The sequence below is a fragment of the Vulpes lagopus genome, chromosome 7 (assembly GCF_018345385.1).
Source record: "Vulpes lagopus strain Blue_001 chromosome 7, ASM1834538v1, whole genome shotgun sequence".
Classification (NCBI taxonomy): domain Eukaryota; kingdom Metazoa; phylum Chordata; class Mammalia; order Carnivora; family Canidae; genus Vulpes; species Vulpes lagopus.
The window spans coordinates 57,552,348-57,606,533 of record NC_054830.1 but is presented as its reverse complement, the minus strand read 5'-3'; the positions used below and the strand labels follow the sequence as shown (position 1 = coordinate 57,606,533).

The 54,186-nt window shown below is 50.9% G+C and overlaps 1 protein-coding gene across 1 annotated transcript; it reads right to left on the bottom strand.

Annotated features, from left to right (window-relative positions):
• Positions 1–8,551: 8,551 nt before the first annotated feature.
• On the bottom strand, positions 8,552–49,281 carry UROC1 (urocanate hydratase 1). The gene is made up of 20 exons (XM_041762861.1): positions 49,085–49,281; positions 39,815–39,945; positions 38,642–38,735; positions 37,435–37,494; positions 36,973–37,101; positions 36,781–36,842; positions 33,211–33,277; positions 32,979–33,122; positions 30,980–31,068; positions 29,695–29,757; positions 29,225–29,404; positions 28,864–28,961; positions 27,861–27,933; positions 26,618–26,739; positions 25,237–25,307; positions 22,030–22,128; positions 20,221–20,320; positions 17,228–17,309; positions 11,340–11,439; positions 8,552–10,290 (listed from the first exon to the last, which is right to left on the bottom strand). Exons 1-20 carry the CDS (start codon positions 49,208–49,210, stop codon positions 10,150–10,152), a joined length of 2,031 nt encoding a protein of 676 aa, XP_041618795.1. The 5' UTR covers positions 49,211–49,281; the 3' UTR covers positions 8,552–10,149.
• Between the last annotated feature and the right edge of the window lie 4,905 nt (positions 49,282–54,186).

Below are 54,186 nucleotides of genomic sequence, written 5' to 3'. Positions count from 1 at the left end.
TGGGCTGCTTCCTTTACTTGATTATTGTAAATAATGCTGCTATAAACATAGGAATGCATGTATCCCTTTAGATTAGTGTTTTGTATTATTTGGGTAAATACTCAGTAGTCCGATTACTGGATCATAGGGTAGTTCTATTTTTAACTTTTTGAGGAACCTCCATACTGTTTTCCACAGTGGCTATACTGGTTTGGATTCCCACCAACAGGGTGAGAGGGTTCCCCTTTCTCCACATCCTCGCCAACACTTGTTGTTTCTTATGTTGCTGATTTTAGCCATTCTGACCGTTGTGAGGTGATATTTTATTGTAGTTTTGATTTGCATTTCCATGACAAAAATTGGTGGTGAGCATCTTTTCATGTGTCTGTTAACCATCTGTATGTCTTCTTTGGAGAAATGTCTGTTCACATCTTCTGCCCATTTTTAAATTGGATTATTTGGGGTTTTTTGGGCGTTGAGCTATATAAGTTCTTTATATACTGTGGATATGAACCCTTTATTAGATATGTCATTTGCAAATACTTTCTCCCATTCCATGGATTGCCATTTAGTTTTGTTGATTGTTTCCTTGGCTGTGCAGAAGCTTTTTATTTTGATGTAGTCCCAATAGTTTAATTTTGCTTTTGTTCCCCTTGTCTCAGGAGAGACATATCTAGAAAAATGTTGCTATGGTCAGTGTCAGAGAAATTACTGTCTATATTCTCTTCTAGGATTTTTATGGTTTCAGGTCTCATATTTAAGTCTTTCATCCATTTTGAATTTATTTTTGTGTATGGTGAAGAAAGTGGTCCAGCTTCATTCTTTTGCTTGTAGTTGTCCAATTTTCCCAACACCATTTGTTGAAGAGACTGTCCTTTTCCCATTGGATATTCTTGCCTCCTTTGTCAAAGTTAATTGACCATATAATCATGGGTGTCTTTCTGGGTTCTCTAGTCTGTTCCATTGAGCTACGTATCTATTTTAGTGCTAGTATCATACTGTTTTGATGACTACAGCTTTGTAGTGTATCTTGAAATTTGGGATTGTGATACCTCCAGTTTTGTTCTTTTTCAATTTTGCTTTGGCTATTTGAGATTTTTTTTTTGTGGTTCTATACAAATTTTAGGATCATTTGTTCTAGTTCTGTGAAAAATGCTGTTCATAATTTTGATAGCGATTGCATTAAATCTGTAGATTGCTCTGGGTAATATAGATATTTAAAAAATATTTATCCTCCCAATCCATGAGCATGGAATTCTTTCCATTTATTTGTACCATCTTCAGTTTGTTTCATCAGTATTTATAGTTTTCAGAATACAGGTCTTTCTCTTCCTTTGTTAAACTTATTCCTAGGTATTTCATTATTTTTGGTGCAATTGTAAATGGGATTGTTGTCTTAATTTCTCTTTCTGCTACTTAGTCATTAGTGTATAGAAATGCAATGGATTTCTGTATACTGACTTTGTATCCTGCAACTTTACTGAATCCACTTATCAGTTCTAATAGTTTTTCTAGAAATCCTTCAGGTTTTCTACATATAGTATCCTTTCATCTATAAATAGTGACAGTTTTACTTCTTCCTTACTAATTTGGATACCTTTTATTCCTCATTGCTGTGGCTAGAACTTCCAGGACTATGTTGAATAAAAGTGGTGAGAGTAGACATTCTGGTCTTGTTCCAGACCTTAGGGGAAAAGCTCTTTGTTTTTCCCCATTGACTATGATGTTTTTCATATGTTGAGGTATGTTCCCTCTAGAGGGAAACGTTAAAGGTTTTCATCATAAGTAGACATTGTACTTTATCAAGTGCTTTCTCTGCATCTATTGAAATGATCACATGGTTTTTATCCTTTCTTTTATTCATGTGTTGTATCATGTTGATTGATTTGCAAATCCTGAACTACCTTTGCATCTCAGGAATACATCCCACTTGATTCTGGTGAATGATACTTTTAATGTATTGTTGGATTCAGTTTGCTAATATTTGGTTGAGACTTTTTCTTTGTTCATGAGAGATATTTGGTAACTATAGAATTCTTAACATCATGAGTGTTTTTAAAGTAATTTTTATAATTAAATAATTTATTTCCACTATGGAAAACAGTATGTGGTTCTTCAAAAACTCAACATAGAATTACCATGTGATCCAGCAATTCCATTCCTGGGTAAATACTGAAAAGAACTGAAAGCAGAGACTCAGGTATTCATACAGCCATTTACATAGCAACATTATTCATAGTAGCCAAAAGGTAGAATCAATCCAAGTCTGCATTGATGGATAAATAGCTAAACAGAACATGGTGGTTTATGGTTACAATGTACTATTATTTAGTCCTCAAAAGGAAGGAAATCCTGACACGTGTGATAACATAGATGAAGCTTGAGGACATTGTGCTATATGAAATAAACTAATCATAAAAAGGATAAACCCTGTATGATTCTATTTATGTGAGGTCCCTAGAGTTATCAAATTCATAGAGACAGACAGTAGGATGGTGCTTACAGGGGTTGGGATGGACGGAGGGTGAGTTAGGGCTTAATAGATTCGGATGTTTTCCATTTGGGAAGATGAAAAAGTTCTGAACATGTATTGTGGAGTTGGGTGCACAATCTGAGTGTACTTAACGCCACTGAACTGCACTCTTAGAAGTGGTTAAAATGGTAAATTTTATCACAATAAAAGAAATTTTGGTGGGACTGTGGATGAGTTGCATCTTTTCAATTTTTCAGCTTTTAAAAGATACTTCTAGGGGTGCTGGGGTGTGGCTCGGTGGGTTAAGCACCTGCCTTCTGCTTAGGTCATGACCTCAGGGTCCTGGGATAGAGCCCTGGGTCAGGCTCCCTGCTCATCAGGGAGTCTACTTCTCCTCCCTCTGCCCCTTCTTCCACCCACTCTTGCTCACTCTCTCACTCTCTCTCTCAAATAAATAAATCTTTTTTTTTAAAAGATACTTCTGATATTTTTCACAACTTTTTTAAATGGGTGAAATCAGCCTGACTAAGCATTTGGCAAGGACTCATTTCACCCTTCCTACTGCCAGAGGTACTCCATCACTGCAAATAATAGGGCTTATAGTGAGGGGCAGATGTGTGAACTCATATGCTGGGCTGTTCGGTAGTGTCTCCATCAGAGAGAGGAACCCTGCAAGCATTTGTGTATAGGAAGTGGTTTGGGGCAGCTAGAGACAGACTGTGGTTTGGGGCAGACCAGCTGACACACAGGTGCTTGTCACATTTGTTTGCATTTGGGGAAAAATCTCACCAGCCCAGATGTTGCTGGGTGCCCAACACTTTAGTGGGGCACAAGGTTACAAGAATACCTAGTTCCAGGGGTCCCAAAACAGACCAAGTTCGGCCACTCAAGCTGTCAAAACCCAAAGACAGAGAAATGAGCAGTGGCGAAACAAGAAAGGAATTAATTTAGCGAGGCCACCATCAGGAAGACAGCAGACTAGTGTCCCAAAGACTGTCTCCAAAGTGCCGAAAATAGTTCCTGGTTTATAGCAGGAAAATGTGGGTAGCTGTGTGCAGCTGGGCAGTGAAGGTTTTATCCTGGGCAGGGTCTTGCTGGCTCAGGGTGGTCCTTACTGCTTCAGGGGGCAGTTTCATTCCCACTAGGGGATGCTTTGCCACAAGGGTCTTTTGCCTGAATTAAGAGACAAACTGAAAAGAAGAATTTAATGAATTACAAAGTACAGATTGAGGTCAAAACCAAGGATGCTGAAGTCCACTTTGAGCACTCTGATGGCATCCCTGTGGCCTTTGAATTGCCAATGTCCATGTGCAGGGCATCACAAGTTCGGGCAGGAGTAGGGATGGACTGCAGTTGGGAGTTCCAAAGTGTATGTTTTTTCCAACACCACTGAGACAGGGAAACTAAAGGGACCCAGTAAAAACTGTTTGGTTTTTTTGTTTTTTGTTTTTGGACTCTTTTCCTGCTTCCATTCTTGCTAGGACCTGTTCCTCAGCCTTACACATGCCTCATGGAACAGATATGTGTGTCCTTCTTATAAAGGTCAAGGAATTAATGGTATCTTTGGAGGCTTCCAGCACAATAAGGCAGTATCTAAGGAGTGGCCGGTCGTGTCATAAATACTTTCCAAGACCACTGACTCACCAAGACCCCTGGCTCCAGGGCGTAAGTGACTTATGGAGGACACCTAAACATTTGTCTGTGTTCCTGGATGCCCAAGAAGACACCAGCACTGAACCACAATCCTCAGTAAAAACCACAGACTCTAAGCAAAGTTGAGATTCAGTCATTTTCCTTTCCAAGTCTCCCAGATGTTCTGTCTATATGTGCACTCTCTCTGTCTGCAATAAACTCTGCTCTCATTTCCTCTCAATGCATTTGATTTCTATACTGCACAAAGCCAAGGATCTTCTTGGCTGTCCTGTGGGTCCTCAGACCTGGCCAGCCTGCGTCACCACCAACCAATTAGCCCAATTCTGACTATCTACCTGCAGATAGCACCAGATTGCCTAGGTTATGAGCTCAATCCTCCAAGACTATACCCGCCTGCCGCCCACACACACACCAGTTGCAAGTCCAGGTTGCTTCTGATTGACCAGCGATAGATTGGAGGTTCCCATGACCCCTTCCTTGGCTTTGATTCCTATGCTAGAGCAGCTTGCAGAGCTCAGAGAGACGTTTTACTTACCAGCTTACCAGTTTATTATAAAAGGACAGAACTCGGGAACACTAGGGAGAAGAGATGCATAGGGCAAGGTACGGGGAAGGGGCTCAGAGCTTCCATGCCCTCTCAGCATGTCATTCTCCCCAAATTTCCAGGTGTTCCCCAACCCAGAAGCTCTCCTAGCCCTGTCCTTTTTGGGTTCTTATGAAGGCTTCAATACTCAGGCATGATTGATCAAACCATTGACCATTGATGATTGGTTCAACCTCTAGCTCCTCTTTCCTCTCCAGAGGTCAAGGTATAGGACTGGAAGTTCCAACCCTCCCATCACTCCTTGGTTCTGCTGGCAACCAGTCCTCATCCTTAGGTATTATCCAAAAGTCATCTCATTAACTAATAAACTCAGATGTACTTGAAAGAAGTTTGTTATGAATATCAAAACACCTTGATCACTCTTGCCAGTTAAGTTAGGAAATTCCAAGGGTTTTTGGAGCTCTGTGCCAGAAATGGGGATGAAGACCAAATATATACTTTTTATTATAAATCAAAATATCTCCATAGGGGATTTCTGTGATGGTTAACTTTGCCCATCAATTTCAGTGGGCCATTTTAAACATTGTTTCTGGGTGTGTTTCTGAGGGTGATTCCAGACAGGATTCCTATTTAAATGGATGGCTCTTCTGCAAGTAGGTGGGCATCTGCAATCTCTTGAGATCTCAATCTGTTGAGGTCTAAAAAGACCAAAGGCAGAGGAATAGGAGTTCCCTGTTTCATAGCTTACTGAGCTGGGACACCTCATTTTATCTTTTCCTGCTCTGGAATGGGGATTTACACCACTGTGAGCCTGGTTCTCAGGTCTTCAGACTTGAACTGAATTATGCCTCTGGCTTTTCCAGGACTCTAACTTAGGGATCCATGGGCCTGCCATAATATATACAGCAACAACATCTATATGTAGATATCTATAGCATTCTCTCTCTCTCTCTCTCTCTCTCTATATATATATATATATACATATATATATGCACACACACACATATGTACAGATACATCTTCTATTGGTTCTGTTCATCGAGAACGATAAAACACAGAGATTGACATCCCAGCAGAGACCCTGCAGGTGACGCACAGTGGGAAGCAGTGTAAGAAACCAGCATCTCAAGCCCAAGAAGGAACAACAAGCACACTTGGCTTCACCATTGGCGGGCAGAAAGGACTGGTAGGGGCTGTGGCAAACTGGAAAAAACAAGCCCAGCCCCAAGGAGCCTCCAGCTGATTGCTTACACAGAGGTGGTGAGGGCACAGTCACCTGATCTCTTGGTTTCTTTAAGGAAACTGAAAATCTCAATATTTAAGTGAAATCTTCCAACTTGTAAAATTTGGTGACAAAGCCAAACATATTTAAAGAGGGCAACTCAAATCTGTGCCCCCCACCCCACATGCTCCTTGGAGGAAGCTACTGGAAAGCCTGGGGCAAGAGAGCTCATCATTTAGCTGAGCGCTCCTGAACTGGCTTGTGCTAGACAGGAAGGAAGTCATCTGATTCCCAGGGAGTTCCCAGAGGCTACCCAGGGAGAGGCCGTGACTACATTCACAATCTTGAATTTTTAGGGAAACTGAAGCCTGTGCCCATCATGGCCAACTGGTGTCTATTTTAATCATTTTGATGAAAACATCTCACCATAGACTACACATCTCTGCTTTCTTAAAAAAAAAAAAAAAAAAAAGACTGAACTGGACACAGAAGCCCTTTAAAACATCAGTTCCTGTGTCTGCCTGAGACATGACCAAATGAGCCATACTGCTCCATTCATTCCACAGACACCAAGGCTGCCCAACTCCCTGCTGAGCCCCGTGATGGCCCCATTCTGGATGTCAGTTGTCCCTTCTGGCAGGTGGCAGCAGGCTGTGACCCAGGGCAGCTGCCTACTTGCTGGCATAGCTTGGAATGGAACCAAGAGGGGGTCTGAGGCCCATGCACATGGCTGTCCGCCACCTGAGCCATGGCCTGAAGCTGGCCATTGAGCCCTACCTGGCTGTCCTTAAGGGAAGGTGCTGGATGGGAAAAGAAAGATTGTCCTGGTCTTAACGTTGAACATATCCTCTTTGTTTCTCCATAGGAACAGGGAATGTTCACACAGATACATGTCCCAGGGTGCTTTCATGGAGACTTGTTGACAGTCAATGTAGGGATTTAGTACTGAGCTTGCTGCATATGACAGAAGCCCTCCTGGGATGGCTTTAACAGGTGAGGATAACAGAGTCTGGAGCGGAGCCAGCGAGGCTGGTACAGCAGCTCCATACGCTGCCCAGAGGCAGGGCAGCTCTGCCTTCCCATGAGCATCCTCCATGTGCTTCTGTGGCCCTTGTGGCCATTGAAAGCAAGCTTGCTTTGCTTCCAGGCAGCACACCCAAGGTTCTGGCAGGGGGAAGGACCTAGGGCAAAAAGCAATCCAGCCTCACCTGCCCACTTTTGTTAAAGAATATCCGCTTTCTCAGAAGTCCTACCCTGTAGACTTCCAGCCTCATCTCATGACCAGGACAGGGTTAGTGGTCACTCCTAATCACAAAGCAGCTTTGAAAATCAACTATGTTTTAATGCATATACTACTGCCCAGACAAAATCGGGGCACAAGAGAGTGGCCACTAGGGAGGACATAAACAGTGCGGAGTGGTTGAAGACACAGACCCCAGCTAGATTGGTCTCCTCTTTGCAGGTGTCGGGGGGAGGCATGGCTCCTTAGACACCCATCCCCCAATCTCTTTCTCAATTCTCTGTTAAGGTGGTCATTTGTCACTGAACTCCAGGGGCTGAGTTAATGCCAGTAACTAATGAAAGGGAGATGTGTAGTCAAAGGTGCCCTGCTTTGCACAGTGAGGTCATGGGGCGGGGGGTGGGGGGGGGTGTCTCCTGGCCTGGACAGCCAGCACATGTGGTAGGGCCACTCAGTCTGACTCCCTGCTTGGCTCTGGATGTTTACAGGGGAGGGAGTAGGCCTCAACATCAGTAGGTGGGGTGGGAAGGGAGGAGAAGAGGGGCAGGAGATTCATCCCTTCACTTGGCTGCTTTTTATAACCTGGGTAAGAATAAAGCAGAACCAGAGTCCTTTGCTGAGATGCAGGTGTTACACTCTGTTATATAGCATAGAAAACTGAGGTTTGGGGGCACCTGGGTGGCTCAGCGGTTAAGCGTCACCTTTGGCTCAGGTCGTGATCAGGTCCTGGGATCGAGTCCTGCATCAGGCTTCCCAGAGCAAGCCTGCTTCTCCCTCTGCCTGTGTCTCTGCCTCTCTCTGTGACTCTCTTGAATGAATAAATAACATCTTTAAAAAAAAGAAAACTGAGGTTCAGAGAGGCCATGATCTCCAAGGTCCTGGCAGGCAGGATTAGGAAAAAGCTAAGGATTGCCAGGCCCCCACATCCACTTACTAGTTTAGGAGAAATTTTTATTTTTATTTTTTAAATAATAAATTTATTTTTTATTGGTGTTCAATTTGCCAACATACAGAATAACACCCAGTGCTCATCCCGTCAAGTGCCCCCCTCAGTGCCCGTCACCCAGTCACCCCCACCCCCCGCCCTCCTCCCCTTCCACCACCCCTAGTTTGTTTCCCAGAGTTAGTAGTCTTTATGTTCTGTCTCCCTTTCTGATATTTCCCACACATTTCTTCTCCCTTCCCTTCTATTCCCTTTCGCTATTATTTATATTCCCCAAATGAATGAGAACATACACTGTTTGTCCTTCTCTGATTGACTTATTTCACTCAGCATAATACCCTCCAGTTCCATCCACGTTGAAGCAAATGGTGGGTGTTTGTCAGAGAAATTTTTATTTTATAAAAGAAACACACCCACACACTGGACTCCAGAAAGCAATATTTGGCCTGTATAATCCTTTTCCATTAAATAAATTAACATAAACTAATAAATCAAAGTTTTGTTGGAGTCTTGGCTTTTTATTTCTAAAGCCTAATTAATTACAAAGGAAAGGGGAAGTCTTGTCCAATCACTGTGTTGTATGCCTGAAACTAATGTAAGATTGTGTGTCAACGATACCTCGATTTAAAAAGAGGAAAGGGGATGTCTCACTGGTTGCTAAGGACAGGGAAGCAGTCCCCCAGCCCCCGCCCCCTCCTAACCCCATCTCCCAGGCCTGGTCCCTTAGGATCAGCAGGGTGATGCCACAGTTGCCTGGATTGGAGGGAGGAGCTAGAAGTCCCCTCCCCAAAGGGGCTTGTTCTGATTGGCCTGGGTCCCACTGTGTGAGCTAAACAAGACAAATGGCCTCACTCCAGGGTATGCTCCTCTGGCATCAGAGGCTAGCGCTCTCTTTGGGGATCTTTCTCCCCACTCTCTCACACCCCCACCCACTGCTACCTTGTATCCTTCTCCTGCCTTGGTCTCAGCTCAAGGGGCTAGGTGGTCACAGGGGGGAAGCCTCTCACACCCAAAGCCTGCAGCACCCCAGAGGATTAGGACATTAGGCAACCAGAAGTCAAGCCCTAAAAGTAGGGGAATCCTTAAAAAGGGGAGGGTGTCTACTTCAAAAGGAAGGTCTGGAAAAGCATGACCACATAATTCCCTTTGTTTGGGGGCTTTGCACCTGAGACTGGGCTATGGATCCAGCCAGTACCAGAGTCAGGGATCTGAGGGAGGGGTGCGAGAACGCAGCCTCAGGCCCAGTAGGACTCCTGCAGGACACCTGGTCCCAAGCAGAGTCCGGAAGGCACTCCCTCTGAAGGGACTGGGCTGCATTTTCTTGAGCTTCTTGCTGTGCCAGCCATGGGGGTGCCCCTCCTCTCTCCTACCCCCACCCCGCCCCCACAAAGTACCATGGAGTCTATAGTGCAGAGCCCCACCCCCATCCATGGCCACCCATGGCCACCCTCCCCATGAACCTTCCATGGCTTCTTTCCTTTCTTTCCTAATCCTTTATTTCCTAATCCCTGTCTTCCTCCCTGGTCACTCTGAGCCCAGGGCTTGGCCACGTTCCTTGGGTTCACAGCTGGAGGCACCAAGGTCCAGAAAGAACGTGACAGACAGCTAGACAGGCCAGCAGACCGAAAAGCAACTGTATGTGTGGTTGGAAGGCAGACAGGAGGCAGAGTGGTGATAAAAACCAGGCCAAAGGAAACCCTGCTCCCCTGGTGGGAGAAGGAATGGCAGGGGCTTTGAAGGGACTTGATTGATGCCCAGTATTTGGGGCATGCACCACCCCCCCCCCCCCCCCCCGCAGAAGATAATGGAGTCAACTCTGTGGTGGGCTGGAGGATTTGGGCCTGGATAAGACTTTTGCTGCCCATCCAGGGTTCCCAGAGGTCAGGGACAAACGGTCCCATCTCTTCTGCTCTCTGCTGGCTCGTTTGTAAAATAAAATGCCCATGGTAGCGGCACACCCTCCAGGGTGTTGTGAGGCCAGATGAGGGCTCATGTGTGAAACCACGAAGCCAGGAGACCAGGGTGTATAGTGACAGGTGTGGTGTGGCTGTGAGGTGGGGATAGGGATGAAGGGGGGACAAGGGATCCAAGGATCTCAGGGCCGCAGGGCCTGTGAGAGCACACGCTCATCTGCCACCTCATGCGGGAGGGTCACCACCAGGCCCTTGTCATCCTGCATCGCCTGGCGGATGATCTCGTAGGCCTTCTGGTTCCCAGACCAACAGCGCCGAGCCACCTGTGGCAGGGTGAGGAGAGGGCCCGCAGGGGTCACTCTGAACACCCTGCTGCTGGGCTGCAAGTCCCCGCCCTCATTGGCTTCAGGGACCCTCCTTGTGCTGTGTGGGGCCCTGGCATCTCTCCCCCACCCCCGCCCCAGCTCAGACCTCCCTCTCCTGGCTGGACCACTTATGTAGCCCATAAGCCGCCTCTCCCATCTGAGACCGGCCATCCCTTGACCCAGCCCCATGTCCAAGAAAGACCTCGCCTCCTTGCCAGGGCCCCAGGCCAGGTGTCTGGGAACCATCCTCAGGGAATCTGCCTCCATCTCAGCTCCGCCTTAGAATCTCTCTCCAGTCCTCCCCTTCTCTCCACCTCCTTCCTCAGGGCTTCCCCGGCCTCCCTGCTGCCATGCTTGCCTCTCCCTCCTTCCCCTCACTGGTTTGCAGCCCTTGGGGTGAAGACTACCCCCTTGCTGGGAGCCCCTGTGGAGTTAGCCCCTCCAGGGACCTCTTACCCTCTCTCTTACGCTCACCCCCTGACCGAACATCCAGCTGTGTGGGCTCCTGCATGCAGAACCCCTCTCTTTACCCTCCCATCTGCCAGCACACATCCCCCCATTACCACTGCCCCCCACCCCTTCTCGTGGCCTGTGAAGTGGTCATAGGCAGGAGTGGGCCCCCGCGCGGACACATGCACATGTGCACTCCAGAGAGGGTGACCGCTGCCTGGCCTTGCAGAGCTGCCCACTCTGACCTGACTTCAGAGAGGCTAGAAAGAAAGCACTTTAAAAGGAGGAGCTCAGCATCAGCATCAGCATCTTCTCACTGGGAGAGAAGCCCCCATCCCCATGCAGACAGAGGCTGCCCTGGAGGAGTAGGCTCAGAGGCAGGAAGACACAAAAGAGAGCCAGCAACAGCCCCCCAAAATGGAGGGAGAGATCCAGCAGTAGCTGGAGAGGAGACAACAGTAAGCAGGAGCAGCGGGACTGTTTTCTGGGCAAGAAGGAAGCAGAGTCTCTCTCAGGTCTGCAGCGAAGGCCAGTGGAAAGGCCTGGGTGTGACTTACTCCATTGGAGACATCCCAGCTGAGCATCATCTTGGCCTTCTGCTCAGCCTCCTGGGTCCCGTCCAACACAAGGCCAAATCCTCCATTGATCACCTCCCCCCTGCAAGAGGCAGAGACATTTTCAGGTCACTCTCCAGGCTTGCCCCTGCCTGGAGCACACAGCAGTGCACACACATTTTGGGAACCCATTGGAAGCATTGGCTCAGGAGGGTGGTGTGGCTGGCCCCTCCAGCCCGGGAAGCCGTCGGCCCTCTCCCAGCCTGGGGATGCAGGACCCACTGGGCTCTGCACTCCCCACTTGCCCCTTCATGCTTTACCCCATCCACCCCACACTCACCATCAGGACACTCTACCATGTCCCCTCCCATAGGTGACCTTCTCTGCGGTTCTGAGTGCATCCCATAAAGATACGCTTCCTCGGTGGGGGGGGGGGGGGGGGCTCTTGTGCAGCTCAATTCAACTGTCATCCCCCCAGATTTCTCTTTACCCTCTTTATTTTCTTTACCTCTTCTTTCAGCTTGCTTTAGGTGTATTTGGGGGTCCTGATAACTTGATTTGAAGGCTGAGTTCCTTTATTTTCAGTATTTGTTTCCTAACGAACAGATTCCCCTGAGTACCATTTGGATCACCCCACCTCACAGATGTGATATGACCACGTGTTCATTCATTTCTTCAAAAGGTGTTGTGTGATCTTAGTTAAGTGTGCTAATGCCATCCAACTTCTCACATTTGCCCTGCAGTTCCAGCCATCAGCTGAGAGTGCCCTCTCCTTCCTGGCACTCCTGGCTCCTCATCCTCACCCCTGGTGTCACAATCAAGGCCTACACTGGGCCTGGCTGCCGTTCCTGCTCAGTTAGCATCACTACACCTCTCATAACCCCTTGTGTTACATACTTAGGAAATGCTCTCCCCTCTGGTCGGCACTTGCCAGGACTTTACTGCCCAATGCGAACTCCTGAGAACACAGCATCTGGCCTTTCAGTCCCAACTCCCAGCAAATTTGCTCTTTCTCCTTCCTGCACCCAAAAGGTGCACCTAGCTTCCCCAGCCCTAGATCCTTCAGGCCTATGGGCTTCTCTGCCCAGTTTGGGCTCTACTGACAATTTCAGCCAGTTCCCACCAAGAAGGTGGGGAGCCCTCTGCTGCAGGAGCCAGCTGTACACCCCACTCTAGGTGTGGAAACTGAGCCCTTCCCTGCCCTCAGCGTGTGTGCCCACAGCTGGGCAGCCCTGTGCCAACCAGCAGGCTCCTGTCACATCATCCACCAGCCTCCGAGTGGATCCAGGGTCATCATTGGTCACCTGTCAGGGGCTGATGTTGGATGACAGAGGGGAAAGCAGATGCCAGCCAGTGTCACCAAGCAAGGACTTCAGTGTGTCCTTCAACAAGAGAGGACTTTTGGAGATTAGAACTTCATCTTCTGTTTTGGGGGCCTGAAGCCCAGACTGCTAGAGAGCAAAGCCACTCAGCTCCATGTGACCTCAACCATCCCTACCCACGGAGGCACCTCGGCACACTGAGCCCAAGAAGACAGACGATAAAGGCAACATCACCATCAGCAGAGCACGTGGGGCTGCTCACAAATGGAGTTGGGACAACAAGCTGTCCCTCCGAGAAAACCAGAAAAGTAGAGCCCTATGTCACATAAAGAAAAATTCATGCCAAATGTACTAAAGGAAGAAAAAGTCAAAAGCATATGATAAATAAAGTTTAGAAGCATGTTTTTATGTTTTTTCTTAACTTGGGAAGGAAGAGGTATGTCTTCTAAAGCAACATTTAAGGGGGCACCTGGGTGGCTCAGCAGTTGAGCGTCTGCCTTTGGCTCAGGGTGTGATCCCGGGGTCCTGGGATTGAGTCCCCCATCGGGGTCCCTGCCTGGAGCCTGCTTCTCCCTCTCTCTCTCTCTCTGTCTCTCTCTCTGTCTCTCTCTCTCTGTCTGTCTTTCATGAATGAATAAATAAAATCTTAAAAAAAAAAAAAGGATAACATTTATGGGAGGCATGACACTGCCAGGCACTGCTCGGGGTCCTCTAGAGGTAGCTCTTGGCAGGTTAGCACATGCATTTAGCCCAGTCCTCCTGCAAAAGTAGCTTGTTCTGAAACCTAGATAGCATCTATTTCTTACAGGGGACTGTTGTGGCTGTCAGATGAGTTAGCATGTAACTCTAGAAGCATGTAACGTTCGTTAGCCATTCACTGTTTAATCTTCACCACCAGCCTATAAAGCAGTTGCGTCATTATGACCATTTTGTCGATAAAAAACGAAGCTCAACAAATTTGTGCAGAAAATTGACTTCAGAGTCCATGCTCTCAATTTTGCCACAAAACTACACACCCCTGCTGCACTGGGGAGGGGGGGGGGTCAAGGAGATTTATGTGCACAGACAGTGCAGTGAGCAACACAAGCCCTGAATACTTAGAGTGATCCTTGGGCCAGCAGAAGCAGCATCACCAGGAGCCAGATTCGCTAAATCTATGCCCCACTCCAGACCTACCAGTCACACTCTGCATTTTAACAAGCTCTCCAAGGGGTTCCTATGCACATGCAAGTTTGAGATGCTCTCTAAGACATCGCTTAGTGAGGACAAAATGTTGGTATCAGGATAAGGATGTCAGACCAAATATATGTATTTATTCCTCAAAGATGTGGACTCCCTAGGCTGTATCTTGCTGTGAGGTCACAAGGAACATTTGAGGGTAACAGAGGGACCATGAAAACATGGACTGAGAAGTCTCAACACCCAACAGTGAAGCCCTGTCCCTTCCAATAGCTCACAGAATTGGCCACACCCTCTCTACAAGGAGGCGGGAACTGCATTTACTGAGCAGACCAGCCAGCCTAAAACCAGAGACTGACCACTGACCTCTCCTGCTCTGCAGCCCATGGCCCAAAGGTGCATGCACACACTGTGTGTGGGCGCCCTCTCTAAATACAAGCAGACAGCAAGGACCACTGGACAGACAGCATGAGGACAGACTTCAAGCAAGCAACCAATGAGTGAAAATATCAGTGAGGGTGACAAAACATGAGACACCTAACTCTGGGAAATGAACAAGGGATAGTGGAAGGGGAGGTGGGCGGGGGTTGGGGTGACTGGGTGATGGGCACTGAGTGGGACACTTGGTGGGATGAGCACTGGGTGTTATGCTAAATGTTGGCAAATTAAACTCCAATTAAAAAAAAAAAGCAAAAAAAAAAAAAAAAAAAGCAAGCAACCAGAAAGAGGGGCTCCAAGAAGACAGAGGAAGAGGAAGATAGCACACACCCAATGCGGACTGTCTTGGAAACGTAAGTGCTCTAAAACAGGGAGACAATAGATGTAAAAACTGAGAGCAAGGGCACATGGGTAGCTCAGTCTGGTAAGCAACTGCCTTCAGCTCAGGTCATGATCTCAGGGTCCTGGGATCAAGTCCTGTATCTGGCTCCCTGCTCAGCAAGGAGTGATCACTCTTTCCCCTGCTCCTGCTCTCTCTCAATAAATACAAACCAAGAAATAGCAGACAGAGCTCATAACTTAGAAATGGATTTGTATAGAACAAAGAAAAAAAATTAGCTGACAAGTTGAAAGATATTTCTTCCCGGAGCCAGAACGGTTGAGGCTGAAATTTTTTTCCCCTGCTGATTTCGCAGTCAGACTTGCAGGAGTATCGGACGGATTAAATTATGTGGGTGTGTGAGCATGATGGAGTCCAAGGTGAATTTGAGGCACTTTCTGAAAGAGCCCCCGGGGACAGCCAGGATCCAGGTGTTGGCACCCGCATGTGGCCCTCCTGCAGTCCTGTCTGCAGACCCTGGGGAGAGCCAGGGGGTGGGAGCAACTTGGGAATTGGTGGGGAGCATTCCATCTCTTGGGAGCACCTTATTCAGGGGGTCCTGCCCCAAGGCCCTCATGTCACTGATGCTTTCTGAGGCCAGCTCTGCTCTCACCCCTCCAGCCCTCTGTGGCTCTGTGGACAATGACAGGTGACTCCTGGGGTATGACAGATCTGGGTTCAGATCCTGGCTCTGCCACCAGCTGTGGCCTTGGGCATGTGACCCAACCTCATCCTCTTCACCTCCAGCACCAATTCAGCAAATCCAGGGACAAAATGTCAGGTACCCCACAACCAGGCACTCTCCTTCCTGTTTTCTCCAGCCCCCATATCGGAAAGAACATGCACTGCCGTCACACTTTCCATTCATTAGAGCCGCCTGACTGGGCTACAGCTTGGAATTCTGGCCTCGAAGCCTGCCATCACAATGCTCTGGGAAGCTCCAGTGCTGGGGACTTGGCCCTGGAGAGCAAGGCCAGCTCTGCTGGCCAGAACGGACTCAGAGGTCAGTTCCGAGCCTGCCAGGAGCTGCCCTCCTCCCCAGAGCCACAGCACCCCCTGCTGCCCCCACGGCTGGCAGTCCACCTTGGCGAGAGCCCAGACCTGACAGCTTCCCAAGGTCTGAGGAGAGGCGAGGCCTGGGTCGGCTGCAGCTCATTAACTTCCTGGTGCCTCAGTTTCCTCATCTGTAAAATGTATTTTCTTCTAAGATTAGGTGAGACAGTAGATCCAAAAATTTTAGCGAATGCTTGCCACATCGCCTGTATATGATAAATATTAGTCATTTTTTATTTGTGGATGTGATAATTGTGATTTAGAATAAGAAATATTTGGTCTTCGTCCCATTTCTGGCACAGAGCTCCTAAAGCACTTGGAATTTTGTAAGCATTGAGAGCAGTTAAAGTGTCCTTCGTAAAAATAAATACATAAATAAATAAAATAAAGCATCCTTTGTTATGTTAACGAGGTGACTCTCGTAGGGCCTCTGAGGAGTGGGGGGGTGGGTGCTAGTTTCCAGCAGAGCCAACCTTATCATTACAGGATTGGCATGCTCAGTCCCACTCCCAGGCCTCCAGGGAGGGAGAGGGGCTGGAGGTTGATTCCAGGGGTCAATAATCTAGTCAGTCATGCCTAAATAATGAAGCCTCCATGAATACCTAAAAGGACAGGTTTGGAGAAGGTCTAGGTTGGGGAACAGAACACTTCCACGTGCCACTGTGCCAGGCCCCAAACTCTGCAAGGACAGAGGATGCTTTGTTTGGGGTCTCTCCCTATGTATCTCTTCATCAGGCTGTTGACTTGTACCCTTTGCTATCCTTTGTAATAAAGTGGTAATCTAGTGAGGGTAGTGGTTTCCTGAGTTCTGTGAGCTGCTTCAGCAAATTAATGGATCCCAGGGAAGCTATTGATTTGTAGCCAGTCGGTCATATGCACAGGTGACAACCTAGACTTGCAACTGGCACCTGAAATGGTGTCATCCTTGTGGGACCAGGCCCTTACCCTGTGGCATCTGGTGCCATCTCTGAGCAGATAGTGTAAGAATAGAGTTGACTGTGTCAGAGAATTGTCTGGTGGTGTGGGAAGGCCCCCACGTGTTAGAATTAGGGGTGCAGAATTATAGCAGATAGTTGCCTTCACATTGGAATGGCAACTATCAGCCTCCCACAAACCCCAATTTCTTCATGGCACAGACTAGAAACAGGCCTGCCAGGGCAGACCTGTAAGCCAGGGCCCCAGGAGAGCCCAGAATCCAGGTCTCCCGCCTCCCAGCCCAGCTGCCCTGGCCCAGGATGGCACTGAGAATTCCTGGGAAAACATCTGTGAAAGCAAAGGGAAAACTGATATGATAAGCATAGGTACGGTTCTTACAGCGTTTGTGTCCCACGTGACAGGTGAGGCCCTGAAAGGTAGAGTGGCTGGGCCATGTCCTGTGATTTCCAGCTCACACGAAGAACATCACAGCAAAGCCATTAGCAGAGGGAGCTCAGGGGAGGCAGGGCCCAGGATCACGAGGGAATTCCCGAGACCTCTACACCAGCCGGCACCCACAGCACCCAGTTCTCCAAAAACCTTACCAGCCGACACCCCCGCCATTATGAAGAGCGACCCAGGTGGCACCTCGAAAGGCATCTCCCACGAAGTTCTGCACAGCCATGTCTGTGGAAACAGAGGCCACCACCCATCACTCCCTGAATGAGGCGGGCTGGGGGCCTGAAGGTCAGATAGGGAACAAAGGACAGACTCTCGAAATAGCAATAGCTTATGTTTGCAGAGCTAAGCAAAGCCGGAGGAGTGACAAGTACCTGAGTCCTTCCATATAGTTACACTCTGGCACTGAATGCCAAAGTGCTCCAGAAGCAGAAAGCATGGAAGAATTAAAGGGGTGGTGGTACTGATTTTAGCTCATGGATACAGAGAGCCAAAGAGAGGCACTTTGACCTTTAAAACAAAGCAAAACCAATAAGGGTGGAGGACAAAGTACAAATTAATGACTGTCCTTGACCCCATCAGAGAACTGAGGCTCCACAGCAACTAAGTAATTACGATCTGGGGAGATACAGGCCCTTGCACAGGGAAACAGAACCCAAGCTCGTCACCTTACATGTGTGTCTAACAAATTGCTAAAGGACAAGCATAAGCTTGCCTGAAACCTTGAGGCCCTTAGGACATAGATAAAAGGGGGTGTGCATGTCCTAGCAAGCTCTCCCTCCAAAAACCCAAGCAGGTACTCCCAGAGAAGATCAGAGACAATCCTACGACCACTCTCCTCCTTATGCTGGGCAGTGAAATGGGAGAAATGCATCTCTAGAACCTGATAAAGACCAGGAAACATTCTCCCCTCGGGCCTCCTGAGATGTCACGCCCGACCATGTCTTGGCTTTACCTCACTGAATCTGATTTTAGGCTTCTGACCTTCAGAGCTGTGAGAGAATACATTTGTGTTGTTTTAAGCCATTCAGTTTGCAGTATCTTGTTACAGTGGCCATAGATATGAATATAAACTATATTAATATCAGGGAGTTGGAGCAAGGAATATAACTAGGGACAGAGAGGAACATTACATAATGATAAAGATGTCAGTTCTCCAAGAAGACATCAGAAACCAAAATGAGCATGCACCTAACTGCAGGGATTGATTGATTGATTTTTAAAGATTTTATTTATTTATTCATGAGAGAGACACACACACAGAGGCAGAGACACAGGCAGAGGGGGAAGCAGGCTCCCTGTGGGAAGTCCAATGCAGGACTCGATCCCAGGACCCTGGGATCATGACCTGAGCCAAAGGCAGATGCTCAACTTCTGAGGCACCCAGGCGCCCCCAACAGCAGAGGTTTAAAATACTTGGAGCAAAGATAGGTAACTACTGAAAGGAGAAACAGACAAATCTGCAAACACAGGAGATTTCACCACTCTCTCTCAGTAATTTGCAGAATAATTAAGCAGAAAATCAGTAAGGATCCAGATGACCAGAACAGCATTATCAACCAACCTGACCTAACTGATATCTGTAGAACCCACCAAATAACAGCAGAACATATGTTCTTCTCAAATGCACCAAGATAGACCATATTCTGGGCCACAAAACAACCCTGAACAAATTTAAAAGAAGAGACAAATATAAAGTAAGTTCTCAGGCCATAATGGAATTAAACCTGAAGTCAGTAAGAAAGTATTTGAAAAATCTCCTGAAACATAGAAATTTAAAAAGATACTTCTAGGGGTGGCTGGGTGGCTCAGTTAAATGTCCTACTCTTGATTTCAGCTTAGGTCATGATCTCAGGTTAATGAGATTGAGCCCTGTTTTGAGCTCCATGCTGAGAGTGAAGCCTGCTTAAGATTCTCTCTCCCTCTCTCCCTCTTTCTCTCTCTCTACCCCTCTGTCCCTCCCCGCCTCACACACCTCTCTCTTTTTCTAAAAAAAAAAAAAAAAAAAAAAGTTTAAATTAATTGATTAAAAAAGATACCTCCAAGTAACCAATGAATCCAAGAGGAAGTCTTATGAGAAATTAACAAATATTTTGAACTGAAAGAAAATGAAAATATATAAAAATTTGCAGGATGCAGCTAAAGCAGCTAAAAAATTCAGAGCATTAAATACTTATGTCAAAAAAAAAAAAAGATTTCAAATCAGTAACCTCAGCTTCTGTTTTATGAAGCCAGAGAAAGAAGAGCAAGTTAAACCCAAAGCCAGTAGAAGGAAGATTAGAGCAGAAATCAATGAATTTGGAAGCAGAAAAGCAATAGAAAAAAATGAATGAGACTAGAAACTTCTTTCTGGGGGAAGATCAATACAGTTGATAAATTTCTAGCCAGACTGATCAAGAGGAAAGAAGACACAAATGACCAATATCAGGAATGACAGAGGAGACATCACAACTGACCCCACAGACATTAAAAAGATAAAGGTATACAACTTTATACCTATAAATTTGATAACTTATATGAAATATATCAACTCCTTGAAAAAATGATACAGATGGGGTTCCTGAGGGTACCCCTCTTTTCCTTGGGATCCCATCCATGATGGAAGGAGCCCCCAAGTGTTGGGAATGAGCAAGCTATGCCAGGACTAGAATCCAGCAGCCTCTGTGATGGTTATAACTGTAGTGGGTTTAGAAGCAGAAGAGTAACAGCAGCCATAGCAGATAATCTTCATTGAGTGCTGCCTGCAGGACCCTGACCTAAAACTGCACACATATTAATTCATTTCATTCTTCATCTCTGAAGTAGGTGCTATTATTTCCATTTTACATATGAGTAAATTGAGGCTCAGACTTTAAATGCCTTGCTGAAGACCGCTCAGCAAGTGACAGGATCAGGTGCACACCCAAGTCTAGGGCATCCAACTGTCCCATTTTGCCTGGCACTAGCCCAGTTTAAAACCAGAAATCCCAGTTCCCAGAAACACCTGTGTGCTGGGCTGGTCACCCAATGCCAAGTCTCTCAGATGCCAGAACATTTTTTTTTTTGGAGCCTTATGACTGAATAAATGAGTCTATTGATTTTTAAACAAATTCAAATCCAACATTAACAAAATTTTGTTAGACTTTTTTGTCTTCCTCACCTGCACAGAAGGCAGAGCCATCATAAATGTTGGAGGTCTCCCTAAAGGGGCTGTCTGTGCCACTCACGTCATGGTGGTCTCGGCTCAGGACCACTGGCGCCTGCAGCAGGGAAGGTTATGAGATGTCAGCAATGGTGTCCACCATAGCTTCCTGGCACACACCGGGAGCCCTTTGGGTCCCTCTTCCTGGAAACAGACCTTCTTCAACAAGAGGAAGCATAGGTGTTTCTGATGGCTTCCAATCCCTACTAACAGATCTCACAGGGGTGGGTCCTTTCTCTGTGAAGGCCACCCGTGCCCTATGCCTGCGTTGGCGCCCTGGGCAGTCTCGACAACTCTATCCAGAGAGGTATGCCTATTACATGGACAGGAAAGTGAGGTCCAGTGAGGAGAAGAAACTTGCCCAATGCCCTAGAGCTGGACAGTGGACAGGCTGGGACTGATCCGCATGCAGTATGCTAGAGTCTGGGCTTTCCCCTGCATCTGCGCTCTAAAAAAAGGGGCAGACAGACAGCCCTGGTGAAGGCTGAGTGGGGCCGTGGCTAAGGACAGGTCCACCGGGCTCCCTGTGCAGGAAGAGGTGCCTTGCTGGAAGGGAAACTCCCCTTGCTTTGAATGGGAGGCTCTCTTCTCCTTTCCTTGAACAAACAGGCCAAGCTTGCTCTTCACATGTGCTCTGAACTGCTAACCCCCAGGCATTCTAGCATCTTCCAGGTATTCAGGTCTCAGTTCTTCACCAGCAACTCAGAAGGTCTGTTCTGACCACCTCATCTAAGGTCACCACTCAACCCTACCCAATCTAAAGTCACCACTCATTCCCCTTCACCCCCACCCTGTCACCCCTACCCATCCAAAGTCACCACTTGCCCCCACCATGTCACCCCTCCTTGACATCTCTAAGCCAGCACCCCACCCCATCACCCACATTCAGTTTCTTGTTATGTTCATCACCATCTCATTTCCCTCTGAATTTATGCCTTTGTCCTGCACCATCAGTTTCCCTTCCCTAGTGAGTAGATGAGGCCAGATCCTGTCTATTTTGCTCTCTGCCACTGGTCCCCAGTACCTCACGACAAACCTGGCATGGAGGAGGTGCTCAATCAAGCAGGTGGAATGAATGGCTTTCTGTGCCAACCAGGCCTAACACCTGGATATGAGGGTGCCTGGAGAGATGTCCTGGCAGGCTGCCCATCTTCCAGAGCACATGGAGCAGGGTGCTCTGGCAGCGCTCCCTGAGATGGGCTGGGGGCTGCTGTCCTTGCTGCCACCAGAACCAGCCACCAGGACAGGCTTCATGTTCATTCAACCTGATTTCCCTTTCACATCTGATCATTAACACTCCCAAACACGGGGATACCAGCAAGAACTCTGTGCATGGGCCTACAGAACAGAAGCAAGAGTGCCCTCCAAACCAGTGTGCCCAGAGTTCTGTGTCCTCCACGTGGGCCGGCTGACTGGGGGGAATGTGGGAGAAAGCCAGGGAAGTTTGTCATGGTTTATAAAAATATAATTGTTAAAAAAAGATAATTCAAGAACTGATGACTCGCTTGATCCTCATACCTAGGCTTTGAGGTTAATATTATTCTCTTGTAACAGAAGATGGCTCAGAGAGGGCATCTGACTCGCCCAAGATCACACAGCAGGGAACATACCAGAGGCTGGGTTTGAGGACAGGCCTTATCACTCCTGGTCCCCAGGTACCTGCCCCTCCTCTGACACCAACACAGAGCACGGGGCCTTAGGGCCGTGCCAGCACTGATGGAAAGGAGCCTATAGGGGGCCTCCTGCCTGCAGCACAGGACTGGTCACCTTGATCTTCCCACGAGCGATGGCTTGGTTGAAGGCCACAGCGATGGCCACACGGCCTTTTTGGTCTGAGTACAATATCCTTGCCTGGGACCCCACCACCTGCAGAGAAAAAGTAGAGAAGAAGCACCTCAATGGCCTAGGGACATGCCATGGGAGACTTGGGTAACAGGTCCACCAGCAGCCAGATGGGCCCCTTTAGGGAGGTCCTGGAGGACCCCAAGGTGTATGGTAGCTCTATGGTCTGTGGGCCTGAGGTGGGCCCTCATGTCCAGACTACTAGGCTGCCGCGCCAACTCCCTGCATGTCCACATGCAGTCTGGGTCCCCAGACATCCCTCTGAGATGCAGCACCTCCAGGGTTAACCCCAGGAAGAGGCTCCAAGATTCTGACTCTAGGGATGTTACCTCATATCCCTGCTTGAGTCCTTCCAATAAAAATAATATTATTTTTATAATTAATGCAAATTTGGATTGTGCCTGGCACAACTACAAGTACTCTGCACATTCACCCATTAGTGAATGTATAAAGAAGGTGCTAATAATTCTCATCCTGGGTTCCACTTTATGGATGAGAAAACTGGGGCACAGAGGCTGAGTGACCTGCCCATGACCACATGGGTGGTAGGTGGCACAGCCGAGCACCTGTGGACCCACTCACCAGGATGCAGCCCCTCAGGATGGTAGGAATCCTTGTGTGGTACAGTGGTCTCAACCAGGATGACATGTGGCAACAACTGGAGACACGTTTGAGTGCTGCCAGCATGGGGGTAGTACTGCCAAACATCCCACAACATTCCCCCGTGATAAGGTCATATTCAGCCCCCAGGCCCTGGCACAGGTATTGCACCCCCAGGTTCACAGCAGCATTACTCACAATAGCTAAAATGTGGAAGCACCCCAGGCGTCCATTGACGGATAAACAGATAAGCAAAAGAGATACGTTCTATGCAGACAGTGGAATATTACTCAGCCTTGAAAAGGAAGGGAGGGCAGCCCCTGTGGCTCAGTAGTTTAGCGCCGCCTACAGCCCAGGGCGTGATCCTGGAGACCCAGGATGGAGTCCCACGTCGGGCTCCCTGCATGGGGCCTGCTTCTCCCTCTGCCTGTGTCTCTGCCTCTCTCTCTCTCTCACTCTCTCTCTTTCTCTCTCTCTCTCTCTCTCCTCTCTGTGTATTCTCATGAATAAACAAATAAAATCTTTGAAAAAAAAGAAAAGGAAGGGAATTCTGACACAGGCTACAGAGTGGATGAACCTTGAGGACATCATGCTCAGTGAAAGAAGCCGGTCACAGAAGGACAAGTCCTGCATGATTCCCCTGCATGAGGTCCCTAGAGGAGTGGTGGCTGCCAGGAGCTGGGGGAGGGGGCAGGGAGGGAGGTCATGTTTCATGGGGACAGAGTTTCAGCTTGGGGAAGTGAAAACGTCTGGAGACAGATGGTGGTGACGGGTGCATGCAATGTAAGTGTACTTAAAGCCACTGAGTTGTACCTTAAAAATGGGTAAAATGCAAAACGTTATGGTAACGTACGTTTTGCCACAATTGAAAAAAGAAATGATTTGGCCCCAAACGTCAGGAGCACCAAGGCTGAGAAACCCTGGATTCTCCAAAGAGGATGTAGGGGTTTCCCTGAGCTGCCTGGCCACTCATCCTGGAACAGGGTGTAAGGTTCAGGAGCTGGTGGTGGAGCCAGCCCACCCGGACCATGGGCCTGAAAATAGAGCCCAGCCGGGGCCCTGGCGCCGGCCAGCGCGGCCGGCTGAGCTGCTTCCTCCGCCCTCACGCTTGCTAACTACTGGCCTTGCTCCCACACCAGTGGCCACAGCCCTGTGGGAAGGATGATAGTATAAATCAGCACCGCAGAGACTTGCAGACGTCTTGGATCCAGACAAAAGAAACTTGAGGAGGAACTGGCACAGGCTGGCCGGCTCAGCCGAGTACACCCTACAAGGCGCCCAGCTAGAAGGTCAATAACGGGCAGCCCTCTGCCATCACCATCGCTCCTGAGGCAAAGGGCAGTGTGAGGTAAGTGGGGAGAATACAACCTCCACAGAACGTCAGCTAAACTCAGGAAAGATGGCCCAGGTATCCTTGGAGCGGCGTCCAGAGGGCTCCCTACACCCCCGTCCTCCCCGCCTCCCGCCAGTCCCTTCCTGCTCTGCGAGTGCCCCTCCCTCAGGGCTGGGTCCTTCTCCCCTCCAGGCTGCCTCTGGCTGGGCCCCACACGTTTCCACTCCAGCCCCATCCTCCCCATGGCCTAGATCCCCAAGTTCAAGGCAGGTGTCTCAGACTCTGAGCACTCAGAGACCTCTGTTGCATGGGGGCTTTGTGGCTGAAACACGGGTGCAAACCCCTGGCCAAGGAGGAGTTCGGTGGGGTGGGGCTGGGGACAGAAGCCCAGGACCCGGGGCAGTGCTCAAGGGGGTCCCTCTCTGGCCCTAGGGACACGGTGGTAGTGTCTGGCCATCGAGGCCTGGCCTGTGAGCCACTTGCCCGTTTTCCGTTCGTCTCAGCACACCAAGCCGGCTGCCGCCTCGCGGCCTGTGCTTTGGCTGGTCCTCTGCCTCCCCTGACGGTCATGTGGCCGCTCCAGCATCTGGAGCTAGACTCACAACTCAGCTCCTCTGTGACACCTTCCTGACGGGTCTGTAGAAAGCAGTCCCCAGCCGGCACTGCCTCAATTCATGTTTATGTGCTTATGAGTGCACCCCCAGACATGAGGCAGCAGCGTGCCCTCTACTCGACCCTGACCCCAGCGATGCCCCGTGCACAGACTGTCCCAGAGGGCCTGTTCCAAGCATGCGCGCCACCACAGCTCAGGTGTCCACCATGTCCAGTATCTCCACTGCACAGATGAGACGGGAGGCTCAGAGAGGCTGAGCCACTTGCCCCAGGTCACACAGCCAAGAAGCCAGGAGCCCTGACTTAAGAGAGCTATTTGTGGGGTAACTGGGTGAGCGACTCCCTAACTGACCCTGGTCAGTGCCCTAGGGCCCCAGGCCACCTTTAGAAAGGCTTCGGGCTTCTTCGTCTGGCGGCCTGCTGGGTGAGATGCTGCTGCCGCTTCCTGGGAGGCCAGAGCTGTCTCACAGGTGCACTGGCACCATCTCGGGGCTCCCATCTACCAGCCTGGGCACGGCACGTGGCACCCCACCTCAGAGAGGGCAGCTGAGGGTCTGCCCCTGCTTCCCACCAGGCCAAGTCCTCACCAGCCGGTGCTTGGCGGCTTCTCGGATCCAGCGGATGTTGTCTGCATACTGCAGCTTCACGCCTGGGTTCACTGCAGGGAGAAAGGGGGGTGTCCAGGCATCGGGAGCTGCTATCCAGTGGGGTTCAGAACCAGGCCCTCCCTCTGGCAGCCGCTCAGCACAGACACCTGTTCTGCAATCCTCATGGAGCCCAGACACAGGGCCGGGAAGCCCCCAGCCCCAGCACTACCCCAGGCCGTCTGACTTCCAGAACCAGTGATGCAAACCATCACACGAATTAACGCACGGATGTGTGCAACCCCCTGCCTGATACCTCCATCCCTCAAACATCTATTAAGTCCTCACTGTATGTCAGCTGCTGTGCTGGGCACTGGAACAGAGACTTCAATGGGCCATGAAGGAATTCAAAGTGTAGTGAAGGAATTCAAAGTGTAGGACCAAAGGCCTCCCTGCAGAGGTAATGATCAAGCTACATCCTAAATGCTAAGAAGGAAGTAGCTACACAAAGATCTGCGGGAACAGTGTTCTAGGTGGAGGGAATGGCAAGAGCAAAAGCCCTGAGGCAGAAAGAAGCTTGGCCTATCCCAGTAAGGCAGGCCAGTTGGCTGAAGTGTGGAGGGCGTGCAGAGTCAGGTGGTAGCTGTGTTGCTCTGGAGCTGCTCCCACCAGCTCACCAGAGCAGCCCTGAATCTTCAGGAAGTGTGTGACATAGTCATTAACACACACATCATTAAAATTTCAGTTAAACAAACTCACACTTTTTAAATTTTTAAATTAAAAATGAAGGCGATGTTCGTAAGTCATCACTGTGTCATTACTTTCCCATCTTTTACGAGGTTCTATGCTCTTGGGATTACCTGCCTGGGGGAAACTCTGCTGCTGCTCCTCGGAGCCTCGCTGGAAATCAGCAGCCCTGAGAGCATATGCCCCTCGGCTACCAGCAGGTGCACCCTGCCTGGCTCCTCCCACACAGGTACCTGCTCCCCTTGCCCTGGATTTCCAGCCCTGAATCCGGGGAATAGGACCCTCCAGGCCACCTAGCCTGGATGTGGGCAGATGGGGAACGGCCTGTGGGGACTGAAAACCAGCAGCCAAGGCCGAAGGACCTGCAGAGAGATGTGGAGACAAAGTGCCCGGGACCCGGAAAAGCTTCAGAGAAGTGGGAGTCGGAGCTAGGACAGCGGTTCTTGCTGCCTCGGCTCCATGACGAAGGCAGATAACTGACAGGTCATGTCCCCCAGGAAGAGCAGGAGGTGAACCACGGGGTGCAGGTCTCCTGTGGGAAGCAGAGCCGAGCTGCCTCAACGGAGAAGCCCCAGCCACTGCAGGAGCTCTGACCCAGGCCCTGAGACTGGCCCCCGCCCCCGTCCCACGGCCTCACCTCCATCTGCGACCGCCCCCTCCAGCACAGACGCGGCCAGCTGGTCTGTCACTGCCAGGTCCTGGGGGTCCCCTGATGTGCAGACCCAGCGGAAAGGCCCAAATCCCAGGGAGAATATGTCCCTGCAAGGACAAAGTGACGCATGCCTCGGGCCTCCTAGCCTGGCCGCACCCACTGGCTGGGCCTGTGTCACCCCGAACTGAGGGAGGAGGCCTACAGATGCTCCAGAACCTGTAGGTCGTGTGCTGCGGGGAGCGCGGGGGCGCCTGGCCTATGGGCACCAACAGTGAACAGAGTGTCAGATCCAGAGTCCCGGCTGTGGCCCCTGAGCCACCACCTGGACAGCAGGTGGAGAGGCCACCGCCCAGTTCTCACCCCCCCCCCCCCCGGAAGCCCCTCCTTCCTCCTCCTCTCCCCCACAAGCCCCCACCTTCCCCTCTCCACCTCTGCCTCTTTCCTTCTCCTCTCCCCCACAGCCCCTCCCCCTCCTCTCCCCCCCAGCACCCCCCTTCCTCCTCCTCTCCTCCCCGCCCAGCACCCTCTCCCTTCCTTCTCCTCTCCTCCCCCTCCTCCCCTCCCCCGCAGTCCCCTCCCTCCCCTCAGTGTTTCCCCCTCCCTCTGGTCCTCGTCCTCCCTTTTAGATCTACACCCTCCTCTGTCCTCCCTTTTAGATCTACACCCCCTCTGTCCTCCCTTTTAGATCTACACCCCCTCTGTCCTCCCTTTTAGATCTACACCCCCTCTTTCCGTGGGAACAGGGGGCAGGGACACAGGCACACTTTCTCTTTCAGTGCTGTCACACAGACAACCTGAAAGTCTATGAACTAAAACAATGTAGTTGGGAGAAACAGACAATGTGGGGACTTGGTCAGGTTTGCCTTGGGTGAAATGATGCTCCTGGGTGGCCTCAGGTCCTGCTTTCACCAGCCCCTGGTCGGGGGGGACCCCTTGCCTGGTAGCCCCCTGAGCCTCCACCTCCTCACCTGAGGTGAACCAAGGACACAGCTGACTTGCTCCTCCCCATGCCCCCTGCCTCCCTCCTTGGTCCCATCAGGTACACAGATGGGCTGGCAAACTTCCAGGAGCATTGTGAGGCCTCCCATCCCCTCACCCTGTGTTGCTTCAGCCCAAACTTCTTGGCTTGACCCTGAGGCCTCCACCCCAGGCTGGTCTCCCTGGTTCCCTCCCGTGGCTCCCTATCGAGGACTCCCCCAGCTTGAGTGCCCAGCACCGCATCACTTACCCCATGATGTGCTGCACGTAGGAGGGGTAGCGGAATCCTGTCTTGTTGGTGCCTTTCTTCTCCACGTCAGCTCCTGTGGTCAGAGCACCCGCAGCACAGAATCAGCCTGAGGGTCTGAGGGCTGGCAACCCCACCCAAGGCGGGGACTCATGCCCCTCTTGAGACGGCAGTTTCAACAGAGGCCAGGGAAAGACTATGGAAGTGCTCTGTTTTGATAGGGAAGCCTCACTAGGGCTGTTTGTTTTCACATAAAAGAAGGGATGAGCACTGGATGACATGCTATATGTTGGCAAATCAACTCCAATTAAAAAAAAAAGAAGGGAGTCAGTGAGTGCTGCCCTTGGTGTGGGGCCCTGTGGGGACGTATCCATATCCACATTACCCCCAGATGCCTGGCCCACCTGTGCTCCAACTGGCACACCAGAACCTTCCAACTCCAGGGGGGCACCTGGTGCCAGGGTCGGGGCTGGGAGGGCGACTTCCCACTGTGTGTTTTGTACGTTTTGAACTTTACCCTCTAGCATGAGCTACCTGTTTCACAGAAAAGTTTCCTTCAGACATTAAGGAGGGCACTCGATGTAATGAACCCTGGCTTTACAGAAGACTGATGAATCACTGACCTCTACCTCTGAAACTAATAATACCCTATATGTAAATTAATGGAATTTAAATTTAAAAAAAGAAAAGTTTCCTTCACAGAAAAGTTAAACTATATTTTTCTTTCCAGCTGAAGCTTCTATTCAAGCATCATACCAACTCTCTTTGTGGCACCTGATGTTCTGACGGCAAATGGAGGCCCAGAGGCCAAGGACCTGGCAGGACCAGCTTTCAGAGGGCCTGGTCAGGGCCACAGTGGATCCTGCATGCTGTGGCTCCCACATTCCCCTGGCACCTGCCAGGGCACTCTTGCTGGCAAGAAGGGAGCATGCCCAGTGCCAGGGTTTTGGCCCATCCCAGCCTGGGGAGGCCGGCACCCTGTCACCGCACCTTTGTCGTGTCTCACCTGCTCTTTGGGCTTCCAAGAGGAAGGCATTGCCGTAGTCCCAAAAGAAGAAGTTCTCCTTGGCCAGTCTGTTGATGGCTGAGACTTGCCTCCTCAGGCTGCAAGAGGCCGGCAGTCAGTGATCAGCGCTGCCCACCTGTGAGGTTCTGAGAGCAGGCCCCCTGTGCTCACCACTGTCACCCCCCAACCACACCCCATGATGCTCAGCCAGCTTTCCATCCCATCAGACAGGGGAGAGTAAGGCTACACAGTTGGGCCTGGAGAACCCGGCAGAGGTCAGAGCCACCCAGTCCTAAAGCTCCTGCCTGCTGTGTGCCCGCCCCACCTCCTCATCCCCAGAGTAGCCCTGGGACCTCATCACCTTTCCTGGACTAGGTGTTTGAATGCAGCAGGGTCGGAGGCCATGAGGCTCTGGGCCTCTGTGAAGCCCAGCTGCACAGGGTAGTAACCACCATTGAATGGGTTGTGGCAAGATGTCTGGTCTGATCCAAGGTCCACCAAGAGCTCCCCCGTGGTGTCCAATTCGTGGACTAGGCGCTCCCTGGGAAAGATGAGGGGTGACTGATGCAGGGCGGCACTGGCCTGGAGAAGGGGTAGGGACATGTAGGGCCTGAGTTCATGGACCAGCCAGGAGGGGATTGCCCTCTTCTCTCAAGAGAACATCTGCAGGAAAGCTGATGTGAGCTCAGGCCAGGATCCGGGAGTGGAGCATTACGCACAGCACATTGGCAGCTTTGTGTCCAGGGAGCACATGGCCACCATGGGTAACTTATCTGGAGGGGGAGGTTCACCCAATGTCCCCAAGGCTGCCAACTCCCATCCCACACTTACCAAAGATCCACCACATTGCCATGGTAACCAAGGCTGAGCACCTCCTTCCTTTTTCTTGCTTCTCTAGAAGGGCACAGAGCAGAGCAGATGGCCCATCGCACCTGCCCACAGCTATCCACCCCCACCAACACCAAGCTGGCAAGAATGCAGGAGACCCGGGAGGTCACCGAAAGCTCTGTGTGTCAGCATTGGGCCTGATGTTTAGGGACCCCTGAGGCATGTCCTTTGAGGACCCAGAACTGTAAGGAGAACAGCAGAGCAGAATGCCCCAGAGGAGAAAACCGAGATGACAATAGTGACAAGCCTTCTCAGGGGGATGCACAGAGTCTGTGCTGTTGCTGTTAGTGCTCTGATTGGGATCCTTCTGGAACTCCTGCAAGGTGACCCTAAAGTTGTAGACATCACCAAAGATGGTTACGGGGCACCTGGGGGTTCAGTAGGTTAAGGGCCCGACTCTTGATTTTGGCTTGGGTGGTCGTGATCTCAGGGTCATGAGATTGAGCCCTGGTGTGGGCTCTGTGCTCAGTGCGGAGTCTGCCTAGGATTTGGTCTCCCTCTGCGCCTCCTGACCCTGTCCCCTGTCATGTGTGTGTGTGTGTGTGTGTGTGTGTGTGTGTGTGTCTGCACGTGCCTGCACCCTCCCCTCTCTAAAACAAACAAGCAAACAAACAAAGCAGCATTGGATCAGCAGCCCCCAGAGCAATCCTGCCCCCATTCCCACTAAAATACCTCTGGAAGACATCAAACCAGAGGAAAATGTTGCCAGTCTCCACCCCCTGCACCGCGACAACCAGGGCGTGAATGGGGAGGCACATCAGCTTATCCCCAGCCCAGAGCCTCCCTGAGGAACAATTGCATCTTTCAAAGGTTCACCTCCCCCTCACCGACAGATTAGGTGAGCACCTACTATGTACCAGGCTCTGGGCTGAGGCCACAACAGTGAGAAATACAGGGCACCATCTTTGCAAAACTGTGGCTGAATATCCAGAAAACCATTTAGCAGCAAGTGTGGGAACTCCAGGGCCTCCTGCACACCAGCGAGAAACCCTAACAGAATTAGAAGGGGCGCCTGGCTGGTTCGGTCAGTAGAGCCTGAAACTCTTGATCTTGGGGTTGTGGTTCAAGCCCCACTTTGGGTCCTGAGATGTTGGTACTGCGTGCCCCTTGCGGGGTCACTCAGGGAGATACCACCTATGACCAAGTGTCAGGCGGTTCACAGGCCCACATAAGTCAGCCCAGCCTCCAGGCCCCTGTTTGTGGTCTCCCCACTTTACCTGCACCATACCTGAGTCTCTCAATGCAGTGGTCCAAGCTGTCCGTTACTTCCATCAGCCATCCTTGCTCGTGGCGTTTCATGAGGGCAGCTTTATCCACCTGGGACCATGAGACACGGGGCCGCCCTTACCGGGTGGGTCAGCCTCCACTAGGAAGAAGCCATCTCCCATGTAGGTCACCCACTTTCATAACGCAGCGTCAGAGCAGACGCTGCGAGCTGCTTTCCAGTATCTATTCCCCCTCCTGTCATCCTTACCCACAGAACGCGAATTTTGGGGGTGACATTGTGCTCAGCCCCAGTCCAAGCAAACCACAGCTACTCTTTCCACTGTCTCCAGGCTCCCTTTTGGACAAGAACTTCCATTTTATCCAATATTGACCAATGGGGTAACAGAAGGGGTTTCTTATGTTATTTTCCTGCTGAAAGAGAGTCAGTCATAGGTGGCACTTCCCTTCTCCCTTGTTCCTGCCTTAAATGGAGATGGGATGTCTGGGCAAACATTTTGTTTCCGTGAGGGAAACCCAAGACAATCTACAGATGCTGGCCCTGACATCACTGAGCTGCTGAACCAATGCCAGCACTGCTTGTTGGCTGTGTGAGAAAAATAAAACCCAATTTGTGGAAGCTGTTGTAGTTTGATTTTCCATTACATGCAGCCAAGGGGACTCCTTTTTTTTAAAGATTTTATTTATTCATTCATGAGAGACACATAGAGAGGCAGAGACACAGGCAGAGGGAGACACGGGCTTCCTGCAGGGAGCCCGATGTGGGACTCGATCCCAGGACCCTGGGATCCAGCCCTGGGCTGAAGGCAGACACTCAACCACCGAGCCACCCAGGCATCCCTCCAGGTGGGCTCCTAAGCAGTACAAGAATGTGTGAAATAGGCTTAGTATCACCTAAGTGTAAATCACAAAGTGTGTATCACCAAGACTCCTCTCTCTCCTCTCTCTCTCTCTCTCTCTCTCTCTCTCTCGATTGCTTATTTACTATTTGGGAATTTTATTACAAATAGTTGCGGAGGGTTCTCTTTGTGGCAAACACTTTTTGAAGATACAGGGGAAAGTAGATAAGGATGAGGGTTGAGGATGGGGCAAGGGGAAGTCAAGGCTTTCTGAAAACAGGCTGTTTTCCTGCAGGTTCCAGAGGATGTGCTCCGTGAAAGCTCACATTAGTTGCTATAACTTATTTTCCATGTAGGGGCCAAGGGCAGACCCACCAAAATGTGCCACTATGGCATATTGATTATTTTAAATACAAATTACTTTAAGAGACACCTATGCAAGGACACTTGGGCCATTCCCTGTCCCCCTGAAAGCAGGTGATACACTTCCCATGAGAAGGTACCCTCCATCCCAACCCAGGCTTGTCTTAAAGCTCCTCACCTCCTCTTCCTGCCTGCCTTCCTTTCCTTGGCATTCCCAAAGAAAGCCATGAGAACCATTGAGCAAAAGCCTCCTGCACACACCTCTACTGATGTCTGCTTCCCCCATCTGACAGTGACCCGTCTGAGTTGGGGAAGTCCGTGTTCATTTATCCATATTTATTATCCCCCAGCTGTACTCCATGGACTCGGTGGGATAAAGGGAAGCAGTGCCCACAGAAGGTCAGGTTCAGGGAAACCTGGGTGACTCAGTGGTTGAGCGTCTGCCTTTGGCTCAGGGTGTGATCCTGGAGACCCAGAATTGAGTCCTGCATCAGTCTCCCCTCAGGGACCCTGCTTCTCCCTCTGCCAGTGTCTCTTCCTCTGTGTTTGTGTGTGTGTCTCTCATGAATAAATAAATAGAATATTTAAAAAACAAAAGAAGAAGAAGGTCAGGTTCATGGAGAGCATATGCAGATGTTGACCATGGAAGGTGATGGCCACTTTGAAGACAGCACACATGCACCACATTGGGAATCCATCTGGGAGGCTTTGGGATGGCGAGGGACGAGATGCCATGAGTGGGAGTGGCTCTAGATTGAGGGAGGAGGCATGCGGGCAGGGGTGGAGGGCCTGCTGGCTCACCTCTGCTATCACACCGATGCACCCCACGATGACCGCGGCTTTGGCCTGAGCACCACTCATTCCGCCCAGCCCAGAGGTGACGAAGACCTTCCCAGTGAGATCCTTGACACCCAGGTACCGTCTGCCAGCATTCAACAAGGTGAGCTGCCAGGAGAAGAAGCAGGTGTTTCCTTCCACTCCTGCACACCAGCCTCCCACGCCCCCAGCAGCCAGGCATGGCCCTGTTTCTCACCACTGTGCCGTGGACGATTCCCTGGGGACCAATGTAGCAGTAGCTGCCTGCTGTCATCTGGCCGTACCTGACCACAGAGAAGGCAAGCCCAGGGGTGAGCCCAGTGCCAGGCACAGCTTCCACTATACATGCTTTAAAATTCCTTTTTAATTACCCCCAAATGCATTAATACATTTTCCTTAAAAAAAAAACAAAGTAAGCCTAGATAAAGCCACAGCCACCCTCTTCCCAAATCTGGTCCCCTCTGGCCTCCTGGATCCTTTATAAACAGGTTTTGTTTTATCAAAGCTGTAATATAATTGGTACAATCAACTTTGGGGAATATTTGGCCATATCGACAAAGACTGAGGGTGACCCAGCACTTCCACTTTCCATGCCTATGGCCACATAAAGACATGTACACCATCAGTCACCACAACTTTATCTGCAGGGGCCAAACCCTGAAACAGCCGGAATGCCCATCTTGGAGGACACAGAAACTAAGTGCAATGTATGAATATGAAGAAATGCTACACGGCAAAGAAAAAGACAAAGTCTTCCAGTGTGTCAAGTGACTCAGTGAGGAAGCCAGATGTGAAAGAGTACGTTCTGTGGGATTTCATTTGCACGCTATTCAGTGGCCTTCCACTGGGCGGTCCACCTGCTGGAAGGTGGGCCCAGAGCTAGAGGTCACAGCGGTGGTGTCTTCAGAGAGTGGCTGGCACAGCACACACATGTATCAGAATCCAGTGAGCCGCACACGTCAGACTGTGCGCTGTGCCACACTGAGGCCGACTTTGGTGCCCAGCATTGAGAGCACAGTTTGCACGCGAGGTTACTGTTATCACCAGGATTAGTGTAATTTACATCAACAGCCTCATCGTGATGGGCGGCGGGGCACACTGGCTGTGCGGGTCCTTTCCACAAAGCACATGCAGATCCTGCTCATTCCTAGTCATGCTCCACAGTACACGTCAGAAGCCACAGAATGTTCCTCTCCAATGGCACGACATGAACAACTCCGCAGAGAGCTGCCCCCTATCCGTCTCCCCGGGCCCAGGGAAGAAACGAGGAAGGGATGGTGCTGGGTCATCCGGTGCAAACATTGAAAATAGTAATAGATACTCTCAAATTCCAAAGTGACTGTCACCAGCAATGCATGAACATCCCCTCACTTGATAATTATCAAACACTTTAATTTTTTGGCAATGTGATGGGGGAAGGGTCATTTTTCTGATGACCGCTGAGGATCAGAGCTGCTCCCAGGCTCCCTGATGCTTGCTTTTCCCCTTCATCAGTTTCGACTCCCCATCTCTCTTCTCTCAGATTCCTGTCTCCCAACAAGTCCCCCCAGGCCCTCCTCTCTCCTGGATCAACGGTGGATCCTGAGTCTTGCAGATTTGTGTCAGAATGCCCAGTCCATCCCATAATTTGGAAAAGGTGCCAGATCACGTGGAAATTCTGCATCTTCTTCCAAAAAAGCGGGAGGCATTATCCATACCTCGGAAGGTTGCACGACTATTCAACAATATAAAAAATCATGCTACTATAATAAATATCCACCCAGGGAGACGGGTGAAACCATCATAACCACCCCCAAGCTGCATGGGCCCACTAACCTCCACCCCAGTGGTGCTCGCTAGTGGGAGCCTCCAGCAGTGCGCTCCAGGGCTCCCTTTGTGCCACATGGAAAAGGGTGTCCCCTCTTGTGTTTCCTGAATCCTCATGCCACTCTCTGAGGCAGGAGCTGTCAAATCCCCTCTTTGGAATTTTGGATCCAAGTTCCAAGGCTATACAGGGGTTCGCGGCAGAGCTGGGAACTGATTTTAAATCCTCTGATTTGGTCATTTGTGCTACAGTCATCGACTGCACACAGCTCCCAAAGTAACTCTGGGAGGTAAAATTGTGGGATCACGTTTACCGCACTTGGAATGTCAACCCCAGTACCTAGACGGAGGCCTCCTGCCCCCCCGCCCCCGCCTTGCTGTACGGACCCGACCCACCCACAGTCTGTGCCTCTTTTCCCACATCCTCCCTGATACAGCTTTGCATCTGTCAGCCTGACATTTCCACTGTCAGGCTTTGCTGTAGTTAGAGGGTCTCAGATTCCGTACACAGCAAACCTGTTCCCACTTCGGTGGCGACTTGCACCCACACATAGCTAATTGCCCACAGCACCTGGTCAGCCCTCAAGTGTGCCAGACGAGGTCTGACTCCGCAGTTCTAGTCTCTTTGAACTTCCATCCTGAATCCACAAAACAGAAGCACACCAACTTGCCCAGCGTCACCCTCAGGAGGCAGTGGATCCAGGACGTACATCCTGCCCCTCTGACCCCTTCGCTGCTCCCACTGGAACAGAGGAGGTCGTCAGGCTTCAAAGTAAATAATAGTAACACTAACTACTTATGACCAACCAGAAAAATAATTGGGTTTCCGAGCCTCAGTTTCTCTCTCCACAAAATGGGCTTAGAAGGTGCCTGGTTCAGAGGCTTGTGCGGAATAGCAAATGTGAAGGTACCTATAATTTCAGAACACGTGGCAGTGACTGTTATGACGAGTATACTAGCAAGTGTTAGCCTGAGGGCTGGCTAATTGGCTCCCAGTACGACCTGATCCCACGGGGTCACTGGCGAGATCCCGTGGCCCGCTGAAGGCAGAACTGACTATTGAACTCAGGAAATGCCTAGAAGCTCCTGCCAATTCTGTATTTTAGAAACTAAGGAAGGGGGCGCCTGGTGGCTCAGTGGTTGAGCGTCTGCCTTCAGCTCAGGTCATGATCTCAGGGTCGTGGGATGGAGCCCCGTGTTGTGCTGCCCCCTGCTCAGTGTGGGGTCTGCTTCTCCCTCTCCCTCTGCCCCTCCCCCTGTTCTCTCTCTCAAATAAATAAATAAAATTTTTTTTAAAGAAACGTTTGGAAAGACACAGACACTGAATTGGGGAGTATAGTGTGTGAGAGGGAGTTCCTTCCCGCTGTAGCTCTTTTTATAGTGTTTGAGGGAAAAGTTCATAGTTTAGAGCATGCATCAATTTTATGACAAATGAAATGGTTGTGCTCATATCTGGGGCTTTGGGTGGCAAGGTGCACACATTTGTCAGACTCCGAATGGTGCACTAGGATGTGTGCATTTTGTGTAAATTGCACTTCAGAAGGAAAAAAACCCATAAAAAATATTGAATTCCAGGCCACCTTGTGTACAGCTTACTTTGAGATGCATCAAAAAATCAAGTTGGATAGATGGATGGATAGAGGGACAGATAGACATGGGACAAAGAGTTTGGTAGTGTGTTAAACACAGCATCTCAGTGTGCACTGTTAATTCTTTCAATGTTTTGTCTACTTGAAATTGTTCATAACATAACAACACGTTGGCCAAAAGCAGGATCCAATTGTTCACTTGCTTACAAGTGTATATGAATCCCAGTATGCACATCCCTAAGAACTCCTAGGGAATAGGGAAACTTAAACTTGTGCTTTGGTGTTGCTACTGTGAATGTGTTTCAAATTGTTTTTAATATTGTTACATTGTTTTATAATATAGCACACAGGGTGGGAAAGAGTGATGTAAACCGAAATAGTGAAGTAGGACTTACATTGTAACTCCCATGGCAAAGAGCTTCTCATACTCCGCTCGGGAGGAGTAGTTGGGAATCACCTGGAAAAGAGGGATGGGAGCCAAGAGCTGGGGGCTGCACAAAGGAAACAGTGTGGGGGCAGGTGTCGGGGGCACCTGGCTCTCCCACAGCCCCCAGGCAGGCACTATGCCTGGCTGCCCCAGGACCCACCATCCCATTGGTGATGACCAGCCTGGGGGCCCCGGGGCTGCTCGGGAAGAGGCCCAGTGGGTGTCCACTATACATGACCAGGGTCTGCTCCTCTGTCATCTGCGACAAGTAGGACATCACAAGCCAGAACTGCAGGGAAGAGCAAAGAGTGGAGGGCTCTGTAAGGGGGCGCCCCACGCCGAGCCCCATCTCACCACCCAGGCCCAGAGAGCTCCCACAGTGCCAGCAGTCCTGCCAGTGCCCCGTCCCTCCCGGCCTTCGTTACTCTCCAGTGGCTCCTGGTGCCTTTGATCATGCCACTCATGACCTTAGGACCTTCAGTATACACTATATCTCCAGTGTTGTCATCTCAGGCAGCAGGGAGGCTGAGACCTGAGTCCTGAGCCCTGGGCTGTAAGCAACTCCCAGGCCAAAAGATGTGGTGGGGTCGGGGGGTGGGGGAGGCCATACAGGGTAGCGTACCTGAGCCCAGTTGCTGAACACCTGCCCATTTCCTCCATAGGTCACAAGCTCCTGCGGAAACTGGAGAAGACATGGTCTTATCTGAGATGGGTGCCTAGGAAGGGAGGGCCCCCACCTCTGTGCTGCGTTTAATAGGGCCAAGTGGCTGGTGCCCTTGAAGGAGTGGTAAGGGCAGGGGGAGAAGGCAGAAAGGGCGAGGCAGGCCCACCTGTGACTGGGTAAGAGCTCAGTGTGATGTGAGGGTCAGAACTTGATCTGGGATCCCCCTGAGAACTCAGCCTGGGGTCAGTGTGAAGCATCTGTCTGTGACCAGTTTCTGAGGCCAAGCCCAGGGCTGAGGAAGCTCACACCTCGATTGAGGTAGAATATTCAAATTCTAGGACCATATTGCCCTCAAGTTTAATAGTTGAAGACTCACCCCTGCAAAGGCTATCCTTTCTCAACTATGGGTATCTGATGTACAGACCGGCTCCCAAGGACACCCTGTGCACATGTGGCCAGACTTGCGTCATCCATGTGTGGCCATTGAGCACTTGAACCATAGCTCATCTGACATGCTCTGAATGTAAAATACGCCCTGGCTTCAAAGACTTAGTAGGAAAAGAGGTTGTAAAAGATCCCAAGAATTTTTATATTACTTATTCAAATGATAATATTTCTGATACATTGGGATAAGCAAAATACAATAGTAAACCTGTTTAGTTTTTTACTTTTTCATGTAGCTTTTAAAAAATTTAGAATGGCATGTGTGTCCATTATATCAGTGGTGATATCCTGGCATTGATGCTGTGCTGCAGTTACAGAAGATATAGCCACTGGGGGAAGCTGGGCGCAGGCTCCGTGTTCCCCTCTGCATTATATCTTTATAACTTCCTATGAATCTATCATTATTTCTAAAGAAAAAGCTTAAAAGCAGGGGTACCTGGATGGCTCAGTCTGTTAAACGTCTGCCTTCGGCTCAGGTCATGACCCCAGGGTCCCGGGATCGAGTCCCGCATTGGGCTCCTTGCTCAGTGAGGCGTCTGCTTCTCCCCCTCCCTCTGCCACTGCCCCTGCTTATGCACTGTCTTGTCTGTCTCTCTCTCAAATAAATAAGCAAATAAAAAAAAATTTTTTAAAAAAGCTTAAAAGCATTACACGCATGTCTTGAGTTACATTTCTATTGGGCAGGGCTGGCTTCCAGGCCTCAGGGTCCCCCAGGTGTTACCTGGGCCACAGCAGGATCCAGGTTGTTCATAATCATGTGCATGATGGCTGCAGCGGCTCTTGTCTGGCAGGGGTACTGCTCGATTGGGTAGGCCCTGCAAGGGGAGACCAGCCACCAGGTGTGACGACAGGAGGGCACCAAGCTCCCTGCCTGCTAATGCTCAGGCCCACCCTGGCCATGCAGGTGTGGACAGCAAGACCTGGCATGCTGCCGAAGTCACCTGGTGTTGCCAGCAGCAGGGGTTCCAAACCAGCGAAGCCAACCCACTCTGGTGCTCATGTTGTACTTTGTACCCCTGCCCTTTCAGGGATGGGGAATTAGGTCCCTACCCACCTGGGCCGCCCTTCCTCCCCACTTGGCAGGTCCAACTGGGAGAAAATGGACTTTGAAGCAAAGTGGGCATCTGCTTTCCAGAAGCCTCTACTCCAGGTGGAGTTTATTCATCCATCCCTCCCTTCATGCCACCAGCGCTGCTGGTTGTCAATTCTAGAGCAGAGCCCAGGCCAACAGGCCCTGATAGGAACAAGGGGACGCAGTTCCTACTTTATGGGGAGATGACCTTCTCTGGGGTGGTTCCAGACTGGTGTGGGCCTTGGGCACATTCAAGAACAACTGTGCTTGGGTGTGCCTCCCAGATGGGGGCAGCGGGGCCCAGGAGCTATGAGAAAGGCACCCCCTCCTGCCTGCACCACCCAGGCTGCGGAATCCACGATGTGGGGTGAGGCCCAGCCATCCACGGATTGACAGGGCCTCCAGCACCACGTACTGTTCAGCCTGAGACCCCTGAGGGGGAACCTAAGCTGTTTGAAGGCCCTGATGGAGCTGTCCCCTCAGGCTCTCCTCATCTTCCCACAGGGCAAGACAGGAAGCTCAGGAGGCGATTTTGTATATAATTTGGCCCTGGAATTGCTCAGAATCAGCTCCCCCGGACGGTAAGGCCAGACACCTGTCCGAACAGGATTCCCTCATCTTCCGGCCAGACTGGGACTGCAGGCAGCTCTAGGTCACAGACCCCCTCGGGTGACATCACAGCCACCACCCCCCTCTGCATGAGGGCTGCCCACTCAGCAAGCCAGAGCCGTGGGCCTCCAGGTGTGGGCAGTCTGGGTGTCACTGACCTCCAGCGTGGCCCCTGCTGGGTGGGCCCCCCAAGCTGCACCCACCAGCACTGACCTCATTTTCACATCGGGGCAGAACCGGTACATGTAGATATGCCCGTATAGTCGCAGCTCCTGGGCAAACTCAGGGGCCAGTAGCTCATGGACATCCGGGGGGAAGTAGCGCAGGGCGTTCCTCAGTGCCAGCTGGGGGAGGAGGAGGATGAGGGGCCGAGGATCTCCAGGCCAAGCATTGTGAGGCTTCCCTAAGGGGCCTTCCTCATTCCCTCCTCAGATGCGCCTCTCTCCATTCAGAAACCTATGGCCCCACCCAGAGATGACCTACTTCTCCCTCCAAGTCCATCTACAATGTCACCTCCTACAAGAAGCATTCCCTGTTTGCCCTCCCCCCTTCATGTGGGCAGACCTCTAGTCCATCCCTTTGTTTATCCCAGTCAAGGACCTGAGGAGGCCTGCCCTGAGGCTTGCAGCTCTAGGGGGAGATGCAGACGCAAGGGTGGGGAAAGCAGATCTGCTGGGAGCCCACAGTCACCTCGTGCAAGTGTAGAGAAGCAACCCTCCACCAGCACCCAGCTTGGCAACCAGCCTTAGACACTGCACAACTGCACACCTCCAGCTCTGGAAGTGAGATCCTGCCGGAGCCAGGCAGGCTTGAGGCAGAGCCTGGAGCAGGGGCAGCAGGCCAAGAGAAAGAAGAAACCTTCTCAGGGCTTCTCAGTCAGCCCAACTCCTAGGCCCTCTCATTACTCCTCCAGACATCCCTGAAGGTCCTAGTCCTGCTGCAGGGCCTGGGCACTTACCCTTCCCTCTGCCTAAATCCTGTCTGCCCCCCTGCGTTTTCTTAGAGGGTCTCTTCCTTCACTCAGGTCTCAGTCCAGATGCCCCCTCCGCAGTGGCCTGCCTCCCTGCCTCTGTCTCCTTCCCAAAGTTTTCACTGTTGGATGCTCTACAGGTTGTTTGTTTTATTGCTTACAATCTGTCTCGCTAAGCTCAAGGAGGACCAGAGCCCTGGCAGACCCCTTCATAGCGCCCTGCCTGGACTAGAACCTGGAGGCAGGACCAAGGTGACAACCTGGTGTCCGGGTGGATGTTGAGGTCATTTATTCAACCACCTGACCCTGAGGAACAAATGGTTTTTGGAGTGGGTAAATAAGGAACTGGGAATGGTGACTTTATTCTCTTCATCATTTGGTGCAGATCTGCTGAGCAGAGAGGTGGTGCGATGATTGAGGGAAGCAGGTGGGCTTTGGACACTGGGAGGCAGAAGGTGATGGGAGAAGTGCCACGGCCCAGGACTGGGTGCTCCAGCATTCAGGCAGGGGTGGGAGTGCTCCCAGGGGGATGGTGCTGGGTGCCCGGCCAGGAGCATCGGTGCCTGGGGCAGAGGGCTAGGAGGAGGCGGCGTGCACCCTGAGGTCTAACACTGCATGGATGAGTGACAAGGGTGTCCCTTGGGAATGGGGGGTAGATTCAGGAGGCAGCCGATGGTGAGAGAGGCCATAAAGAAAACCCCAGCTCAGGGCATTAGTTTTCATGTGAAACAAACATGCATCATCCCTTGTCCCTTGGAAAAAAAACTGATGAGAAATAGTTTCTCCCTCAAGAACAGAGACCAGGAATATGCAGCAGCCGGAGGTTCTCCAACTCCAGCAGACACTGGAATCCCCCCCGAGGGTCTGGTGCAGCCTCTGATCTGCATCCCTGACCGGTTCCAGTGCTGCTGCTGCTGCTACTGCTGCTGCCCTGGGGAACCCCGTTTTGGGAACTGCTACAGGACAGCACTGAAGCTAAACCATCCACAGAGACAGGCGGCTCCCTACCTGCTGTTGAGTGAAAGAAGCCCACATTCAAGGGACATACAGCATAACTCTGGATAGGCCAGCCAAGACCAGTGTGGCCAAGCCACGACTTAGGAGTCAGGACAGTGGTTCCCCTTCAAGGTTGGGGTTTGTCCCCCTCTCCCTGTGTGCCTGTGACATTCACATCTGTGCACACATGGTGTCGCGTCGACTGCTTTCTATGCGTGTTACACCTCAACACAAGGATTGTTGTCTTCTAGCTGGTGGACGGTTTCTCAGAAGAGTATGCCCAGCAAAACTGAGCAGTGAAAGAAGTTTCAAAGGCAATATAACACACACAAAGACACACAATCCACACAAGACTTGACCTTACTACACAGCTCCTAGTATATTCTATCCTGCTCTAGCTTCTTTTATTTCATTTTCTAATAAATACTGATTGCAACTCCCTAAGCAGATTTCACAAACCGCTCAGAGGTGGCAATGAGCAGGGCCGGCTTCACTACTGGGGTTCAACTCAATCCTACTGAAGTCCTGGACTCTGTAAAATTGTCAAATTTTGACATTTGAATTTTGAAATGTGTCAGTTGATAGGGGCGCCGGGGTGGCTCAGTGGTTGAGCGTCTCAGTTCATGGTGTGACCTTGGGTCCCGAGATCGAGTTCTGCATCGTGCTCCCTGCGTGGAACCTGCTTCTCCCTCTGCCTGTGTCTCTGACTCTCTCTCTGTGTCTCATGAATAAATAAATGCAATCTTTTTAAAAAACGTCTCAGTTGATAGAAATGACTCGACCATTCTTCAAAATGGCCTAGGAAAATAACAGACAGTCTTTAAAGGCTATTCCCAATTCAGCCTGTTCTGCAGGAAGAATGCACATGTGCTACACATAAAGGGGATTCTGGTAAATTCCTGAGTCCTAAGGGCAGCACGAGACCTCTGGTGCCATATTTTCTCCTTGTATGAGATTTCCATTTTATGACCATGGATTTTTCTTTCTCCCTGATATTCACTTAGTCTAGACATGTATTAATGTCAACTATGCTATATCGAGTTTTCATTTTTTTCTTTCCAGGATAAACTATATCTTTTTATCTACAATTTCATGTTTTTACTTAGTTCAGCAATAGTATTCTATTATATTTTTGTTCAATAACTTTATCCACTAAGCCTAGAGTTATCTAATAGACATGCAGCAAATATTTCTTCAGTGAAACAAATTACAAAGCAGCAGCTCTCTTTGCTGGCCTGGATTCAATATTCCAAGTCTCTGACTGGGAGCAGTTCTCAGCATCAAGATGAGAAAATGGTGCTCAGACAGGTTGTGTCTGTCCAAGGTCCTGCCACACACCTAAGACAGGCCTGTAGGGGGTTGGTTGGATAGGTGCCCCCACGGACCCTGGGAACCTCAGCAGAGGAGGTTCAGCAAGGAAAGGTTGGGTGGAGGGACAAAGTTGGCAGCCCCCCGGGAAACATGGACCAGCAGCCAGAGCTGAGCTGCCCCTGCCCTGCCATCTACTGTGTGAACTTGGGCTGGTCACCCTCACCTCAGTCTCTTCATCCCTTGGTGGCGGAGTACAACTGTGTAGTTGGAGTAGGTGAGAACATGCACACTGACCAGCACACAGTACCTCTAACTCACCTGGTCTTTTTAAAGACCCCTGATGCAGAACCTAAGGGTTTCTTGCTTCCTCCCCAACCCTGGCTTTGTAGCTTCCTTGTTGAGAGGTCTTTGGTTTATTTTTAAATGCCACAGCACCCACAGGGAGAGCCAGCAGGCACACTCCTTGGCATACACACTCCTGGGTGGTCAGCTGGCATACCAATCTCAGGATGCAACCACAAGCACTTCAGCTCTCCAAATCTCAATCTACACCACAGGGTCTGCTATGCAGCATATAGAATGTCACAGGTGGGTTATCATTGGTGAAATTATGGCCCATTAATCATATAATGCATGTTATAAGTGGGTGCTTATTGGTGAAATCAGGTGTATTCAAGATACTTAAATTGGAAAGAATATTCTAGACAAGCCCCCACTCACACCTGGCCTTAATTTTCCCACCTGAAAATCTAACAAGCTCAGTGGCCTGTATTAGGGCCAGAGGATTAATTCATAAAATGTCCCAGGTTCAGCCATCAGGTTGGAGAATTCTGGGTCCCTGATGGTGTGGTGGGGCCCCAAAGATGTCTGCATTCTATTCCCTGGTACTTGTGAACATGTTAAATGACAAGAGAAAAGAGATGTGATTTTTGCAGATGTGATTAAGTTAAGGATTTGGGGAAGGGAGATTATCCTGCATTACTCAGGTCAGCCTTATATATTCATCAGAGTCCTTGTAAGAGCGAAGCAGGAGGGTCTGAGTCAGTAAGAGAGATTTGAATTTGGCCATGCAGCTGGCTTTGAGGATGGAAGACAGGATGAGGCCTGCAGGCAGCCTCTAGAAGATAGAAGAGGCAAGGAAAGAGATGCACCCTCACTCCCAGAGCCTCCAGAAGGAGTGCAGCTCTGCTGCATATATTTTTTTAACTTGATATTTCAAAACATATTTAATGCTACTGAAAATATATTATGAACTTTTGGGACACATACGCATAAACCAGAACAATCTCATATATAATATTTGTGCTACGAAAAATGGGAATCATGAGACTCAATCGGAGAGCAAAAGAAAAAAAATGAATCCAGTATTCTTGCCTACACATTAGTGTTTCTTGCTTGTGGCCCAAGGAAACCCATTCCAGATTTCTGACACTTGCAATTGTAAGAGAATACATTTGTGCTATTTTAAAGCCATTCTGTTTGTGGAGATTTATTACAGCAGTCCTAGGAAAATAACAGCGATAGAACCCTGTCTCAGGAGCGGTGTAACTTCTGCCATAAGCAAATCTTGCCCACGTGGTGGCTGAGCCCCTTAAGATGATGCCAACTTATGACTTTGTTTATTAGCTCACAGAATAGGGTGTGTGTGTGAGGTGGGGGGGCGGGAAGGGAGTGGGGAGAGAATTCAGATTAGGCCTTACTTCCACTCTAACCTGGCAGTGTGCTGGTGGGGCAAAATCAGCCACCTGAAAGTTTTTGACTATCACTCCTTTTTTTTTTTTTTTTAAGATTTTATTTATTTATTCATGAGAGACACACACACACACACACAGAGGCAGAGACACAGGCAGAGGGAGAAGCAGGCTCCATGCAGGAAGCCCAACATGGGACTCGAGCCTGGACTCCAGGATCAGGCTCTGGGGCCAAGGTGGCACTAAACCGCTGAGCTACCCAGGCTGCCTGACTATCACTCTTTCTGTCAAAAATGATAGCTATGATCCACCTGGTGTGGCCTCGTTTGGATCTCCTCAAGTGTCACACCCACTCTTGCTCAGGCTTCGTTAGGCCAGCTCTGACTCGACCTGGAGCCAGACCTCCTGGTTCCCAACTGTGGCTCAAGCTCTTCCTAGCTGCGGGCGTGGTGGCCTCCACAGAGGGGCCTCTACAGTACTCCAGCTCTTCATGTCTCAGTCTATCCCAGAGGGGTGGCTATGTGGCATGTGCACGCTTCACCTGCCCCATCTTCAGTCTCCTCCTCTGGAACATGAGCACAATAGCAGCACACACGTCCTAGGGCTGTCTTGGAGACTAACTGAATTGCCACATTCAGGACAGGGTCTAGCACATATATGTGTCCTGGGAGTGCCAGCCACCAAAATGATCGTCCGCCACACTCATGGCCCTCCATCCTGCCAATTCTTTCATCTGATTGAGCCTCTTGCCCACCCTGCCCTTCTAGGAAATCTCTAGAAACCTTTGTACTCTCTGTGGGGAGTATTGTTAAGCAGCCAGTCATGCCCCTGCTCAGAAACCCTCAGGGGCTCTCGTCCACACTTCTCTTGGCTTTCAAAGTCCTCTGTAATTGGGCTGGGCCTGACTCTCCAAGCTTTACAGCCAGCTTGAACCTCCAAGGCCCTCCATAGGGCCTCCTCCACCTCCACTATACTTTGGACAGGCCCATCTCTCCACGTTCACTGTCCCCATTGTCTGCAAATGGACTTCCTTCTTGGATTTCTCAGTCTAAGAACCTTGCCTGTGTTGCCAAGACCACCTCCTCCAATGAGCTCTCCTAGATTTCTCCTGCCCACTTGTATAATCTCTTGTAGGATTTGGTTGGGACACTTAGCATATACTCTTGCCTATTCATTCAACAAACAAATACCGCTATCACTGAAAACGAAGGAATGAACACAACAGAGCCCCTCTCTCAAGAAGCTCAAGATAGGGATGCCTGGGTGGCTCAGCGGTTGAGCATCTGCCTTTGGCTCAGGGTGTGATCCCCGAATTCAAAGATCAAGTTCCACACTGGACTCCCTATGGGAAGCCTGCTTCCCCCTCTGCCTGTGTCTCTGCCTCTTTCTCTGTCTCTAACAAATAGATAAATAAAATCGTTTAAATAAAGGTCAAGATAGTATGTTGCTAATGATGGGGACATGGACACAGCTGGGAGGTCTTCAGGTCTAGTGTCTGATGTCCAGAACAGCCACTGCGGGTGGCACAGGATATGGAGAAAAGGTCACTAAGAGTAATTGCATATGGCACCAGGGGGTGCTGAAGACCTCTCTGGTAGAGCAACGGCTTCTGTTATAAGATGAAAATTTCCTTCTGCACTATCGAAGTTGTCCTGTGTTTGTGCTGAGAATACACTGACTAAAATTATAGCCAGACCATACTCTATATTTAAACAGAGAAATCTACTTAAAGAAGAACACAGAGTGAAGCACAGCCAAATAATGAAACACTGCACACCAGTTAACACGAATGAAATAATTCTAAACTCACCAACAATGAACATCTAAAAAAGACCTGATGCTTATAGAATGTATCTATTTATATTCTTAAGAAGGACACACACACATTTTGTACATCCATAAAGTGTGTGCAGAAGCATATCCCCCAAAATGGCCATGGTGACTCAGGAGAAGTGGGGAACTTTTACTCGTATAATACTTGACTTCCTTATCTTCTAAAATCACCTGGAAAGTTTACGTCAAAAATCAAAGAGACACATTTAATTTTTTTTTTTAATTTAAAAATGCTTCTGTGGGGATCCCTGGGTGGCGCAGCGGTTTGGCACCTGCCTTTGGCCCAGGGCACGATCCTGGAGACCCGGGATCGAATCCCACGTCGGGCTCCCGGTGCATGGAGCCTGCTTCTCCCTCTGCCTGTGTCTCTGCCTCTCTCTCTCTCTCTGTGACTATCATAAATAAATTTTAAAAAAATTAAAAAAAAATAAAAATGCTTCTGTGACTGGTTTGAGGGGTTTCACCATGTGACCAGTTCTCCACACCAGCTGGGTTGCCTGAGATTCAATTCAGTTCTGACACTATCCACCAGGAGTCCTCACACCCAGAGCTAACACACTGAGGTTAAGGGCTCAGTCCCAAAGACTACCCCTCCCACTTCAGACACCAGACACACATCCCAGGCTTCCACCTGTACTCTGACCAACCAGCCACATGTTGGGGCTCCCATGATCTCCCTCTCTAGGTTCTGTAATTTGCTAGACTAGGTCGAAGAATGCAAAGAAACACGCCTACTGGTTTATTATATAATAAAGCATCTGAGAGAGGATACTGATGAATCACCAGATGAAGAGGTCCACAAGGTAAGATATAGGGAAAGGGCATGGAAGCTCCATGCCCTCAAGGGTACCACACCTGTCCCAGCACCTCAATGTGTTCGGCAACCCAGCTCTCTGAACTCTTAAGGGTAGTTAAGGGATTTTTTTTAATGGAGGCTTCGACACATAGCATGATGGATTATTAACTCCATTTCCTGCTGCTCTCCCCTCTCTAGAGAATAGGGGGCGGGCCTAAAGGCCCAAGTTCCTAATCAAGGAATGGTCTTTTCAGTGATGGGCCCCCATCTAGGAGCCTACCCACAGTGGCTTCCTTACAACAAAAGAGGCTCCTATCACCCAGGAAATTCCAAAGAATTTAGGAGCTTTGTGCCAGGAACTGAGGTCAAATGCCAAATATTAGCAGGAAGGGGGGCGTCAGGGCAGAGGTCAACATACATTTTTCTTACTGTTTCATAGGTGCCAGCTGAAGGCTGGCTGACCCTGGCATCCCAGCAGGTGTCCACAGCCCAAAGTCCCAGACCTGCAAGTAGCCCCACTCCATGGCGACATGCCCAGGGCCAAGCTGAGGGGGTCCAGCTCCTCTGCTCTCGGGTGCCCTCCGCCCAGCACACAGCCCTAGAAGAGTCACCTGAGATGGGCAGCTGTCAGAGCCCTCCAGGCCCTCACTGGTCAAGGTCGAGGCCTTGGCGCCCAGCAGGGAGGTGACCCAGAGAAAGGAAGCTTTAATGACTACTCATTTTGGTTTAGGGACCTGGGCCAGATGAGCGCACCCCCCAGGAGGGGGCGCGGCCAGGTCGTCAGAGCTCCGCCCCCAGCACCACCCAGCACTCCCCACCGCTCCCCTGCCGGCTCTGTCCAGCCCCTTCCCGAGCCCCGCCCCCAGCAACATCCCTCACCTCCGCCCCCGCCCGGCCCTGCCCCCCAGCAACACCCCTCACGTGCCCCACCCCGCCCTCACCCCCACACCGCCTCGCTTCCCTCCGCCCTGCGCCCCGCCCCCGCCCTCCCCTCCCCGCCCCGCCCCCGCCCCTCTTCCCCACCTCTCCGCCCCGCCCCCGCCCTCCCTTCCCCGCCCCACCTCTTCCCCCGCCCCAGCGCCCCCCCTCGACCCCCCAGGGCGCGCTCCCACGTCCTGAGCGGTGCCGCGCGCAGTTGAAGGGCCGCAGTCTGTATCCGGGGTTCTGCGGTTCCTTTTCTAAAGTTTGTGCTTAGATTTCTCCTCCCCCAACACAGTTCCTGAAATTCTCGACTATTCTGAGCGAAGGTAGAGCCCTGTTGATGTCACCGTGCCCCCTACTTCACGTACCGGCCCCCACTACCGCGCCCCTGGGATTATGCCCCCACCCAGCTTGCGGGGAGACCAGGCGTCCCCGACGGTCGCACCTGCCTGCGGCGCTGGCCCAAGCGTCCCCAGCCCCAGCCCGGGCCGTCTCCGCGGGGCTCTGGGGGCCACCGGGCGGCCGCCGCCCCCTCACCGCCACCAGCGCCCCCGGGGGCTCCCCGCAAGGTCTGGGGAGGGGCGCAGGCCAGGGCAGGAGCTAACCTACTGCGCTGCAGAGGTGCAAGCCGCGGAGTGTCTGCGGCAGAGGGGGCCCTGCGGGGCTGTTCACCCAGGCTCTACTCCTCTGACCTTGGGCCTCGGGTCCCCAGGGTGGGTGGGTACCCTGATCTTACACCCAAGGATGGCAGTTGGGGGGCAATGAGGAAGTGGGTGGAAGGGGTGCGGAATACTTGGATCCCTCTGTCCCACCGACGCCCCTCGGGGCTCCCGGCCGCAGGGGTGGGAGGCCGAGCTGAGAAGCTGCGGCTCCGTAGAGACCCAGGAACAGGAAATGCCCACCTGGACGCACCCAGAGAGCCCCCAGAGGGCCAAAGGCCCAGCGGCGTGGGGCTGATGGCTTACCTGCTCCTCGGCGGGGCTGAGGCTGGGGGTCCTGACGGGCGCATGGGGCACCCCGGCCCAGCGTCCCCGGTTCTCCGGAAGGGGCCGAAGCGGCAGGCCGGAGCACAGTGCCTGGAGGCTAGACATGCTGGCGCAGCCTGAGGCGGAGGCCAGCTCTGCGAGGAGGCCAGGCAGAGACTGGGAGGTCAGGTCCAGCTGGGCAGGAGCTTCGGCCCAGAGCCACCTCCCCAGCCCCTCATTGGGCCCAGGTCCGCAGAAGGAGCCAGGGGAAGGCCGTTGTGTCATTGACCCCTCCTGGCAGCCTGCAGTGTTGGCCTGAGCCGCGGGCAGCGTTCTGAGACGCCAGGCTTGTGTAGGGGATGCGGCTACGCACTGGTCTGTCTGTCCTGTTCGTGGCGTGTTGGCCTTAAGGGGCTGTGTTTTCTAGGTCACAGCTTTGGGCAGCTGTGGGGCTCTGATGTTGGGCTTTGCTTTGGCAGTCTTAGAGCAGGCCCGTGATGTTGGGTTTTCATCCTGGTGGGGAGCTGCGGGACACTGAGGCTTGCACAGAACGCAGGATCTGTGCAGAAAGCGGGCAGTGCTCCTTATCCCCTCCTCCTGCCACCATGTGGGGGGCGTGGCAGCAGCCCACCTAGCAGCAGGTGTGCCTTCCTCGACTCCCAAAGAGCTCCACGCTGCTTCATCACCTTCCCAAAGCTCTCCGTGAAGAGCCCACTTGGAAATGGCTCTCGTCCTCAATTTCATTAAGAGCTTTGCAAGAAAGTGCTCCTAATCAGTCCTGTGCTATGGACGGGGAAACTGAGGCCCAGGAGGCACTCACACAGCGGGGAGGGGACCGCAATTGAATCCTGGTGGCCATGGGAAAGCAACATGTCTGGGTGTTAACCCAGCTCAGCTTCTGACCAACCCTGTGGCCTTGGGCTGCGTCCCAATCTACACAAGTGGGTGGAGATTAACCACTCAGGCTGCAAGAGGCACAAACGGGTTGTGTAAGCATAAGGCAAGGGGGAAAGAACAACAAACACCTGAGTGCTCAGGCTTGCTTCTGAGCACGTCACTGAGCCAGTCCACTCTGGCCCCTCCTCCACCATGTGGAGTTCACTGTCCTATTCTACGGATGGGGAAGCTGAGGTGGAGAGAGGTGGTGGGAACTAAGGCCACACAGCTGGTCCTTGGTGGTGCTAGGACCTGAGCCCTCTGAACCCAGAGCTCTGGCTCTACATACCCTCCCGGCCACTCCTGCAGTCTCCCTGGCAGAGGGAGGGTGCTATTATTGGGGTCCAACAGGTCTCCACTCCTCACCAGCAGGGAGGCTGCCTCCAAAAGGATGAGCAAGCAAGAAACACGCTCGGGTTTGCTTTCCATTCACTTGATCTTTCAAGCATAATTGAACACTTCCTAGTCAGGTGCTATTCTAGGTCCTGGGAATGAGAGACACTACCCTCTCCCCAACCACAGGGCCTGCACTGCAAGTAGCCTTGGCTGCCAGTGGCCACCACCAGGACCTCTCTGTCCCAGGGCTGGGGAACTGACTTGTTCTGTCACCACCTTCCCCGGGGAGCGGCCCTTGGCCCTCGGCCAGGGGCCAGCGGCAGAGGGAAGATGCTGCGTATTTGCCCCTCAGCGGCATGGAGGAGGGAGGCAGGCCATATTTCTGGAGAATGTTCTACTGTCTCCAGAGGGCCCAGCAGGACCAGGTGGGTTGCCCCCAGGGGCTATGGTGCCCAGGCTGGCTGCTTTCCTTTCCCATCTCATTCCCCACCCCCTGAACTCCAGCTCCTCAACAAACCAGCTATGCACAGACCTCCCATCAGGTTTGCCTCTAGGGAGATTTCATCCCTTGAAGTTTCTAGGTAAGCCAGAAATCAGTTTTTGTGAAATCTCATTTTGAAACGTTTACAATCAATTAAAAAATGGTTTTAAACGTTGTACTGAACAAGGTGGGTGGATTTTTATCAAAGTCCACGTCCTAGTTGTGATATTTCACTGTAGTTTTGCAAGATGTTACCAATGGGAGGATGGGGCACATGGGATCTCTCTGTTGTTTCTTATAATATTAATCTACAAGAATCGCAAAATATTTTCATTTAAAAAAATCATACAAGCTATGTGAAAGAACAAGGAGGTCACAGATGATACATATGCCAGACTGGCTCTACCACTCACTAGCTGTGGGTCCTGGGATAAGTCACCTAGCCTTTCTGGGCTTTGACTTCCTCATCTGTAAAATGGAAGTTATAATCACACCTACCTCATGGGATGCATCCGCAGAGTAAATGAGAACATGTAACAGTCTTAGGGCCTGTTACAGAATAAACATCTGATAGGATATTAGCGAGAGAGACAGAGATAAAGTGCCAGAGAGCACAAGTAGAGAGAGAGAGACAAAGGGAGAGGGAGAAGCAGACTCCCTGCTGAGCAGGGAGCCTGATGCAGGACTCGATCCCAGGACCCTGAGATCATGACCTGAGCCCAAGGCAGTTGCTTAACTGACTGAGCCACCCGAGTGACCTGAATCGTACACTTTAAGATGATTGATTTTATGGTATGTACATTTCACCTCAATTAAAAAAATTGATGTTTTTGAATTTTGCTCCACAAACCCAGGAAATAAAATATTTAAATTAATAAGGTATAATGAAAGGCAGGCAGGCACTGCAAGCCAAACCCAGTTTTGCTCAGTGTGTGCCTCCCTGGCCCTCAGCCCTTGGGCTCCTGATGCTTGAAGTGGCCTCTCTCCAGCCATCAAGTGTCTGCCTTAATTTCCCTCCTGGATGTCCCCCGTGGTAGCTTCTGTCCCAGCCAGCCTCTCCTCCTAGCATCACCTGGTGACCAGCACCACATAGCCCAGCCCTGGCTGCCTGGAATCCCCTGTCCAGGCCAGACTGGCCTCAATCTCCACAGTTATCACCCACGTGTCCGGCTAGCCTTCCTGAGCCAGGCAGGACTTCTGTCTCTTGAACCATCAGCCTGGTCCCAGATTCCCCTCCCTGTCCTCGATCTACTCTGCCACCCCAGGCACCTTCCCCTGAACCACCCTGACCCCGACCGCTCTAACTTGAAAACATGTCCTGGGGGGATCCCTGGGTGGCTCAGTGGTTTAGCACCACCCTCAGTCCAGGGCGTGATCCTGGGGTCCCGGGATCGAGTCCCGCGTCGGGCTCCCTGCGTGGAGCCTGCTTCTCCCTCTGCTTGTGTCTCTGTCTCTCTCTCTCTCGCTGTGTGTCTCTCATGAATAAATAAATAAAATCTTAAAAAAAGAAAAAAGAAAACATATCCTGGTCCCTGTGCCCACCCTGCCCTGGTCCCCGCCCAGCCTATCTCCCAGAGATAGCACCAGCCTCTCTCCTGGTCCCCTATGTCCTTCTAGCACTTCCACTCTGTTAGCAACACAGCTGCAGACTGCTTGGAATAACTCACATGTGGCCCAGAGCACTCCCTGTCTGCCTCTCTGACTTCCCCATTCACTTCAGTCTCCCCCAGAGCCTCCTTGCTGCTTCTTGTTCACACCGATGGTGGTTTTAAAGCATGTCAGCGAATCTTTGCTTGGGTGCTTCTGCAAGTGGTGCTGCGGTATGGTCCTGCCTCCTGAGTCTGGGCCAAACTTAGTGGTTATTGCATAAGCAACAGGAGGAAGCCTGAGATGCTATGGAGCAGCCCAAGTACCCCGGGACCCCAGGCTGGGGTGTGCCATGGGGAGGTGCTGAGGCCAAACCCCTCACTGAGCTCTGGTGCATGAGGGAGCCATCAGGCATGGCCAGCCCAGGCCAGCCTCCAGGTGACCAGTCTCAGCTGCCATCTGATGCAGTAGCATGAGACTCCCACTGCATCAGACTCAGCCCCTTCCTCAAATCTTGACCCACAAAACTGTAAGCAAAATTTATTTTTTAAAAATTATTTTATTGGGATGCCTGGTGGCTCAGTAATGGAGCCTTTGGCCCAGGGTGTGGTCCTGGAGACCCGGGATCGAGTCCCATATCATGCTCCTTGCAGGGAGCCTGCTTCTTCCCCTGCCTGGTCTCTGCCTCTCTCGCTGTGTCTCTCATGAATAAGTAAAATCCTTAAAAATATATTATTTTATTTAAAATTAATTCATTAGCATATAGCATATCATTAGCTTCAGAGGTAGAGTTTAGTGATTCATCAGTTGCATAAAACACCCAGTGCTCATTCCATCACGTGACCTCCTTAATGCCCATGACCCAGTTTCCCCATCTCCCCACACACACCCCCTCCAGCAACCTGTTTGTTTCCTAGGGTTAAGAGTCTCTTATGGTTTGTTTTCCTCTCTGATTTTGTCTTATTTTATTTTTCCCTCCCTTCCTCTATGTTCCTTTGTTTTGTTTCATAAATTCCACATGTGAGTGAAATCATATGATAATTCTTTCTTGTGAGCAAAATTTAAATGGTTGTTTTAAGCTGCTAAATTTCAGCTTAAAACATTCCAGTAGCCATTAACTTTCTGGCTGCCTGGCACCCCCACTTTGTCCATTAATGGCTACTGGAACATTGCATCAGGGCCCCAGCAAGGGCCAGTCCTCGGCCTGGACATCTCCTCCTCCAGATACCTGTGTGGCTCCTCCTCACCCGGCACATCTGCTCAAGTGTGTGTCACATCTTCCCTGAGGTCTGCCCTCACCACCCTTGTTATGTGCAGTATACATGCTTTCCATCCTTTATCCTGCTTTATGCTCTTTATGGCACCATTTACCAGCTGGCACGATCTCATATAATTATTCCCGTTTTTTGTGGCCTCTCCATTCTATAATGTAAGGAGGAGCCACACAGGAGGGCCCAAGAGCCTGTCTTGCCCTCTGCCCTGGAGCCCCAGCAGTGTATAAATCAGGATCTGCCGAATGAATGATGAATGAATGAATGAGCCCCTTTGAGAGGACAGAGGCTGCAGGAGGCATCTTCTTAGGGAAGATACTGAGGCCTTGGGCCCCTGGCAAGGCATATTCAACCCCCCATCCCAAGACTCCACACTGAGGCACCCCCAAGGGCCTCCAGGAATCAGTTCCGCAGGGATAGGCTGAGATGTTGTTCTCAACTTTGGCCACCAGGTGGCAGCCCAGGAGACCAAGACTCCTGCCCTAAGGACC

Coding starts and splice junctions, on each gene's coding strand:
- UROC1 (XM_041762861.1), bottom strand. CDS start 49,210: ATGTCTAGCCTCCAGGCACTGTGCTCCGGCCTGCCGCTTCGGCCCCTT. Junction 39,946..49,084: donor TCAGCCCCGCCGAGGAGCAG/GTAAGCCATCAG, acceptor CTCCTCCCCCAG/CTGGCACTGAGGAACGCCCT. Junction 33,123..33,210: donor GAATCGTCCACGGCACAGTG/GTGAGAAACAGG, acceptor TTCTCCTGGCAG/CTCACCTTGTTGAATGCTGG.